The sequence below is a fragment of the Carassius carassius genome, chromosome 21 (genome assembly GCF_963082965.1).
Source record: "Carassius carassius chromosome 21, fCarCar2.1, whole genome shotgun sequence".
NCBI classification, from domain to species: domain Eukaryota; kingdom Metazoa; phylum Chordata; class Actinopteri; order Cypriniformes; family Cyprinidae; genus Carassius; species Carassius carassius.
The window spans coordinates 2,277,322-2,349,410 of record NC_081775.1 but is presented as its reverse complement, the minus strand read 5'-3'; the positions used below and the strand labels follow the sequence as shown (position 1 = coordinate 2,349,410).

Sequence of the window (72,089 nt, the reverse complement as noted above, 5' to 3'; positions counted from 1 at the left end):
AGGTTTATCCGCCCTTCCTCTTCTCCAGCGGGGGCGGGATTCTTTTTTGTGGGTTAGAAGGATGGTTCTCTGTGACCTTGTATTGACTACTGAGAGCTTAACAACATCACAATAAAGAACACCTATCCGTTACCGTTGATGTCTTCAGCTTTTGAGAGGTTACAGGGAGCATCCGTATTCACAAAATTGGATTTACGTAACGCTTATCATTTGGTCCGCATCAGGAAGGGGGATGAATGGAAAACCGCCTTTAACACCCCTAGAGGGCACTTTGAATATTTGGTGATGCCGTTCGGGCTCTCCAACTCGCCAGGGTTTTCCAAGCACTCGTTAATGACATGTTGAGAGAAGTGGTAGATCAGTTTATATATGTTAACCTGGATGATATACTGATTTTTTATTCATCTCTCCAGGAACATGTTCAACACATCAGACGAGTGCTCCAGAGATTACTCGAGAATGGGATTTTTGTCAAGGCGGAGAAATGTGTATTCCATGCACAGTCTGTCCCCTTCCTAGGGTATATCGTCTCGTCCGAGGGAATACGTATGGATCCTGACAAAGTTAAGGCTGTGATAGATTGGCCATCTCCAGATTCCCGTAAGGCCTTACAGCATTTTCTGGGGTTCGCCAATTTTTATAGACGTTTCATTCGTAATTTCTGCCAACTAGTCTCACCTCTGACGGCCTTGACCTACCCGAGTACTCCGTTCAGGTGGTCGGATGCAGCCAAGACTGCATTTACCAACATCAAGAGCCGCTTCGTTTTGGCTCCCATCCTTGTAGCCCCTGATCCCACACGGCAGTTCGTGGTGGAGGTCGATGCATCAGAGGTGGGGGTAGGAGCAGTTCTTTCCCAACGTGCTGCCTCGGACGATAAGATGCATCCCTGCGCATTTTTCTCATATCGTTTATCTCCTGCTGAACGCAATTATGACATTGGTAGCAGAGAATTGTTGGCTGTCAAATTAGCTTTAGAGGAGTGGCGTCACTGGTTGGAAGGGTCAGGGGTACCTTTCATTGTTTGGACCGATCACAAGAATTTAGTGTAAATTAGAACTGCCAAAAGGCTCAATTCCAGGCAGGCTCGGTGGGCACTTTTTTTCGGTCATTTTGATTTTACTCTGTCGTACCGCCCGGGTTACAAAAATGTCAAACCCGATTCTTTGTCACGTCTTTTTGATCCTTCCGCCCGCCCGGTGACTCCCGACTGTATGTTTCCTGAGAAAATAGTCATCTCAGCACTCATATGGGAGGTTGAATCGAAGGTCAAGACGGCCTTAGAAGGGGTAACGCCTCCGCCCGGTTGCCCACCGAATCGTTTAATTGTGCCGGAGGAGTTACTGTCCTAGGTTATTCAGTGGGGTCACTGCTCTAACGTTGCTTGTCATCCAGGGATAAGCCGAACCAAGGGTTTAGTTAAACAACGATTCTGGTGACCACTTATGGCTCGTGACATCCATGATTTTGTTTTGGCTTGCTCAGTTTGCACCAGTGGTAACAGGGGTTTCTGACAGGGGATCCCAGTTCATATCCAAATTTGGAAGGAATTTTGTAAATTGCTAGGAGTGACGGTTAGTCTGTCTTCGGGTTATCATCCCCAGAGTAACGGGCAGTCTGAGCGAGCCAACCAAGATTTAGAGAGAACGTTGCGATGTTTAGTCTCCAAGAATCCTTCTTTCTGGAGCCAACAACTCTCTATGGTGGAGTATGCTCACAATTCGTTACCAGTTTCAGCCACGGGCCTCTCTCCATTTCAGTGCAGGTTAGGTTACCAGCCACCAGCTTTTCCTAGTCTGGAATCTGAAGTCGCGGTCCCCTCCGCTCACGCATTTGTCCAGAGGTGCCACCGCACCTGGACCAGAGCCCGCGAGACTCTGCTCTGGATGAGGGAGCACACTAAGGCCAAGGCCGATCACCACCAGTCAAAGCCTCCCATTTACGTCGTGGGTCAAAAGGTGTGGCTTTCTACTAAAAATATTCCTCTCCATTCCGTTTCTAATAAATTAGCTCCCAAATTCATTGGCCCATTTACTGTCACCAAGATCATTAGTCCGCTGACAGTCCGCCTCAAACTACCTCCAGCGTACAGGAGAATACATCCCGACTTCCATGTGTCCAAAATTAAACCCGTGTTTTATTCACGTATTAATCCGCCTACCCCGGTTCCCCCGCCACCGCGTCTCGTAGATGGGGAACCGACTTATTCGGTGAATCGTATTCTGGACTCGAGACGGAGGGGACGAGGATTCCAGTACTTGGTGGACTGGGAAGGTTACGGTCCGGAGGAGAGGAGTTGGGTACATGCTAGGGACATACTGGATCACTCCCTTATTGATGATTACAATCAGCAGGTAGGCCCTTCTGGGAACTCCAGGAGGCGTTCTTAGAGGGGGGTACTGTCACGGTTGGTAAACCATGATCTCTGAGTTTTGCACTTTGTGGGTGAAGTCTGTGTGTTACGCGTCAGCACTGTTTACTTTGTGGGCTTCTCCGTTAATTGTCATCAGCAACAGCTGTCACTCATTACTCGTTCCTATATATTGGCTTGTCTAGCATCTTGTGTTTGTGAGAGCGTTGTTTCATGTTTGTGACCTATGCTTTGCTTTCTTGTGTGTTTCTGCGTTGGATGTCCGTGTCTCCCCGGAATCCCGTCCACTCTACGCAACCCACCACCAAGCAACACCACTTACCTTCGGCTCGCTTCCCCGCAGTTCCTGTGTCACCCTCTCCTGCTGCCAACTCACCTCCGCCTTCCGGATACTTCACTCATCGCCACCATCCTGGACTGTGTATTCCTCCCTGCATCATATTTGTCTCTCAGTATTGTCTTGTATCATTGTCTCCATTAAATTGTGTTAACCTCGCACTTGCTTCTTGCCACTCCTTCACCCAGTCGTTACACAAAGTCAGTTACAAATTTGTATAATTACAGTGCCAAAATAAATGTACAATCGTTTCATCTTGTGCATTACAAAAGTTGCACATTGTGTCAATATCAGGTTTAAATTTCTTTAGGTAAATCTTCACTGGGTAGAATCTGTGGATTAATTTGAAAGAAACTTCTCTTAATTTGTTCACAATAAGATATTAATAAGGCAAAAGCCAAAAGTTTTTCCAATTTGTAATATTCATATTAGTAAAATTACTCCAATAGGTAATGATATATGGTTTGGATACAACTTCCCTCTGAAAAAAGAGCCTGAATCAGTTTGTTACTTGAATGTGGTACGAGACAAGCTTTACCCACTGTTGTTTGGAATGGATCACAAAGAGGTGGTACTGAATATAGAATTTTATCAAGGCATTAAATAAAGTAATAACTCCTGAAGGAACAGCATCAAAGACAACTGCAAGTTCTCTGGGTGAAACAGGAAAAATTTAAAACTCATAGTACGACAGATTTAACGCTGATTTAACGCTTTAATGATGATCAAAGTGATTAAGTCAATTTAACGCTGTATATATACACAAAAAAAAAAAGTTTTGCAAAAGAAAATAAAGTTTTGCAAACAAAAATTAAAATATTGAGGAAAATAAATTTGCTTTTTGCAAACAAAAATAAAGAATTGCAAAACATAAACGAAACAGCGCGAAAGCAATAATTTTGCAATACATATTTTCCATGGTCATATCTATTAATTTATCTGCAACGCTGCTTTTATTTTGCGTGTCAATCTAGTTTGAGCTTGCGATACCATTTTCCCTTTGCGCTTCACTTTTCTGCATGTCTCTTTTTGTGGCACTGTTTTGACGTGGGGGCGGAGTCAAGGGATGGGTGTGTACAACATGCCTCCCTGGAAGTGACGTCATTGCCCCGAGACGCAGCTCACTGATCCAGGTACTGTTGGAGAGATACCTGTAAGATCACTTTGCTTAACATGATCTGCTAATAGCTGCGCAGCCAATAAAAATAAATAAGGAGAAATGGGACAACCTTGAAGTATACCCCTTTTAACATCAAATCTAGATGAAGTCCCATGCTTCAGTTTAATTGAGCTGTTAGCATTACAATATAAAGTTCTAACTGCATTACAAAAAAAGGACCAAAACCAAACCTTTTGAGACTAAGGAAAATATAATTATGTTCAAGAGTATCAAATGCTTTGTAGAAATCCAGAAATAAAATAAAACTTTGATCAGAAATTAGATGGGAATAATCAAGAATATCCAAAACGAGTCTAATATTATTGTCAATGTGTCTATTCTTCATGAATCCTGATTGTGTTTGATCAATAATTGAGTCTAGAACAGTTTTAAGCCTCTCTGCAAATATTGTAGCTAGTATTTTATAATCATTATTAAGTAGACATATTGGTTGCCATTTATCAATAAACAACAAATATTTATTTGACTTTAGAATAAGTGTGATAAGACCTTGATTCATGCTAGATGGCAGCTGGAAATACTCTCATTGAATACATGCAGTAAGAAAGGAGCCACCTTCTGGGCGAAAGATTTATAAAACTCTGATATTAGCCTATCTGTTCCTGTCACGAACGGTGTTACAGAGAACACAGGAGAGAGAACCAAGTGCAGGTATGTGACTTTATTAAAGGGCAAATCCAAAGGGTAAACAGTCCAGGCATGAGTCGAAACCAAAAACATCCATCCAAACATAAACCAAACAAGAAGACAAGGCAAGGGCAAGAACTGACGGACATGAATTAACATTACATTAAACAAGGACTCCGTCACACAGACTCAGACAGACCGGGTATAAATACACAGAAGGATAAAGGGGAAACAGGAGACAGGTGGGGAACAATCAATTAACTAAACAAGGAGGAAGGTGACCAAATAAGGGAACAGGAAGTGATAAGGTGACAGACACCGTGAGAAAGGAGGACATCTAGTGGAAACCCAGGGACACAACCCAGACACTGTGACAGAACCCCCCCTCTACGGAGCGGCTCCCAGACGCTCCACGACAGACACAAAACAGACCAGGAGGGAGGCGGACAGGTGGAGGCTCAGGGGGAGGGACGGAGGGCCAGAAAAGAAAAACATGGGGAACAGGCACCAGAATGAAACACAACACGTAAAGACCAGGAGGGAGGAGGACCGGAGGAGGTTCAGGGGGAGGAACGGAGGGCCAGACTAACAGAAAGGGACAGGGACAGACATTAACACAAAAACAAAAGGAAAAAACAACATGAAGCCCCCCAGGGCGGAGCAGAAGACCGCCACGTCCGTGTGGTCAGGGCAAACGCCCCTCAGGGCGGAGCAGAAGACCACCACGTCCATGTGGTCAGAGCGGAAGCCCCCCAGGGCGGAGCAGAAGACCACCACACCCTTGTGGTCAAGGCCAGAGTCCTCCAGGGTGGAGCAGATGACCACCACGCCCCTGTGGTCGATGCCGGAGTCCAACAGGGCGGAGCAGCAGACCACCCAGTGACTTGACTTGACTCTGAAAGTTCAACGGTGACTGGCCCTGACTCTGGAAGGTCATCGGTGACTGGCCCTGACTCTGGAAGGTCATCGGTGACTGGCCCTGACTCTGGAAGGTCATCGGTGACTGGCCCTGACTCTGGAAGGTCATCGGTGACTGGCCCTGACTCCGGAGGACCAGCGGTGACTGGCCCTGACTCTGGAGAGGTCACTGGCACCTGACTCGACTCTGGAAAGTTCACTGGAACCTGACTCGACTCTGGACTGCCTGTGGAGACTTGAGACGCCTCGGCATCGGGCACCGCCTCGGCCTCCGGAACCGCATCGGGCACCGCCTCGGCATCGGGCACCGCCTCGGCCTCCGGAACAGCATCGGGCACCGCCTCGGCCTCCGGAACAGCATCGGGCACCGCCTCGGCATCGGGCACCGCCTCGGCCACCGCCTCGGCATCGGGCACCGCCTCGGCCTCCGGAACAGCATCGGGCACCGCCTCGGCATCGGGCACCGCCTCGGCCTCCGGCACCGCCTCGGCCTCCGGAACAGCATCGGGCACCGCCTCGGCCTCTGGAACAGCATCGGGCACCGCCTCAGCATCGGGCACCGCCTCGGCCTCCGGAACAGCATCGGGCACCGCCTCGGCATCGGGCACCGCATCGGGCACCGCCTCGGCATCGGCCTCCGGAACGGCATCGGGCACCGCCTCGGCCTCCGGAACGGCATCGGGCACCGCCTCGGCCTCCGGAACAGCATCGGGCACCGCCTCGGCCTCCGGAACAGCATCGGGCACCGCCTCGGCTTCCGGAACAGCATCGGGCACCGCCTCGGCCTCCGGAACAGCATCGGGCACCGCCTCAGCATCGGGCACCGCCTTGGCCTCCGGAACAGTCTCAGGCACCGCCTCGGCCTCCGGAACAGTCTCGGGCACCGCCTCGTGAATGTCCTCCTGGACGGCAGCGGTCCGCTCGGCAACATTCTCCGGGCTTTGAGGAACGGTAGACGCCTGTCTCCTCCTCCGCCCTCTATGATGGCGAGTCGGTGGCACCTTGTCTGGAGACTCAGGCGTTGAGTCGGCCATCTTGTGCTGTGGTGCTGGGCTGGCGGCCATCTTGTGCTGTGGCTCTAAGCTGGCGGCCATCTTGTGCTGTGGCGCTGGGCTGGCGGCCATCTTGTGCTGTGGCGCTGGGCTGGCGGCCATCTTGGGCCATGAATCTGGATCAGTGACTGACTTGGGCATTGGCGCTGGGTTAGTGGCCATCTTGGCGGAAGAGACAGGAGTGGCTGGGGCATCCCACAGAAGCCTATGCTGCAAGAAGTACACGAATTCCCAGAATTCCAGTGTCTCTAAATGCCCCATCTCCTCCTGAGAAACTGGATCATCCAGCCCGCTGTTGAAATAATCCTTCAGAGCCGCATCGTTGTATCCCATACCCTCGGCCAGGGACCAGAACACCTGTGCCAGGGCACCCACCTCATTGCCCTCTTGGCGGAGGGCGATCAGCCGGAGATACTTAGCTCTCCGCTCCGCCATCTTGGCTGGGGAACGGGAAAAAGACATACCGCTGGATCTCAGTGTGACGGAGTCCTTCTGTCACGAACGGTGTTACAGAGAACACAGGAGAGAGAACCAAGTGCAGGTATGTGACTTTATTAAAGGGCAAATCCAAAGGGTAAACAGTCCAGGCATGAGTCGAAACCAAAAACATCCATCCAAACATAAACCAAACAAGAAGACAAGGCAAGGGCAAGAACTGACGGACATGAATTAACATTACATTAAACAAGGACTCCGTCACACAGACTCAGACAGACCGGGTATAAATACACAGAAGGATAAAGGGGAAACAGGAGACAGGTGGGGAACAATCAATTAACTAAACAAGGAGGAAGGTGACCAAATAAGGGAACAGGAAGTGATAAGGTGACAGACACCGTGAGAAAGGAGGACATCTAGTGGAAACCCAGGGACACAACCCAGACACTGTGACAGTTCCAGGTGATTTATTATTTTTTAAATTATTAATCCAATATTTCTTTAATAATTATGGGCTAAAATATTAAAATATTCTTAGAATCTATTAAAGAGGAAAAAAAGGATGTTAAATGTTCTGAATAATTTGATGTGTATAACTTAATATAAAACATAGAGCAAAATTTAGAGATTAGCTTAGAGTCAGAGGTAATCGTACCATCAATATTAAGTGGATGTATAGTATTTAATATAAGGAATTTTGCTCGCCCACCTCAAGCCACTTCTTCCTGGAGTGATCGAATGCACCCTATGCGATTCTGTTAATTTTAGCTGATCTTCTTCTGTCAAATTATCTTATGCCCTTCTCTATGATGGAGGAAATATGCACTATAATATTATTTTCCTCTGCCCTCCTAGTGTAACGATCGGGACACCGGAGATGAGAGATCCAAGAGCAGTGTGTGTTTATTGGGTAATCCAAAAATCAGAATCTAAACAAGCAGGGGGTCATAACAAACAAACAAACAAGAACAAGAAACACAAGGAACGCGAGGAAACCAGGTGACAGAAAATAAGGACTTCATGACACAGAGAGAAAACAGACAGGTTTAAATAGACAGGATAATGATGATCAAAGTGAAAACAGCTGAGTGCAATAAACAGGTGTGCAATTACCTTGATGAAGGGACAAGGATTGTGGGAATTGTAGTGCCTGCGGTGAGGTGCCTATGGGGAAATGAGACCACTAGTGGACACCCAGGGAAACACAGACCAGACACCGTGACACCTAGCTCTTACACATCCTACCATAAGATCTCAGGAATTTTTGGCATTCTTATTTGAATAGCTCCCAGTTTTTACAAAAAGACTGTTCTACAGTTGCTTTCTTTAAGAAATATACAAGTAAACAATTATTTTTTTTGTTTTAACATATTCGATTTTTAAATACAAGCTATTGTGTTTCCAATAGGATGTTCCGGCTATTTCTCTCGTAAGTGCACATATATTAATTCGTATTAAAATAGCTTTATGATCGGTCAACGGAGCGGGATGAGTAGAAATAGAAATGTCTTCTTGGTTTAAATCCTTTGATACTAACCCATAATCAATGCGCAAAAAGTTACCACAGTTCTTGGTAGACCAAGAAAATCCCGGATCATCTGGAAATTTTTGCCTCCACGTATCTACTAGTCCATACCTATCCATTAATGATTTTATCTTTGTAGTTACCGGGTTATTTCTACCAGGGGGCCAGCGATCAATTTGACTATTAATAATATTAAAATCTCCTCCCATTAAAATATGCGCACTAGGAAATGTAGTGGTTAATTCTATGTTCTATCAAATCAAGCAACCGGGCATTCTGCGCATTGCAGTTGTACCCATAAATATTGATAATCAAAACCATTATGTTAATAATAGTTAATAAATGTATGAGAAAATGGCCATTACTATCACGTTCTGAATGTAAGACATTACCATTAAGATGATTTAACAAAGTGAGAACACCAGCAGAACACTCAGAACAATTGGAAAACCAAATATTATTCCCCCATTGAGAATGTGCTTTATGTGCTTTACTTGAAAATACAAAAAAACAAAAAAACAAACAAATGTTACTTATGCAAAGATATATCCATCAATGGACTGAACGCAGCATCATATCGTTACTAAAGGCAAATAGAATCAACAAGAAAAATAAATCCTGAGCAGAGGAGTCTTTCTAGCTGTAGCCCTATACATGGCATGAAAAAATCAAAAAGGCCGCAGATGGTCTAGAATTTAAGTCATTTCATCTCCGTCACCTCTAACATCCTGCTGAGCATCCTCAATCTGCTGGAGACGAAGCTCAACGCCCCCACTGAAGGCCCGCGACCCGACGAAATAAGCTGATTTATAAATAAGCCCCTCACTACAGGCCTTTTGAATTGTAGGCCAAAACTTGGCTCTAATTTACTTAACAGCTTGAGGGAGATCTTCAGCAAACCTTAAGCCCTTCTCACGTAGGAACAGGTTGTTCTTCGCTGCAGCCCAGATAGCATCCCGGTGTGTTCTCGACAGAAAGCGAAGTATGATTCCTCTTGGTCTCACGACCCCTGGCATCCTCTTTCCCAGACGGTGTACGATGTCAATCACCTCCATCAGCTTCCTCTGTTCTTGAGGCAAAATGGTCTGGCAGATCTTGATGGTCAGTTTAGAGAGAGTACTGTATCAACTATGTCCGAATTAGAAGGGGAAACTGCACATGGACTGCACTCTTCTTTAAGGAGAGCTTTTTTAGATGCAGGAGACTTGCATGGTGTCACTGGCAAAGAAGTAAATTCCTCTTCAGAAAGCATCAGAGATAATTGACCAACCGGCTTACTATAGAAGGGTATTCGGAAAGAGCAGTCAGAACTCCTTGAGAAGGACTTGAGTGAACTCTTTGAAACACTTCGAAGACTCAAAGTTCAGTTGTTCATCAATGGACCACTCCCAGCAAGGGGAACAAATATGTTTTCACGGTTGCTTGGGCTGAACACATGGCTACAAAGATCTTGCAGTATAAAAGAAGTGAATTTCATCGACAACTTCAATCTTTTCTGGGGCCATAGACAACTGTTTAAACCAGATGGCCTCCACCCAAACAAACTTGGTGCTAGAGTGCTTAAGGACAATATCTACTTCTGCAATTGCAGGGGATTTTAATATTCACATAGATAATGCAGAAAACAAAACCATAAAAGAAATGATAACGGTTCTAAACACTTTTGACCTGATTCAGCATGTGCATGGACCCACACACAAAGGTGGACACACTCTAGATTTACATTTACATTTACATTTATTCATTTAGCAGACGCTTTTATCCAAAGTGACTTACAGATGAGGACAGTGGAAGCAATCAAAAACAACAAAAAGAGCAATGATATAAGTGCTATAACAAGTTTCAGTTAGGTTAACACAGTACACGTAGCATGGGATTTTAAATAATATAATAAATAAATAAAAAAACATAGAATAAAAAAAAATAGAGCAAGCTAGTGTTAGAGGTCTTTACACATACACACACACACACACACACACACACACACACACACATACAATTGCATAATAAATTAAAAGAAAATATAATAGAATACAAAAATATTAGAAAGGTAGTTAGATTCTTTTTAAAGAATAGAAGAATAGTGAGTGTTAAAGTTAAGAGGGTCAAATAAAGATGGAATTTAAGCCGATTCTTGAAGATGGCTAAGGACTCAGCTGCTCGGATTGAGTTGGGGAGGTCATTCCACCAGGAGGGAACATTTAAGTTAAAAGTTCGTAAAAGTGACTTTGTGCTTCTTTGGGATGGCACAATCAAGCCACGTTCACTTGCAGAACGCAAGCTTCTAGAGGGCACATAAGTCTGAAGTAACAAATTTAGGTAAATGGGTGCAGAGCCAGTGGTAGTTTTGTAGGCAAACATCAATGCCTTGAATTTTATGCAAACAGCTATTGGAAGCCAGTGCAAATTGATAAACAGAGGTGTGACGTGTATTCTTTTTGGCTCATTAATTGTCAAATTAATTATCAAAATTAATCTTGCTGCCGTGTTCTGAATTAATTGTAATGGTTTGATGGAATTGGCTGGAAGACCTGTCAAGAGGGCATTGCAATCGTCCAGCCTGGACAGAACAAGAGCTTGAACAAGGAGTTGTGCAGCTTGTTCCGAAAGAAAGTGCTTGATCTTCTTGATGTTGAATAAAGCAAATCTGCAGGATCGGACAGTTTTAGCAATGTGATCTGAGAAAGTCAGCTGATCATCAATCATAACTCCAAGGCTTCTAGCTGTTTTTGAAGGAGTTATGGTTGATGTGCCTAACTTGATGGTGAAATTGTGATGAAACGATGGGTTTGCTGGAATCACAAGCAGTTCTGTCTTGGCAAGGTTGAGTTGAAGGTGATGGTCCACCATCCAGGAAGAAATGTCTGTTAGACAAGCTGAGATGCGAATAGCTACCGTAAGATCATCAGGATGGAATGAGAGGTAGAGTTGAGTGTCATCAGCATAGCAGTGGTATGAAAAGCCATGTTTCTGAATGACAGAACCTAAAGATGCCATGTAGACAGAGAAGAGAAGTGGTCCAAGAACTGAGCCCTGAGGCACTCCAGTAGTTAGATGTTGTGACTTGAACACCTCACATCTCCAAGATACTTTGAAGGACCTATCTGATAGGTAAGACTCAAACCATTGAAGTGTGGTTCCTGAGATGCCTTTTGCCAGTAGGGTTGATGGGAGGATCTGGTAGTTAAACGTGTCAAAAGCAGCGGACAGATCAAGCAGGATAAGTACTGAAGATTTGGATTCTGCTCTTGCCAGTCTTAGAGCTTCAACAACTGAGAGGAAGGCAGTCTCAGTTGAATGTCCACTTCTGAAGCCAGATTGGTTGCTGTCAAGGAGGTTGTTGTGTGTGAGAAATGTAGAGACTTGGTTGAACACAGCTCGTTCAAGTGTTTTTGCAATGAAAGGAAGAAGGGAAACTGGTCTGTAGTTCTCTAAAAGAGATGGGTTGAGGGTGGGATTTAATCATCAGTAGGGGTCTAAACATTTCATCCATTGTTACTAAGGACGTAGCACTATCTGATCACTTCTGTATTTTCTTTGATATATTGATCTCTGCTATCACTGAATCTAGATCGGTCTCTGTCAGAAGGAGATGCATTAAGGAGAACACAAGTATAATGTTTATGGAGGCTATATCTTTAACACCAAACATTTCTGCAGACTCTGTTGATATTCTCCTTGATTCCTTCAACTCAAAAGTTAAGAATGTTATTGATGATATTGCTCCAATAATAGTCAGTAAGAAAACAAACAGAGAGAAATCAGTTTGGAGAAGATCAACAGCAGTTCAGACTATGAAAAGACAATGCAGAAAAGCCGAGCAGATGTGGCGGAAGACAAAATTGAAATTAACTATAGCATCTATAAAGACAGCCTTCATGCTTTTAATGTGAAACTAGCCACAGCTAGGCAGAATTTCTTCTCAAACCTTATAAACAGTAACTTAAAAAACACTTGCACTCTTTTTGCCACTGTTGAGAAACTGACAAACCCCCGAAAGTCAGATTCCCAGTGAAATGCTATCAGACAGCAAATGCAATGAGTTTGCTTCCTTCTTTTCTGAGAAGGTCATCAATATCAGGAAGGCAATTAGCACGTCCTCAAGTAATGCAGAGGTCAGACAGATTCGGCCACAATATCAAAAAGATACTATGTCTATTTTTGAAACAATTGATAGCAAAATTCTGGAAGACATAGTGCAGCAACTAAAATCGTCAACCTGCTGTCTTGACACACTTCCCACATCTTTTTTCAAAAGTGTGCTTAACTGCTTAGAAGCAGATCTTTTGGAAGTGGTGAATGCCTCACTTCTTTCTGGGACATTTCCAAACTCCCTAAAAACTGCAGTTGTTTAGCCCCTCCTGAAAAAGAGCAATCTTGATAACACCATTTTGAGCAATTTTAAACAAATATCTAATCTTCCTTTTATAATGTAGGCAAAATTATAGAAAAGGTAGTTTTTAATCAGCTGAAAAAATACTTGGACAATTGGATACCAGGACAATTTTCAATCTGGTTTTCGACCGCATCACAGCACAGAGACAGCACTCATTAAGATAATAAATGATATTCGCTTAAATTGTGACTCTGGCAAAATATCGGTGCTAGTTTTGCTAGATCTCAGTGCTGCGTTTGACATTGTCGATCATAACATACTACTAGAGAGACTGGAAAACTGGGTCTGGCTTTCTGGGATGGTACTCAAATGGTTCAGGTCATACTTAGAAGGGAGAGGCTATTATGTGAGTATAGGAGAGCATAAGTCTAAGTGGACGTCCATGACATGTGGAGTCCCACAAGGCTCAATTCTTGCACCGCTCTTGTTTAGCCTGTATATGCTTCCACTAAGTCAAATAATGAGAAAGAACCAAATAGCCTATCATAGCTATGCTGATGATACCCAGATTTACCTAGCCTTATCTCCAAATGACTACAGCCCCATTGACTCCCTCTGCCAATTCATTGATGAAATTAATAGTTGGATGTGCCAGAACTTTCTTCAGTTAAATAAGGAAAAAACTGAAGTCATTGCATTTGGAAACAAAGATTAAGTTTTCAAGGTGAATGCATACCTTGACTCTAGGGGTCAAACAACTAAAAAGTCAGGAATCTTGGTGTGATTCTGGAGACAGATTTTAGTTTCAGTAGTCATGTCAAAGCAGTAACTAAATCAGCATACTATCATTTAAAAAAAATTGCAAGAATTAGATTTTTTGTTTCCAGTCAAGACTTGGAGAAACTAGTTCATGCCTTTATCACCAGCAGGGTTGGCTATTGTAATGGGCTCCTCACCAGCTGAAGCTCACTCATCTTGTGCACCTAGCCCATTGGAAGCCAATACTCCAGTAGGTGGCGGAAATGCACCAAAGATGGTTTGCCAACCCCCATTCAATCTAAAGAAGAAGAATACATGATAGCGTTTGTTTTTAGATGTGTTGCTTTTTTTAAGGGATAATCTTCATAAAGCCTTGCTTTTGAGACTTTTGAAGAACAATATCTGTGAGTTTTTTTTATTGTTTTGGGCGACATGTATTTTTGACATGATTATGTTGACAAAGTAGATAAATTGTTCTCATTTATGTGACTAGCATTTTGTCGTAAGCAATGCAAATCGTAAATATTCTTGGAGATATATAAACATATTATAATATGTAAAATGTGTGAAATATTAGCAGCATTCTTGTAACCTGTATAATTTGTGTTATTTGAACACGTTTAGTCATGATACAATCAGAGATTGTATTTTTTCCCCTTTAGTTTCACTCCTTTATAGAGTTATTTTTGTTAAAAGCCTAGATGGTAATTAGGCTAAAACATGGAAGATGTGGACGTTGAAAGCGTAATGGAGCTGTAAGATGGTCCCTTGTTGTCGTCAATAAAGCCACTGGAAGGCAAGCCTTTAGCAACAAAAGCATAACGGGGCTAATGCTAACACTGCTAGCACTACAGTGCCAGGCGTGACAGTGAAGTTACGCTTTTTCTCAGAAGTCAGCTATTTTCTGTGAATGCACAATACTTCAGATTAATTACCCACTAAAGTGAAACCAAACAAGAATAACATCAAAGTACAAACGTACTGATGTATTGTTGTTTTTGGCCAATCTGCTTCTTCCACACAGAGATTCATGTTCAGTGAATCTCCTCATACAAAAATCTCACATTCAGCAATTCAGCAGTAAATGCTGGGATATTCCCATAAGCTTACAGGTGCTGATTAGCATCAAAGCATCAAGAAGAGCTGAAATCTGCAAAGAGTTTATTAAAGAGGAAAGAGAGAAGATGCACGGTCCAGAACCATGCAGAATCAAACACACTGAAGATAATGAAGAACAAACAGGTTGGGGTTTTCTAGTGAAAGAGACTATCTAGTGAAACTATGAGAGACTAATTTACCTAATATCTTATTTATTATTGACTACTGAGAAAGCCTTACAGTTCAAAGTGCATAATACAATAATAACGGCTTCTGTTATTGCACTGTCTGCAGTGAACGCACTGCTGATCTCTGTATGAATGGGTTGTGAGGTCGGCAAATACATATACAGGCAGGCAGGACAGTCTATCATAATGTTTGGAACAAATAATATGATTGGTTAGTTATGTGCCTTCCACAGATAAATAATATATAATATATACAGATATATATAAATACATGTAAATTCATTTATTCCACTAAACTTATTGATTGGTTTTTGGGATGTGAAGAGACATTCAACCAGCATAACAAAAATAAAAATAAATACATTTTGAACAAAGTTTAAAGAAAACTAAGATCTTATTCAATAATTTACACCAAAATGCTGGTATTACAAGTTAGGCAAACTGGTATTCATCTCTTTTATCGCACCAATGTCTTTATATAGTATAGAGAGAGTGTATTTTATATATGTATAAACACCAAGGTTATTATAGTTTTGCATTTTCAGATTGGTTTTATTTTAATGTTTTTTTTTTTTGTATAGAAATTTAGTTGAATCTTTTTTTAGTTTTATTAATGATTTTTTGTTTTTAGTTTTTATTTTGTGAACACATTTCTGTTTAGTTGTTATATAGTTTAGTTTCAGTTTTAGTTTCTGTAATTAAAGCAGAATTAACAGATCACTTCCAGAGTGCAGGCCAAAGAAATACTTGATTTAACCTTATGTGCATATGCACATTTGTTCAAAACAGACCGGCAGATTGTTCTCAAGGTTTTAATTGTTTTCAGAAAGGATGCACATTCTCATCTTTTTTTTTGTCTGTTAATTACCATGTTGCGTTGTGGGTCTATTTTTCTTCAAAGCATTGATTGCTTGTGTTACATGAGAATATAATTAATTTTAACTACCTGACGTTTGTCTTTGTCAAACGCATCGGCTACAGAGTTAAATTAGTGCTGCTGTTGGATAAGGGGTCTGGTGTTCTGTTAAGTACTGCGGATGCAGGTTTATCAAACAAGACCTGTGCAGGACTCTGCTTTAAACTGCTTTGCTCCTCTCCCTCAGATAACCTCATATGCATTATGTGCCATTTCTGTAACTGCCTATTTTTCTACCATGCAGGGCTGAGAATGCAATGATTATGAAAACTGTTTTGTTTTTTGATAATTATTTTTTTTCAGTTAGTTTTTCAATAACTGTTGCTAGACTCGTTTCATTTTAGTTTTTTATTTCAGTTTACCAAAATGTTTTTTGATCAGTCATTTTCGTCTCAGTTTTAGTTTTCGTTTATGAAAATATCCATGATACACACAAGTATTACATACTTTCTGCTCAACTCTGCTCTGCTCAACTGGATTGATGTTAATTACTAATGTTTTTGAATTATGCATCGGAGTATCGGACTGGGACTCTGTCTCGGCAGATACTAAATTTTCAAGGACAAAAAAAAATAAACTTGATTGGGACATCCCTACTAAGGGAAGAAGTAGTGAATATCAGAATAAAAGGTAGAATAATGATAAAAGAAGAATGAGAGGGGAAAAGCAAAAGAAATTGAAGAACGGATAAGAAAGAATAAAGAAGAAAAATTGGCACAAGGAATATATATGCAGGAAACCTACATCCTCCTAAACTGGTGTTTATATCTAATATGAAAAGATCAAATAGACTTAGGCTTAAGGCTTGAATCAAGGGCAATCATCGCCAATGACGCCATTACGTCGAGCGCAAAAGAACCGGTGAACCGTTTTCTTCAACCGATTTGAATCGAACTGTCCAAAAGAACTAATGGTGATCCAAAAACCGATGCAACCGGTTCTTGACTCGAGAACAAGTCAATCTTTTGTTCGTTATCTGGCTCGGCTCGGAGCTGAATAAAGTTATAGTTTTTGCTATTTTTGGACCAAAATGTATTTTCGATGCTTCAAAAAATTCTAACTGACCCTCTGATGTCCCATGGACTACTTTGAAGATGTTTTTATTACATTCTGGACATGGACAGTATATCGTACACACAGCTTCAATGGAGGGACTGAGAGCTCTCGGACTAAATCTAAAATATCTTAAACTGTGTTCCGAAGATAAACAGAGGTCTCACAGGTTTGGAACGACATGAGGGTGAGTTATTAATGACATAATTTTGATTTTTGGGTGAACTATCCCTTTAAGCTTGAAGCAGTTTTAGATAGGGATGTCGCAATCAGTTTTTTGCGACCCTGATATGATCTGAGTCAATGAATACTGAATATCTGCCAATACCGAGTCCTGGTCCGATACTTGTATATTCCTAGTGTTTGTTGCACAATTCAAGTACATTAAAGTTATAAAAAATCAATCCAATGTATACGAGGTTGTGCAAAGAGTAAAAGTAATGTTTGTGTGTGTACACATAAGATACAGTCTATATATATATGTGCACATACTGCATAAAGACATTGACGGCAGATAAAAATAAACAATAATTGTTCAATAATGTGTGTGCTATAACTGACCTCACTGGTTCTCGCGTATCATGCATGCACATTTCTCCTCCTTTTGGTTTTAATGGTGGCTGAACGTGTGTGTGTGTGTGTGTGTGTTATTTTCCTTTAAATGGCAGTTGGCAAATCTACTAGAAAGTGAATACTGCCACTTACTGCACATCACCAGCATGACAGCTGTTATTAAATAATGATCAAAGTTAAGAGAGCCGATAACAATCAGATGGGGGAAAAAAATGTTTGATTAGCCAGGATCCCCCTAGTGGAGATTATTTCAGGACACCCCTAGTTTTGGATTTAGATTTGTTGTAATATGGACAATTAACTGTTTTTATTGTATTTCAGTGTTGATTACAGAAAAAAAGCATGAAGAATTGCATGAAGTTGAGGAGAAAAGTCATGTTAAACCTGCAGAAAAACATTTGAGTTGCTCTAAAACCAAACAGAAAGATTTAAAGAAAAGAAGAGCCAAGAAATTTTTCACCTGCACTCAGTGTGGAAAGAGTTTCGCAAACAAATATAAATTTGAAGTTCACATGAGAGTTCACACTGGAGAGAAACCATACATTTTGTGATCTATGTGGGAAAAGTTTTGCTCAGAAAGGAAGCCTTACAGCACATATGAGGATCCATACAGGAGAGAAGCCGTTCGTTTGGGAAGAGTTTCACACGATTATCAAGCCTTAAGATACACATGAACCTTCACACTGTAGAGAAACCGCACGTATGTGATCAGTGTGGCACAATGTTTTTGACAGCTTCAGTCCTGAAGGCACACCTAAAAGTTCATACGAAGGAAAAGCCATATTCATGTTATTTGTGTGGAAAGAGATTTTCACATCTACAAAATGTAAAATTACATCAGAAAATACATACTGGTGTGAGAGAGTACATGTGCTTTGAGTGTGAAAAGACTTTTACTACAGCAAGCAGTTTAAAACTGGATGAGAGGGTTCACACCGGAGAAAACCCGTTCAAATGTTCACACTGTGACAAGAGATTCAGTTTGTCAGGAATCCTAAAAAAACACGGGGGGATTCACACCGGAGAAAAACCATACAAGTGTTCACACTGTGACAAGAGATTCAGTTTGTCAGGAATCCTAAAAAAACACGGGGGGATTCACACCGGAGAAAAACCATACAAGTGTTCACACTGTGAGAAGAGATTCAGTTTGTCAGGAATCCTAAAAAAACACGGGAGGATTCACACCGGAGAAAAACCATACAAGTGTTCACACTGTGACAAGAGATTCACTCAGTCAGCAACCCAGAAAACACATGAGAGGATCCACACTGGAGAGAAACCGTACCAGTGCACTGTATGTGGGAAGCGTTACATTCAGTCCTCATCTCTACACAATCATACAAAAAACTATTACCGTAGAGCACCTTCAGATCCATGACTTTCAAGTCAAGCAATAAATTATAATTTGGATAAATCATTCCTAAGCAGCCATAACAAACAACACGACAAAGAAACATTTGCTGCATTCTGAACCGTATTGTAGTAGGCAAAAAGCAGTAGGCGAGCGAATAAGAATTTTATGAATAATGAGGATTCAGACAGTTTAGACGAGAAATCCCTGGATGTCCTACTGCTTCAGCCCAGATTCTGAAGTGCTCATCGATGGACACTTTCTAATCCCAGGATGCCACAGGAGAGGATACATCATCATCAAATAAGGTGTAGAACAGTAACGAGGGTGTTTACAAAAGTGACTATTAGAAACCAAAACACGGTTCCTTGTTTCAAAATTGTATTTGTTAAGCTACTGTAAACTGTTGAATTCTTGAAGGTGTAAAGATGCTTAATAGTATAGTAAATTTGTGATTTTGCTGTAAAAACGTTTCATGTAGTAAACAGCGGAGCTCCAGTAAAGCACATGTGCACCATCAGAGTGAATTTACATAAACCATAAACATCTTAAAGACATTTACTTAATCTCTATTATGTGACAGAAAATGTTCTGAATTACAGATAAGTTTACTCAGAAGTATGTTTCATGTCTGTTAGATGATGTATGTGTGATATTATGTAGAACTCACAGTTGTCATCACTGCTTTAGATGAAAGTAATGTAAATGAAAAAATCTACATAAAGTAACTTAAAGGGATAGTTCACCCAAAAATCATAATTATGTTATTAATAACTCACCCTCATGTCGTTCCAAACCCGTGAGACCTCCATTTATCTTCAGAACACAGTTTAAGATATTTTAGATTTAGTCCGAGAGCTCTCAGTCCCTCCATTGAAGCTGTGTGCACGGTTTACTGTCCATGTCCAGAAAGGTAAGAAAAACATCATCAAAGTAGTCCATGTGACATCAGAGGGTCAAGTTAGAATTTGTTGAAGCATTGAAAATACATATTGGTCCAAAAATAGCAAAAACTATGACTTTATTCAGCATTGTCTTCTCTTCCGTGTCTGTTGTGAGAGAGTAAACAAAGTTTAGTGATATCCAGTTCGCGAATGAATCATTCGATGTAACCGGATCTTTTTGAACCAGTTCACCAAATCGAACTGAATCGTTTTAAACGGTTCGCGTCTCCAATACGCATTAATCAACAAATGACTTAAGCTGTTAACTTTTTTAATGTGGCTGACACTCCCTCTGAGTTCAAACAAACCAATATCCCAGAGTAATTCATTTACTCAAACAGTACACTGACTGAACTGCTGTGAAGAGAGAGATGAACACCAAGTCGAGCCAGATAATGACTCGTTCACGAGTCAAGAACCAGTTGCATCGGTTTTCGGATCACCAGTAGTTCTTTCGGACAGTTCGATTCAATAAATCGGTTGAAGAAAACGGTTCAACGGTTCTTTTGTGCTCGACGTAATGACGTCATTGGCGATGATTGCAAGCCTTCGGTTTACCCGCGCTCATAACATTAGCACAGAATAAGTTCAGAATCAATCACCAAAAGAATCAGTTCAGTTCAGACGCCCTGTGTGTCGGTCTGCTTCACACTAAAATCACACATGCGCAATATCATCAGCTCCTCTGTTCTCGAAACGGACGCGTCTGACAGAAACAGTTTTTGACTCGAGAACGAGTCAGTCTGTTGTTCTTTATCTGGCTCGGCTCGGTGTTCATCTTCAATTCTCTCTTCACAGCAGTTCAGTCAGTGTACTGTTTCAGTTCGATTTGGTGAACTGGTTCAAAAAGATCCGGTTACATCGAATGATTCGTTCGTGAACCGGATATCACAAACTGCTTTGTTTTGATCTCTCTTACAACAGACACAGAAGAGAAGACAATGCTGAATAAAATTGTAGTTTTTGCTATTTTTAGACCAAAATGTATTTTCGATGCTTCAAAAAATTCTAACTGACCCTCTGATGTCACATGGACAACTTTGATGATGTTTTTCTTACCTTTCTGGACATGGACAGTAGACCGTACACACAGTTTCACATGAATTATCCATTTTATTTGTCCATTAGTACTGTTGATAAATTGAGGAGCATTTATGTTGGTTAAAAAGTGAGGTAAGAGTGAGGTGATGTAAATGTAGTACACATAAATCACAGAGGTGACTTGACTCTTGTCTAATATGTTACAAGGACAGATGAGGCACGTGTGTTTTTCTGCTGCAGAGTGACTGATGAAGGAATGCTGCCATCAAAGTGTCACCGGGTGACTATTCCGAGTGGAACTTTTTTTTTTTTTTTCCGGGCGGAACTGGAGTGTGGGAAATATTTCCGCCCGGACTAATTTAAGTGAAACACGAGTTCTGTTCCGGTTGGCCAAGGCGGGGAAATTATCCCAGATACACATCAGGTGTGGGAAGAGGACGTGTCGGATACCGATTGGAGGATCGGGAAGGAAGCAGAGATATAAAAGGGGCTGGTTTATGAACAGGAACGAGTAGTTTTTAGTTCCGTTGTTGTTCCACACGATACGGAAGTGGCTGGTGTGGCGTGGATGTTGTGATTTACGGGCTGCAACGGAGAATCCAAGGAAAGTGGATATTGGAAGTGCGGAGGAAGATAAGTGATCAACCTTTTTGTATGTTGTGTTTACATCTTATGGTGAATTGGGTTGAAGGAGCGATCCTATGTTTGGAAGGCCCCTGGGTGAAGGAGATCATTGAATTCGTATTGGGAGAGGACAACACTGTGTACTGGCGGGTGAAAACTTTATGAACATTCCTTGTATATTGTGGAGAGTGGATGACGGATGTGGAGGGAGACTAACTGCCTTTAAGAAAGAGTTCCGACTGCATATTTCCCCGTAGCAGTGGGTAACCCCCCCCCCCCTCTCTTGTGTTGATCTAATAATCCTCAGTGCTCGTGTGTTTACTCAGGGTTGATATTAGTGCCTTGTGTTGGAGATTGCTGGGAAAGACGGAGAGACTCCGGTGTACGATATATACGCCTGCCGTGGTCTGCCCCCTGCCTTCGTCCATCTGACACGCCCCGCCAGGACTCTGAGCCTGAAACGGGAATACACCACGGATCTTCTTTCACTGAGTGTGTGGAGTGCGGTGAGTGCTGCTATATTGAAGTGTACACACGAGAAGAATTGTAGTGCCTCTGTGGTGTGTGGTGTTTGTCCGTGGCTGTGTCCCCGGTCGTAGGAAGAGATCTGACGGAGAGGAGCAGTGTATTGGTGGTGACCACAGTCTTTACCTTAAGTAAGCTGGAGCTTGGACGTGTTGGAGGCGCCTCTGGAGGAGGTTGGATGACGTCGCCCATGCAGCGATCTTTGTAAGCTTTTAAATTAAAGCCTTACCCTTGTATCCACGTGACGTTGTGTCATTTGCCTTGTCAGCAATCACCGGCCTTGTGCGTGTCGTCTGTGCTGTCTCTTCGAGGGAAGTGAAGGACAACAGCCGATCCTCCCCCGTGTGCCCTCCTGCCAAGCTGGGCGGGAAGCCCAGTATTGTTTGCAGTCTCACCTGTAAGGCCCACCAGCCGTCAGTCATCGACCAAACCCGTAGTTGCTTGGAGGGAAGTCGTGTCCTAATGGTTAGAGAGTCGGACTCCCAATCGAAAGGTTGTGAGTTCGAGTCCCGGGCTGGCAGGAATTGTGGGTGGGGGGAGTGCATGTACAGTTCTCTCTCCACCCTCAATACCACGACTTAGGTGCCCTTGAGCAAGGCATCGAACCCCCAACTGCTACCCCGGGCGCCGCAGCATAAATGGCTGCCCACTGCTCCGGGTGTGTGCTCACAGTGTGTGTGTGTGTGTTCACTGCTCTGTGTGTGTTCATTTCGGATGGATGGGTTAAATGCAGAGCACAAATTCTGAGTATGGGTCACCATACTTGGCTGAATGTCACTTCACTTCACTTCGAATACCGACCTATGAATATCTTCAGTGGTGAGTAGCCAGTTAACAGCCCAGCCCTGTGAATACTCACCTGTGTATTGAACTCTGTACTTACCTGAGAGCTAGAAACCCCTGCATGCTAACAGCCAGGCCCTGTGAATACTCACCTGTGAATTGAACTTTGTACTTATCTGAGAGCTAGAACCCCTGCACGCTAACAGCCCAGCCCTGTGAATACTCTCCTGTGTATTGAACTCTGTACTTACCTGAGAGCTAGAAACCCCTGCATGCTAACAGCCCAGCCCTGCGAATACTCACCTGTGTATTGAACTCTGTACTTACCTGAGAGCTAGGACCCCTGCACGCCAACAGCTCAGCCCTGTGAATACTCACCTGTGTATTGAACTTTGTACTTACCTGAGAGCTAGAACCCCTGCACGCTAACAGCCCAGCCCTGTGAATACTCACCTGTGTATTGAACCTTGTACTTGCCTGAGAGCTAGAACCCCTGCACGCCAACAGCTCAGCCCTGTGAATACCCACCTGTATTGAACTCTGTACTTACCTGATAGCTAGAAACCCCTGCACGCTAACAGCCCAGCCCTGCGAATACTCACCTGTGTATTGAACTCTGTACTTACCTGAGAGCTAGGACCCCTGCACGCCAACAGCTCAGCCCTGTGAATACTCACCTGTGTATTGAACTTTGTACTTACCTGAGAGCTAGAACCCCTGCACGCTAACAGCCCAGCCCTGTGAATACTCACCTGTGTATTGAATTCTGTACTTACCTGTGAGCTAGAACCCCTGCACGCTAACAGCCCAGCCCTGTGAATACTCACCTGTGTATTGAACTTTAAACTTACCTGGAGTGGAGTCGGCTGGAAATTAAGGGCTGAAGTGGAGTGTTGTCGAGGAGGGGCTGAAGAGTAGTATTATCGAGGACTGGAATCCGTATCTGTGGACAAAAATAGTTTGAGTCATTAATAGTTTTAAAGTTTCCCCTCCCCTTTTCCCCAAACTTTTAAATAAATAAAATTGTTAAATTTTAATCTTGGTTGTCTGTCTGTTCATTGGGGTGTTGTGGGACCTCCTCGAGGTGTTCGTTAGAAGTTAGAGGGAGGAGCGAGACCCATTAAATTGGTGGTCCGCTCTGACCTGCGACAAAAGGCTTTCAAAAAATAAAAAGTTAAACATCTTTTAAATCTTAAGTTATAGTTATTTTAATTATTGTAATTTCAAAGAGAGCCATTACAGCACTTTTCTGATTCTTGATTTCTGTCCATTTGCTGCAGAGCTTTTGTGGTTGAGAATGACGGCAGCAATATATAAAGTAAGATCATTTTGTTACTTCTAATACAGAAATCAAGTGACGTTGTGCTGTTATAATGACTGTTTTTGTATTGTGTATCTTTGTAGGATCTGAAATGTCTGCAGACTGCTGTGTGCAGTGAGGATGTAGAGTCCACAGCATCAATCCTGAAGATGATTGAGTGTCATGAATGAGATGCTCCATCACTCCACCTCTTTACTGCCACACGCTGGACCAGATGTTGCTTTGGTCTCTTCATCCTCAGTGACCCCAGAGCCAGTGAGAACATCTAGAACAGTGGTTCTCAATTCCAGTCCTCGTACCCCTCCGCTCTGCAAATTTTGTCTTTCTCTTATCACTTCAGAAATTTGTTCTATTAGCACGTAAATGCCTTGTGAAGTGGACATCTCTGGATACTCCGCCATGATTCCAGTTCGAAGCGAATGTATTTGTTCCATTCAAAGTGCATTGAAATGTGCGAGATGTGAATTTAGGTTGTATTTATTTACAGAGGTATATGATGTCACACTTCTCCATGTGTGCAGCGCAAATCTGTGAATGAATGTTCCAAAGTGAAGTAAACTTCAACAGATGTTCCCTGCTTGGGGAGTAGGGAGCAATGAACACTGTGTAGGGACCATATCAATGGGAACACAGTTCATGCATGGAGCTCACTTCTAACGAGCTGATTATCTGAATCGGGTGTGTTAACAAAGAGAGACATGCAAATTATGCAGAGCAGTGGGGTGCAAGTACTGGAATTGAGAACCGCTGATCTAGAGAAAGACTAAAAGACAGGATATGATTTTGGTCAAGTTTGTCTTGCTGGATTACGTTCATACAATATCAGTCAATGGAGCCCAAATTTCAGAAGCTTCAAAAGCATTATTAAGTAATGTCATGAAGCTTCTGAAAGTCAGGCTTCATTGACTGATATTCTAATAACAGAATCTAGCAGGACAAACTTGACCACGATCACCTTTTGTGTGTTCAGAGAAAAAAAAAAAATTGGCGTGGAGGCAAGTAAATAATAACGGAATTTATAGAAGGTATAAAAGCATTTATATTATAGTAGTACCTTGAAGAAATAAACTTTAAGAAATAAGCAGCTTTATTGTGCATTTGTGCCCAAGACATAAACTAGGATTTACAAAAATCACACTTTTATCTGAAGTGACTTACAGTGCTCGTATTACAGGGACCCCCAATCCCCCGGAGTAACCTGGAGAAAAGAGCCTTGTTCAAGGACACACTGCTGGTGACAACTGCAGAGATCAGACCAGCAACCTTCTGCTCACCAGTTCAGTGGATCTGCCCACTACACCACAGAAGTAATGTAGCTATACATTTTTTGCATGTAATAGTAAACATATGAAATTAAATTATAGAAGAAATGGGAAGCTGACAACATGAGATGTAAAACGCTTTACTCTTGTTTAAATGTTTTACAGGTCGTCATGCTCATGTACAGTCGTGGCCAAAAGTTTTGAGAATTACATAAATATTGGAAATTGGAAAAGTTGCTGCTTAAGTTTTATAATAGCAATTTGCATATACTCCAGAATGTTATGAAGAGTGATCAGGGGTGCGTTCTCCGAACTACCTTAACGCTACGTCGTTCTTAAGTTGTACCTTAAGAAGTACCTTATCGTTAATACGTGGTTTCCGAAACCTTCTTAGTTAAGTATACCTTTTGTAAGTGATGCGTTCGTAAGGTTGGTCTGGAGCGCTCTTAGCTATACCTTATCGCTGCTGACGGTTCATACCGCTAGTGGCCACCACTACGCAAAAAGATTTTTTACATCGCAGTTTAATTACAGATAGAAAATTTTATATGAACATTTAATATAAAATCTGATTTAGTATTAAAATTACATTTTTACTTTACTTTAAAATTATACACATAAAATACTTAAGTTGTTATAGCCTACACCCAGTGTATGGAAGTGTTTTCATTAATAAAGTTTCCATACACTAATGGTTGTTAGCTTTTTTTAATTACTATCCTAAGGCACATCAGCTGGCGAACCATTTGACAGAAAAGGCTTAGGAGTCTATATAAAGAAAAATGAGTTTACACAAACTTTATAGCTATGGCAGCGAAACAGCGAGTACTTGTTTTAAATCAAAGACGGCGGCCTCCGCGGAGCCAGTTAGTGTATGTCAACTACTTTATAAGAGAACATTTTAGTCCACTGACTACCATGTCAGAAGAGACCATTGTAAAAAAAATTTGCCTGCCACGGGAGCGAATTCTGCAGCTCTTGCATCTTGTTGGCCCAAATTTGTCAAGACAAACTCGACGGAGCTACCCCCTCAGCCCCGAAATTCAGCTGCTGGCGGCTCTTCGTTTTTATGCCGTGGGGAGTTTTCTGGAGGTTGTTGGGGATGGATATGGGCTGAGTAAGACCTCAGTGTGGCTGTGTGTTCACTCAGTCACAAACGTACTGCTTCGCCACGCCACTGATTACATACGTATGCCTTTCACAATGCACGAAGTGATGGAGACACATCAAGGCTTCCATGCCATTGCGGGTATCCCGCAAGTGATTGGCCTTGTGGATGGGACACTTATTCACATCTCCAACCCATCAGCACTCGACCAGGCCTTCATTTGTCGCAAGGGCTTCGCGGCTATCAATGTCCAAGTGGTAGTTGATCACAGGGGAGTGATTACAGACTTAGTGGCAAAGTGGCCTGGTAGCACACACGACAGCTTTGTGTTGGCCAATTCAGCGGTGGGTCAAGACGCAGAAAGAAGAGTTTTTGGGCAGAGCATTTTTCTAGGAGACAGCGGCTACCCCCTAAGAACATACCTTCTTAATCCAGTCACCAACCCCACCACGCAGTCTGAGCACAGTTACATCGCTGCACATGCTCGTACCCGCAACTTGGTGGAGCGCTCGATTGGGCGCTGGAAGATGCATTTCGTTGCCTTCATAAATCTGCTGGAGGGTTGCGTCTGAAGCCACAAAGATGTTGTGCAGTAATAGTAGCTACAGCCATGCTACACAACATTGCAGTTACTGGAGGTGCAGCTTTGCCAGAAGAGGTGGAAGAAGAGGAGGAAGAGGAAGCAGGTTTCCACAACCCACCTGAATTACGAGATGCCCTACACGCTGCTGGTGTGCAAACGAGGCACCAAATGATTCACTCTATTTTTGGTTAATATTTTTTCAAGCAATTTCTTTTGTTTAAATCGACCACTCAGATTCCTCCTTTATTTGTGTGTTTCTCTAATAAATTGAAGTTGTGCACACAGTTCATTTGTCACCTATTCCCATGCCATTTCACTTAAATGCTGAAACCCCAATCACCTTATTTTTTTACTTTAGTACTTCAAAAGGTGGTGTCACACTACCTAGGCTACCCGATCTCCTCGCGCTGTGTACCTACTATAGCATGTGTGCTCTTTGTACTTACAATTGGCTTTGCATGTATATATATATATATATATAAGTCGTGGCCTAATGGTTAGAAGTAATGGTTAGAGAGTCGGACTCCCAATCGAAAGGTTGTGAGTTCGAGTCCCGGGCTGGCAGGAATTGTAGGTGGGGGGAGTGCATGTACAGTTCTCTCTCCACCTTCAATACCACGACTTCGGTGCCCTTGAGCAAGGCATCGAACCCCCAACTGCTCCCCGGGCGCTGCAGCATAAATGGCTGCCCACTGCTCTGGGTGTGTGTTCACAGTGTGTGTGTGTGTTCACTGCTCTGTGTGTGTGCACTTCGGATGGGTTAAATGCAGAGCACAAATTCTGAGTATGGGTCACCATACTTGGCTGAATGTCACGTCACTTTCTTATATATATATATATATATATATATATATATAAAAATACACAGCATTAACCTCGTAGTGAAAATTGATGTGGATACGGGTATATTATATACATGGGGAAAAGTATCACTCATAAGTTGCTTTTTGCATGCCTAAAAACACCCCAATTTAAATTAATTTAAATTTCTTACACACTTTCATTAGAGGGAAAAGGATATTTCCTTTAAAGATGATCTGCAAACCCAACATTGATGACAACAGTTTTGCTTTTAATCGTGTTTTATTTGAAAATACTTTTGAAAGTAAATTTGAAAAGGCACACCACAGAAAAAAGAAAAATGTGAATAAGCCTGTTACTGGGTCGTAAAAGAATTTTTGGCCTTTGAAACTGTGCCTCGGACAAAGCATACTGCTGTTCCATAATATGAAGCTTTGCCTTTTCCACCTCCAGCGTGGCTCGGGCGATGTCGTTTGCTTCTTGTAGCCCTTGCTCCATTCCCCGCAGATGCTGTAGCTTCTCTTTTTCTAGCTTCACCAGCTCATCACTGCATTTGCATCGGATTAAAGGATGCCTTCTGGAACCAGATTGCTGGTGCTGGGCTACCTCAGTCAATGGTGGTGAAGGTGCAGACAGGTGTGGTGACGCCGGTGCTGAAGAAGTGCTGTCACTGCTGACAGGGGAAGAGGGTGTGTTGGGTCGAGGAGGTAAAGATGAAGTGCTTTGCGGCAATGTATCCACACCTGCTCTCAGATTAATCCCCCCTGAGATACCCTGTGAGGCCGCTTCTCCGAGGATTGCCAGGTCCCTTTCCTCATCGCAACTGAGTGCAGGCACAGAGCTGGGTCCCCCACCAGTTCTTTCCCGGTCTCTCCGGACTGCTGCGCCTGTCGCTTTGGCAGCGCTGGCAAAATCGTGCCATTTTTTACGGATCATGTCCCACTGTCTCAATGGGCAGGAACCAGACGCTGCCAATTTCATGGCTATGCTTTCCCAGAGTTCTTTTTTTTTTTTTTTTGGAGACCGTTGTGCGGAAACTACCGAATAATACACCTTTGTGGTGTTCCACCTCATCCAGCAGTATAGACATTTCACCAGCAGTGAAGCTGGGCGATCTCTTTTTGCGGACTTTTTTCCACGACATAGTGAATGTCGGTATGTCTCTCATGTTTGCGCTTTTATTGAGGAAATCATCCAATTACACAAATGAGCGATTTACACCAATAATGTGATACGGCTGGTGGATAATCAGCATACGTTGTGGAGAACATTAACACACTTATGGCCGTGAGGGTTTGGGATTGTACACTTGCTAAATTATAAACACATACTCATATTTATTTCTGCATGTACTTATTTCAGTAAGCCCCGATAAATGCAGTTTGTGCTAATTTTAAAACGCTTCTTTATAAAGAGCATTGTTTTCTCAATACTTTACCTATACCGCTGTGAAGGAAAGAGCGCACAATCGATCATCGAGGCGTCGATATCAACCTATTCAGCACCTCCACCATGGACAGCAACTGCTAAGGTCGAACTTAAGAAGGTTTACCTTAAGCAACATCCTAAGGTATAGTTCGGAGAACACACGTAGCAAAGGTATACCTGTAGTTAAGGTGTACCTTTTGAGTATTCGTAGCGCGCTAAGAGACAACGTTATCGGAGAACGCACCCCAGATGAATTGCATAGTCCTTCTTTGCTATGAAAATTAACTTAATCCCAAAAAAACCTTTCCACTGCATTTCATTGCTGTCATTAAAGGACCTGCTGAGATCATTTCAGTAATCATCTTGTTAACTCAGGTGAGAATGTTGACGAGCACAAGGCTGGAGGAGATCATGTCAGGCTGATTGGGTAAGAATGGCAGACTTGACATGTTAAAAGGAGGGTGATGCTTGAAATCATTGTGCTTCCATTGTTAACCCTGCAAAGAAACGCGTGCAGCCATCATTGCGTTGCATAAAAATGGCTTCACAGGCAAGGATATTGTGGCTACTAAGATTGCACCTAAATCAGCAATTTATAGGATCATCAAGAACTTCAAGGAAAGAGGTTCAATTCTTGTAAAGAAGGCTTCAGGGCGTCCAAGAAAGTCCAGCAAACGCCAGGATCGTCTCCTAAAGAGGATTCAGCTGCGGTATCGGAGTGCCACCAGTGCAGAGCTTGCTCAGGAATTACAGCAGGCAGGTGTGAGCGCATCTGCACGCACAGTGAGGCCAAGACTTTTGGAAGATGGCCTGGTGTCAAGAAGGGCAGCAAAGAAGCCACTTCTCTCCAAAAAAACCATCAGGGACAGATTGATCTTCTGCAGAAAGTATAGTGAATGGACTGCTGAGGACTGGGGCAAAGTCATATTCTCCGATGAAGCCCCTTTCCGATTGTTTGGGGCATCTGGAAAAAGGCTTGTCCGGAGAAGAAAAGGTGAGCGCTACCATCAGTCCTGTGTCATGCCAACAGTAAAGCATCCTGACACCATTCATGTGTGGGGTTGCTTCTCATCCAACGGAGTGGGCTCACTCACAATTCTGCCCAAAAACACAGCCATGAATAAAGAATGGTACCAAAACACCCTCCAACAGCAACTTCTTCTAACAATCCAACAACAGTTTGGTGAAGAACAATGCATTTTCCAGCACGATGGAGCACCGTGCCATAAGGCAAAAGTGATAACTAAGTGGCTCAGGGACCAGAATGTTGAAATTTTGGGTCCATGGCCTGGAAACTCCCCAGATCTTAATCCCATTGAGAACTTGTGGTCAATCCTCAAGAGGCGGGTGAACAAACAAAAACCCACTAATTCTGACAAACTCCAAGAAGTGATTATGAAAGAATGGGTTGCTATCAGTCAGGATTTGGCCCAGAAGTTGATTGAGAGCATGCCCAGTCGAATTGCAGAGGTCCTGAAAAAGAAGGGCCAACACTGCAAATACTGACTCTTTGCATAAATGTCATGTCATTGTCGATAAAAGCCTTTGAAACGTATGAAGTGCTTGTAATTATATTTCAGTACATCACAGAAACAACTGAAACAAAGATCTAAAAGCAGTTTAGCAGCAAACTTTTTGAAAACTAATAAATATGTAATTCTCAAAACTTTTGGCCACGACTGTAGAGCAGACACAGATGTTTGGAGCAGCAGTCAGATTGTCCCTCACATGTTCTCATGCCCTTGTTCAAGATTGTGTGGATCAGGTTCATCATGGTCTTCCTCATCCTCTCCATTCACTCAGACAAGGACAGCCTCAATATCCCTTTCCCATCCATGATCAGATTCAGTCTGACAGCACACTGAAAAAAAAAAAGTTTAATACATCCAATTAAAAAAATGTAGGGTAATGATTCCCATCTTGAGCCAATGAAAAATAAATAACTTGACCTATAAACAATATTTTCTGTCTATGAAAACAATTTCATAAAACTTAAAACATGTTTTCATAGACATAGAAAATATTGTTTATAGGTCAAGTTATTTATTTTTCATTGGCTCAAGTTAAAAAATATAGATGTGACTCATTACCCTAAATATTTTAACTGGATGAAAGAAAAAATTATCAGTGTAATTTCCAAGTTAAATCTATATCAGTTTTGTTTCTCCAATGTTTATTAAACTAGAAAATTAAGATAAAAAAGCAAACAAAGGAATATTCATGCAATTTTTGTTATATTTTAATTAAATTCCAAATGTTAATTTAAAAACATATTAAAAAAACTAACAAAGTTTATCTCAGAATCAAAACAAATGGCATCAAAACTATATGGTTTTATTCCTCTCAGAGTTCACAATTTTGGCAGTACTGAATTTAAGGTGCTAACTCACCTTTTTCGAGGTTGAGCATTACCTGCTGAATAAAATATAAAGTGCTTTTCACTTAGATTTAGTCAAGTCACCTTTATATAGCGCTTTAAATAAAAAAGATTGTGTCAAAGCAACTGAACAACATTCATTAGGAAAACAGTGTCAATAATGCAAAATGACAGTTAAAGGCAGTTCATCATTGAATTCAGTGATGTCATCTCTGTTCAGTTAAAATAGTGTCTGTGCATTTATTTGCAATCAAGTCAACGATATCGCTGTTGATGAAGTGACCCCAACTAAGCAAGCCAGATGCGATGGCGGCAAGGAACCGAAACTCCATCGGTGACAGAATGGAGAAAAAAACCTAGGAAGAAACCAGGCTCAGTTGGGGGGCCAGTTCTCCTCTGACCAGACGAAACCAGTAGTTCAATTCCAGGCTGCAGCACAGTCAGATTGTGCAGAAGAATCATCTGTTTCCTGTGGTCTTGTCCTGGTGGTCATCTGAGACAAGGTCTTTACAGGGGATCTGTATCTGTGGCTCTAGTTGTCCTGGTCTCCGCTGTCTTTTTCAGGGATGTAGAGGTCCTTTCTAGGTGCTGATCCACCATCTGGTCTGGATACGTATTGGATCCGGGTGACTGCAGTGACCCTCTGATCTGGCTTCTGGAAGCACCTTTTAGGTTCTTTATACATGTTGTTGGTTAAGATGATTTAACAAGTTGATAGAATTCTTCTTCTCCTATAATAGAGAATGAGTGGAACTGTTCCTCAGGGATCTTACGAAGAATTCTAATTTGTTGAGATAGTGATTTGGTGGGTTTTGTGAGCCTAAATCATCACAATGAAAAGAACCAAAGACTTAAGCTACTTTAGTTTTTGTGCATTGAATTTATTTAATACACCAGTTTCACAATTTGAGTTGAATTACTGAAATAAAATAATTTTTCATGACATTCAAATTAATTGAGAAACACCTGTACTTAGCAACACATCACTTCACTCATTCACTTCAATGCAGAATTTACATCAGTTTTGTGAATATATTCTGAAAACAACCGTGTTGTTTGCATCATGACGTTGTGTTTGAATACACTATGATGAAGCATTTAAAGTGTTTTTGTTTTAATTCCTCTTTGTAATCAATTCAATACCAAAATACAACAAAACTTAACTACCAACACTTGCAAATGGCAATATTTATTTTTAAACTCATGATTTTGTATTTACACACACATATTTGAAAATGTCTACAGTACATTTGGAGGGAGCTTACTTGAAGCAAGTTCAGTTTACACAACTCTGGTACCAGAGACATGATGAACTTGCATGATACCTTTTATTAATACTGGCATTAAGAAATCAAGTTGGAGCAAAAAATCTGGTACCCTTGACATTATGAAATCACTTTAATGGGACATAATACATTTGTTTTACAATAATGACAAATAATATCTTGAATCAACATGACTATTAAGTAGTCTAATTTGAATTAATTAATTTTAGTTTGACAAGCTATAATTATTTGAGAAAAAGAGGACAATTAAAGCCAGTTTTCCACATTCTGTCCGTGTGGAACCAATGTACACATTAAAATTAAGTTACAGAAATCATCCACAAACAAGACCGACGTGAGGCTTTTAAATTTTATGAATTGTCTGGTAAGGCATCGCTGTAGTGTGAATTCTCATGTGATGATTAAATCCCTGTTTACAGCTGAAAGGCTTCTCCCCACTTTGGATTTTCATGTGTTTCATAAGATATCCTTTATATGTGAAAGACTTTCCACACAGAGTAGCTGAAAGGCTTTTAACCAGCATGACTTAACTTGAGTCTCAAGGTATCCTTTCTGTGTAAAACTCCTTCCACAAGGAGAGCAGGTAAAAGTCTTAAATCCAGCATGAATTCGCATGCGATTCTTAAGGTTTTCGCTACACATGAAAGGGTTTCCACACCAAAAACAGCTGAAAGGTTTTCTCCCCACTATGGATTCTCACGTGATTCATAAGGCTTTGTTTTTGTTTGAAAGACTTTCCACATTGAGAGCAGCTGAAAGGCTTTTCTGAACTGTGACTTAACAAATGATTTCTAAGGTGTCCTCTCTGTGTAAAACTCTTTCCACACAGAGAGCAGGTATAAGGCTTTATTTCAGCATAAATTAGCATGTGATCCTTAAGGTTTTCATTGGTCATGAAAGTGTTTCCACACTGAGAGCAGCTGAAAGGCTTTTCTGAAGTATGACTAACCAAATGTTCTCTTACGAGAGTTCTCTCGTACTGCGCCTTAGCTAAGACGCTACGGAAAAGTCTCTTTTCACGATACACTGAAGCAAAAAATTATCCTTAATTTTGAATTATTGTAAAGCGCATTTCCCGCAGCACACAGCCATAGGCGAGACGGCTCGCTCGCTCATTGGCTGCTCTGCGGCAACTGCACAAGCCTATCGAGCGCAGGCTGATGCAACATCACGCAGGCTGATGCAATCTGATGCAATCTGATGCAACAACATCAGACCAATGAGGGCGCTCGCGCCCTCCATGCCACTTCCCGCCGAAACGGGTGTGGCCTAGCCCTATAAAGGGAGCTCGAAAAGCTGCGTCTTTTTAAAGATGCCCTCGAGCGGCTCGTGCAGAGCCCTGCTCAGCGAAGGAGACCGTCACGTCATCTGTGTCTCCTGCCTGGGTGAGGATCATGCAGCGCTCGTGCTCGCTGACGGCGGCTGCCCTCACTGCGAGCTACTGCCAATGGTGACTCTGAGGACTCGCTTGGCATTCTTCTCCGAGCCTGCATTCCCCGCTGCGCCGTAAAAAGCGCCGCTCCCAGCGGATTCCGGAACCGTCTCCAGCTCAACCGAGCTCGCCGGTTCACCCTGCTTCACCGGCCTCCCCTGTATCGCTTCCCGATGGTCAGCGCCCGCTGTCTGCTGCCGTGTCTTCCGAGAAAGTGGATCTCAGGGCCGCGTCGGGGGAAGAGGACACGTGCTCTATGCTAGCTTCGGGCAGTGAAGGTTGGGCGAGCTCCGGGGATCTCGCGCCTTCTGCTCAGAAGCCCAGCAGACGAGCTGATATCGAGAAGAAGCTGATGCGAGTGCTCACGCTGGCCGCGACGAGCCTCGAGTGGTCTGCACCAGCGCCCCCCTCTCGTTCCCGGCTGGATGGTAGCTTTCTTCCGGATGAGCGTACTTCTCCTAGCTCAAAGCCCGCCCCGTTTCTTCCTGAGCTTCATGAAGAGGTGGTGAAAGCTTGGTACGCTCCATACTCAGCGCGAACTCGTTCATGACGTATGACGTCATCTCTGCTCGCGCGGATCTTCTCTGCTGCTGGGCAGGCTGCGTCTGCGTTACACACCATGGCCACGCTGCAGATTTTCCAGGGTGATCTCCTCCGTAAGCTGGATGAGATGGGACCTGAAGCTATCTGTCTCGCGGATTTGAGGAGTGCTTCGGATCTCTCTCTTCGCGCTACTAAGTCCGCTGCACAGGCCATGGGACGGGTTATGGCTTCCGCTATGGTGGCTGAGAGGCATCTATGGCTGACGCTGTCAGACATGGCGGAGTCTGAGCGCACTACGTTCCTCGACGCCCCGCTGACTCCCGCTGGCCTCTTCGGATCGTCTGTCAACGAGTTTGTTGAGAGATTCGTCGAAGACCAGAAAGCGTCGCAAGTTTTCAAGCACTTCCTCCCGAAGCGCTCCGGTTCTGCAGCGAGTCGTGCTAGACCGGCCACGCGAAGCTCTCAGCCACACCCCCCACCTCCTGCTGCTTCATCGCAACAGCGTCAGCAATGCAGCTCGAGACCCCGTTCTCGCTCTACCAGCCGTCGCCCCACGCCGTGGGGACCACGGCAGAGGATTATGGTGAGGCCGGAAGCCCTGAAGTCATCCTAGCACTTCTAGGAAAGCGCCGGTGTACGAGTTCCGCTGTGGCCGAGCTCTCACCCAAGCACGCCGCTGTTTCAGTTCCAGGACTTGTGACTGTCTCAGCGTTTTCTGCAACGCGCAAGCCTGCACAGTTGCCCGCTTGCCTGCACACAAAAGCCGTTATCACGGCCACCCAGATATTTCCCGAATAGAGTGTAATTTCTGGTGTCCCGGCCACGGCCGATGGTGCTATAAATGTAGTTACGATGCCCACTGCTCAGTGCCCATCTCCACATTTAAGCACAGCCCTTCACACAGGGCTCGCGCCCATAAAAGCGACTCAGGTCATTCGCGCGCACTACATAGTAAACGTGCCCACTCCTCAGTGCCCGCAAACACTATGTCACACACGGCGTGCGGTTTCTGTAAAAACGAAACCCGTGCACGTGCGTTCTGCCCAGGCAGACAGCGAGTCGAAATCAGTAAATGTGCACGCTTACAGCCCACAATTACTCACAGACAGCACGAGTCCCACGGGACCCGCTCAGCCCTCCCTCACTCGGTTAAGCACCGTGGCACCGTCTCTCTGCTGCGGCGCGACCTTCTCGCTCAGAGAATTTCAGAAGATGCTAGGTCTCATGGCCTCAGCATCACCAGTTCTTCAGTTGGGCCTGCTCCGCATCCACCCCTTGCAGTTCTGACTGAAAGCGCGAGTACCGCGCAGAGCATAGATATCCGGTCAGTTGCGTCTGAAGGTCAATCAGAGCTGTGTCACAGCCTTGAAACCCTGGACAGCGAACGACTGGTACCAATCAGGTGTAAGCCTGGGGACTTCCTCGAAAGTAAAAGTGGTGTCGACGGACGCCTCCACTTCGGGATGGGGAGCGCTGCTCGAGGGCAGACCGTTCTTTGGCCTGTGGTCAGAACGGGAAAAGCAGTGGAGAACGCGCTGACGCGCTTTTGTCCCCGAATCAAGGACCATCACGTCGTAGTCCGTTCGGACAACATGTCTGTGGTGTCCTACATAAATCGCCAGGGCGGTCTCAGGTCCCGAAACCTGTACAGGTTGGCGGAACACCTCCTGGTTTGGGCTCAGCGCAACTTGTGCTCGCTGAGAGCAGTTCATGTGCCCGGGCTACAGAATCTGGGTCCAGACAGACTGTCCAGGAGCGACATTCCCTTTGGGCGAATGGTCTCTACACCCACAGACAGTCCAGCTGCTGCGGGAGAGATTTGGCAGGGTGGAAGTGGACCTCTTTGCGTCCCACGAAAATGCTCACTGCCCCGCGTTCTTTTCCAAGAACGAAAGCGCGCTGTCACAAAAGGTGGCCGCGCTGCCCGCTCTATGCTTTCCCCCCGTCTCCCTCCTTCCGCAGGTGATAGAACAGGTGAGGGAAATGAGATGCTCAGTACTGCTTGTAGCACCACTTTGGAAGAACCAACCATGGTTTCCAGATTTGATGCAGTTAGCAGACACTGCCCCGTGGCCAGTGCCGTTGAGGAGGGACCTCCTCTCTCAGGCTAGGGGCTCGATTTGTATGGGACCTCTCGACGGTTTTGGAGGCCATGAAAGGTTCCCCTTTCGAGCCTGTCCGAACGATTAGCCTCAAACATCTGTCATTCAAGACAGTGTTCTTGTTGGCTCTCGCTTCAGTGAAGCGTGTGGGTGACCTACACGCGCTCTCTGTGAGCCAGACGTGCTTGGAGTTTGGGCCTAATGACTCAAGGGTCATACTCAAACCTAGGCACGGTTATGTGCCGAAATCCCTCAACACACCATTTCGGGCTCAGGTTATTTCCCTGTCTGCCCTGTCGGTGTCAGAAGAGGATGGAGACTCGAGTTTTCTTTGCCCCGTTAGGGCTTTAAGAACTTATGTGTCTCGCTCGGCTGTTTTCAGACAGACTGAGCAGCTGTTTGTCTCGTTCAGTGGACGTTCCAAGGGAATGGCTGTTTCGAAACAGAGCTTATCAAGATGGATTGTTGACGCTATAGCGTTAGCTTACGCTTCCAGGGGCCTTTCATTGCCCACTGGGCGTCAGAGCACACTCCACAAGAGGCGTCGCCTCGTCGTGAGCGTGGTCTAGTGGGATTTCCTTATAGGATATATGTATGGCGGCAGGATGGGCCTCGCCGTCTACATTTATCAGGTTCTATAACCTAGAGGTTCCCGCCCTGCAAGCAAAGCTGTTGTCGGTATAGTTGAATCAGGGTCCTGATTGGAACTCTAAGATCGCAAGCGATATGCGCTGCCGACTGTTATATGGGCAGTATTGCGTAAGACCCACATTACCACATTAGTCAGGCCCTGCCTTGATTATGAGATGTCATATTGCCGCGTCTACGGACGTTGCTAGATATAGGACGGAGGGTTCCCCCCCTCCTGTTCTAGGACTCTCCGTGAGTCCCTCTGGTGATTGTGCACTGTAAATCCTGGGCGTTGCTTCCAGGTTTATTGGTGTGTGATCTCCGCACGCACGGCACTTTACATTGGGTTCTCGTAGCGTTTTAGCTAAGATGCAGTACGAGAGAACTCTCGTAAGAGAACGTACTCGGTTACTAACGTAACCTCGGTTCTCTCTAGAAGAGGGAATGAGTACTGCGTTCTCTGCCGTGCGTACGATTCACTCAGGTTCGCTTCGGTGATGAAATAAATCAGGTGAGTCAGCCTTTTCGAGCTCCCTTTATAGGGCTAGGCCAAACCCGTTTCGGCGGGAAGTGGCATGGAGGGCGCGAGCGCCCTCATTGGTCTGATGTTGCATCAGCCTGCGCTCGATAGGCTTGTGCAGTTGCCGCAGAGCAGCCAATGAGCGAGCGAGCCGTCTCGCCTATGGCTGTGTGCTGCTGCAAATGCGCTTTACAATAATTCAAAATTAAGGATCATTTTTTGCTTCAGTGTATCGTGAAAAGAGACTTTTCCGTGGCGTCTTAGCTAAGACGAAGTACTCGTTCCCTCTTCTAGAGAGAACCGAGGTTACGTTAGTAACCGAGTACGTTCCTTAATGTTTCCTTTCTATGTAAAACACTTTCCACACTGAGAGCAGCTGAAAGGCTTTATCCCAGTATTAATTAACATGTGCTTCTTTTGGTTTGGTTTACATGGGAAAGTTCTTCCACACTGAGAGCAGCTGAAAGGTTTTCCCCCACTATGAATTAAAATGTGCTTCTTAAGGGTTTGTTTATATTTGAAAGCCTTTCCACACCGAGAGCAGATGAAAGGCTTTTCTGAAGTATGACTAACCAAATGTTCCTTAAGGTTTCCTTTCTGTGTAAAACTCTTTCCACACTGAGAGCAGCTGAAAGGCTTTTCCCCACTATGGATCCTCATGTATTTGATAAGCTGTTCTTTATGTTTAAAAGACTTTCCACACTGAGAGCAGATTAAAGGACTTTTGGACTTCTGTTATTTGGATGCTGCAATTCACAGATTTTCTTCATTGACATCAAGATCTTTTTGATCCCAAAGTTTGTCCACTTCATTCAGATCTCGTCTTTCCTCTTCCACTTTCATCAGACCTAAAATGAAAACAGAGTGATGAAAATTAGGGCTGGGCGATATATGCAAAAAAATCTATATATATATCGATACTGTCAATCTTTTACAATATTCAATATGTATCTCAATATTTTTGCATTTAAATAATAAAAAAACGTGGGGAAATAATTAAACTGGATTAAGTATTTATTTATTTGTGAGTTTTTAGCTAAGAACACAGGTCTGTCTACTGACTGGTTTAAGAGAAGCTCTGTGGCATGAAACTATGTTCCCACTGCCACTAAAAACCCTCTCAAATAGGGAGCTATATAGATAGATAGATATGTATATTAATACCAAAGACTTATAGATTCTCTCTGCCTATATTATGAAAAATGGTAAAACAAATGAAAAATATTATAAAAGTTAAATTCCTATTAGTAATTACACATTGCCATGGTCTATGTTTCTCTATTGACACAGAGTCGAGATCTCATGACCGAACACAAAGATGCTTTCATTAGATGCTAAACTCCAGCTTTGTTTGTTTTTCAGATCATCTGCAGCGGCGCTTCCACAATAAGCGAGCAAGCGATTGCATGCGCATGGTGGCCAGATTGCTTAAAATAAGCAAAACACCCAGAAGAAAATGTATCTATATAACAGCGAAGGCTCTGATTCAGGGATTTGAACTCTTGTTATAAGCCCACCGCACTCATAAAAAGCTTGCGTAGTAGAAGAGTGCAGAGCAGTCCGCAATAACATGTTCGCTTTTTTAGACGTTTGGCACGTTAATTTGGGAAATTATGCTTGAATTTGAAATATTCTATATTCACAATATTTTCACATTTCATCAAAAATCGTTGTCAAAATTATTCCGATATTATTGCTAATATTTTAGATATTGCCCAGCCCCAATGAAAATCAATTAGAACAAAACTGTCCCTGTACACACAGATCCATGAAAATGACTAAAACACTATTATCCTGACAGGCCAGTAGGGGCTCGCTAGTAAAAAAAAAAAAAAAACTAACCTATGCTTGCAAGAGCTGCATTGTCAAATAAAACCATACAATTGATAATAAATAAACACTGTGTAGTGGTAGCTGTTGTGACTATCACGTCTTTTGATTAGTTAAATGTATATGGACCTCCAGGACCACAAGGTAACTTTTTGGATGAAATAGATGTGCTGCTTTCAACCTTTCTTGAGGATGGTACTCCCCTAGTTATACTTGGAGACTTCAACATCCACCTAGATAAACCTCTATCTGCAGACTTCCACACTCTGCTTGCCTCTTTTGATCTCAACTGAGTGATAACTACTGCTACTCTCAAATAAGGCCAAACCAACTGGACCTTATTTACACACGACTCTGCTCCTCTGATCATGTACTGGTTACTCCACTGCACACCTCGGATCACTTCCTCCTCTCTCTTAACCTCAACATGGTCCCTGACACATCACTTACCCCTCCACATGTCATCTTTCGATGTAACCCTCCAAGCTATCTTCATCTTCGCTTCCTTCCTCTAAAATGTTAGAATCTTTTGATGGTAACAGTGCTACTGATACTTTTTGCTCCACTCTTACATCTTGTTTAGAAAATGCCCCTTGTCTTCCAGGCCAGCCCGTATCACCCCTTCTGTCCCTTTGTTATCTGATGTTCTATGTGAACATCGTTCTAAACTTAGAGCTGCTGAAAGGATGTAGCACAAATCCAAAAATACTACTGATCTTAATGTGTATCAGTTACTCCTCTCTTCCTTCTCTGCTAAAAGGACATACTACCATAACAAAATTAACAATTTGTCTAACTCTCGCATGCTTTTAAAAAATTTTCCTTCCTCTTTTGTCCTACTCCTCCCCATCAACTAATAGCTGACGACATTGCCACATTTTTCATTAATGAAAAAAAAATCAGTCCACAATTTTCCACACCACTATCCATCAAGCACATCTCACCAGCAAACATACAATCATTCAGATCCTTCTCTTTACTCTCTGAGCCAGAAGTCTCCAAACTCATCCTTTCCAATCATCCTAATACTTGTCTGCTTGATCCTATTCCATCTAATCTCCTTCAAGCCATTTCTCCTGCAGTTGTACCTGCACTCACTCAAATCATTAACATATCCCTCCACACTGGTGTTAATCCCCCCGACATTTAGACAGGCTTGTATAACTCCACTACTTAAGAAACCCAACCTCAACCCATCTCTTTTAAAGAATTACAGACCAGTTTCCCTTCTTCCTTTCAAGTTCAAAAACACTTAAACCAGCTGTGTTCAACCAAGTCCCTGCCTTTCTCACACAGAACAACCTCCTGGAGAGCAACCAATCTGACTTCAGAAGTGGACATTCAACTGAGACAGTCTTCCACTCAGTTGCTGAAGCCATAAGGCTGGTAAGAGCATAATCTAAATCTTTAATACTTATCTTGCTTGATCTGTCCGCTGCTTTTGACACAGTTAACCACCAGATCCTCCTGTCAACCCTTCTGGCAAAGGGCAAGTCAGAAACCGCACTCCAGTGGTTTGAGTCTTACCTATCAGATAGGTCTTTCAAAGTATCTTGTAAGGGTGAGGTGTCCAAGTCGCAAGATCTAACTACTGGGGAACCTCAGGGCTCAGTTCTTGGACCGCTTTGGACCAGGATTTCTCAGTGAGCAGGCTTCAAGTATAACTTGTTTGAAGTAATGGTGCTTCATATAACATTATTTTTTTCTCAGTTTACGGAGTTGCTGACACTTCTTAGTCCACTCTGTCCGTCTATGGTCTTGACTGGTGATGTCAATTTCCATATTGATAATCCAAACTGTCAAAACTGCTACCTTTTTGGACATTTTGGATGGTTTTGACTTTAAACAGCATGTTACTTTTCCGACCCATAGGCTAGGCCATATATTGGATGTGGTATGTTCTGCTGTTGTTGGTATCCAATCTCTGGATAGTATCGACATGTAAAAACCTTGGGAGAAACCAGGCTCAGTTAGGGGGCCAGTTCTCCTCTGACCAGACGAAACCAGCAGTTCAATTCCAGGCTGCAGCAAAGTCAGATTGTGCAGAAGAATCATCTGTTTCCTGTGGTCTTGTCCTGGTGCTCCTCTGAGACAAGGTCTTTACAGGGGATCTGTATCTGGGCCTCTAGTTGTCCTGGTCTCTGCTGTCTTTCAGGGCTGTAGAGGTCCTTTCTAGGTGCTGATCCACCATCTGGTCTGGATACGTACTGGATCCGGGTGACTGCAGTGACCCTCTGATCTGGCTTCTGGAAGCACCTCTTTTAGGAGCTTCTTTTAGGAGGTCTTTAAAATACCGTACATGTTGTTGGTTAAGATGATTTAACAAGTAGATACAATTCTTCTTCTCCTATAATAGAGAATGAGTGGAACTGTTCCTAAGGGTTCTTATGAAGAATTCTAATTTGTTGAGATCGTGATTTGGTGGGTTTTGTGAGCCTAAATCATCACAATGAAAAGAACCAAAGACTTAAGATACTTTAGTTTTTGTGCATTGAATTTATTTAATACACAAGTTTCACAATTTGAGTTGAATTACTGAAATAAAAGAACTTTTTCATGACATTCTAATTAATTGAGAAACACCTGTACTTAGCAACACATCACTTCACTCATTCACTTCAATGTAGAATTTACATCAGTTTTGTGAATATATTCTGAAAACAACCGTGTTGTTTGCATCATGTAATTGTGTTTGAATACACTATGATGAAGCATTTAAAGTGTTTTCTTTTTAATTCCTCTGTGAAATCAATTCAACACCAAAACAAAACAACAAAACACAACAAAACTTAACTACCAACACTTGCAAATGGCAATATTTATTTTTAAACTCATGATTTTGTATTTACACACACATATTTGAAAATGTCTACAGTACATTTGGAGGGAGCTTACTTGAAGCAAGTTCAGTTTACACAACTCTGGTACCAGAGACATAATGAACTTGCATGATACCTTTTATTAATACTGGCATTAAGAAATCAAGTTGGAGTTATAGCAAAAAATCTGGTACCCTTGCCATTATGAAATCACTTTAATGGGACATAATACATTTGTTTTACAATAATGACAAATAATATCTTGAATCAACATAACTATTAAGTAGTCTAATTTGAATTAATTATCTTAGTTTGGCAAGCTAAAATTATTTGAGAAAAAGAGGACAATTAAGCCAGTTTTCCACATTCTGACCGTGTGGAACCAATGTACACATTAAAATTAAGTTACAGAAATCTTCCACAAACAAGACCGACGTGAGGCTTTTAATTTTTATGAATTGTCTGGAAAGGCATCGCTGTAGTGTGAATTCTCATGTGATGTTTAAATCCCTGTTTACAGCTGAAAGGCTTTTCCCCACTTTGGATTTTCATGTGCTTCATAAGATATCCTTTATATGTGAAAGACTTTCCACACAGCGTAGCTGAAAGGCTTTTAACCAGCATGACTTAACATGTGATTCTTAAGGTTTTCACTACACATTAAAGGGTTTCCACACTAAAAACAGCTGAAAGGTTTTCTCCCCACTATGGATTCTCATGTGATTCATAAGGCTTTGTTTTTGTTTGAAAGACTTTCCACATTGAGAGCAGCTGAAAGGCTTTTCTGAACTGTGACTTAACAAATGATTTCTAAGGTGTCCTCTCTGTGTATAACTCTTTCCACACAGAGAGCAGGTATAAGGCTTTATTCCAGCATGAATTAGCATGTGATCCTTAAGGTTTTCATTGGTCATGAAAGTGTTTCCACACTGAAGACAGCTGAAAGGCTTTTCCACACTATGGATTCTCATGTGATTCCTAAGGCTTTGTTTATGTTTGAAAGACTTTACACACTGAGAACAGCTGAAAGGCTTTTCTGAAGTATGACTAACCAAATGTTCCTTAAGGTTTCCTTTCTGTGTAAAACCCTTTCCACACTGAGAGCAGCTGAAAGGCTTTATCCCAGTATGAATTAACATGTGCTTCTTAAGGTTTGGTTTACATGGGAAGGTTCTTCCACACTGAGAGCAGCTGAAAGGCTTTACTGAAGAGTGAGCCGGCAGATGATCCTCAAGACATCTTTTATGTGTAAAACACTTTCCACACTGAGAGCAGCTGAAAGGCTTTGTCCCAGTATGAATTAACATGTGCTCCTTAAGGTTTGTTTTACATGGGAAAGTTCTTCCACACTGAAAGCAGCTGAAAGGTTTTCCCCCACGATGAATTAAAATGTGCTTCTTAAGGGTTTGTTTATATTTAAAAGCCTTTCCACACTGAGAGCAGATGAAAGGCTTTTCTGAAGTATGACTAACCAAATGTTCCTTAAGGTTTCCTTTCTGTGTAAAACTCTTTCCACACTGAGAGCAGCTGAAAGGCTTTTCCCCACTATGGATCCTCATGTGTTTGATAAGCGGTTCTTTATATTTGAAAGACTTTCCACATTGAGAGCAGATTAAAGGACTTTTGACTTCTGTTATTTGGATGCTGCAATTCACAGATTTTTCTTCATTGATATCATGATCTTTTTGATCCCAAAGTTTGTCCACTTCATTCAGATCTGGTCTTTCCTCTTTCACTTTCATCAGACCTAAAATGAAAACAGAGTGATGAAAATCAGGGCTGGGCAATATATGCAAAAAAATCTATATATATATCTATATCTATATCTATATATCTATCTATCTATCTATCTATCTATATATATATATATATATATATATATATATATATATATCAATACTGTCAATCTTTTACGATATTCAATATGTATATCAATATGTTTGTATTTAAATAATAAAAAAGAAATTTGGGGAAATAATTGAACTGGATTAAGTATTTATTTATTTGTGAGTTTTTAGCTAAGAACACAGGTCTGTCTACTGACTGGTTTAAGAGAAGCTTTGTGGCATGAAACTATGTTCCCACTGCCACTAAAAACCCTCTCAAATAGGGAGCTATATAGATAGATAGATAGATAGATAGATAGATAGATATGTATATTAATACCAAAGACTTATAGACTCTCTCTGCCTATATTATGAAAAATGGTAAAACAAATGAAAAATATTATAAAAGTTAAATTCCTATTAGTAATTACACATTGCCATGGCCTATGTTTCTCTATTCACACAGAGTCGAGATCTCATGACCGAACACAAAGATGCTTTCATTAGATGCTAAACTCCAGCTTTGTTTGTTTTTCAGATCATCTGCAGCGGCGCTTCCACAATAAGCGAGCAAGCGTTTGACAAGTACATTTTGATTGACAGCTTTTTAAAAGCCCGAACCCATTTACAAGCCGACATAATTCAAATGTATGCATGCACAGCTCTTTTGCGTTTTGTCAGGAATGAGCCATTTATACATGTTTTAACATAATTTATACATGACTAACGTAATAGGCCACTTGGAAGTTTGAACAGTCCTCTGTAACATCGTAATATCTCAGCACTCTATAAATAGCATAGGCTCATTTAGCATATAAATAGGCCAACACACTAATAAAAACAAGCCACATTTTTAATTAATGAAAATAAAAAAAATCAGTCCACAATTTTCCACACCACTATCCACCAAGCACATCTCACCAGCAAACATACAATCATTCAGATCCTTCTCTTTACTCTCTGAGCCAGAAGTCTCCAAACTCATCCTTTCTAATCATCCTAATACTTGTCCGCTTGATCCTATTCCATCTACTCTCCTTCAAGCCATTTATCCTGCAGTTGTACCTGCACTCACTCACATCATTAACATATCCCTCCACACTGGTGTTATTCCCTCGACATTTAGACAGGCTCGTATAACTCCACTACTTAAGAAACCCAACCTCAACCCATCTCTTTTAGAGAACTACAGACCAGTTTCCTTTCTTCCTTTCATTGCAAAAACACTTAAACCAGCTGTGTTCAACCAAGTCTCTGCCTTTCTCACACAGAACAACCTCCTGGAGAGCAACCAATCTGCCTTCAGAAGTGGACATTCAACTGAGACAGCCTTCCACTCAGTTGCTGAAGCCATGAGGCTGGCAAGAGCATAATCTAAATCTTTAATACTTATCTTGCTAAATCTGTCCGCAGCTTTTGACACAGTTAACCACCAGATCCTCCTGTCAACACTTCTGGCAAAGGGCAAGTCAGGAACCGCACTCCAGTGGTTTGAGTCTTACCTATCAGACAGGTCTTTCAAAGTATCTTGTAAGGGTGAGGTGTCCAAGTCGCAAGATCTAACTACTGGGGAACCTCAGGGCTCAGTTCTTGGACCGCTTTGGACCAGGATTTCTCAGAGGGCAGGCTTCAAGTATAACTCGTTTGAAGTAATGGTGCTTCATATAACATCATCCAGAGAAACACATTTTAATGATAAATCCCCTGTGATGTTTGTACTGGCTACTGTATACAGGCCACCAGGGCACCATACAGACTTTATTAAAGAGTATGGTGATTCTACAGCCGAGTTAGTTCTGGCTGCAGATAAAGTTTTAATAGTTGGCGATTTTAATATCCATGTTGATAATGAAAAAGATGCATTGGGATCAGCATTTATAGACATTCTGAACTCTATTGGGGTTAGACAACAAGTTTCAGGACCTACTCACTGTCGAAATCATACTCTAGATTTAATACTGGCACATGGAATTGATGTTGATAGTGTTGAAATTATTCAGCCAAGTGATGATATCTCAGATCATTATTTAGTTTTGTGCAAACTTCATATAGCCAAAATTGTAAATTCTACTTCTTGTTACAAGTATGGTAGAACTAGGGCTGGGCGATATATCGAATATTAGCGATAATATCGGAATAATTTTGACGACGATGTACAATTTGAATATATCGGGAATATAGAATATTTCAAGTTCAAGCATACTTTCCCAAAAGAACGCGCCGAATGTCCAAAAAAGGAACCTGTAACTGCTGACTGCTCTACGCCCCTCTACTACGAGAGCTGTAATGATAGCGGTTGCCAGATAACAAGAGTTTAAATCTCCGAATCAGAGCTCCACTGTTACAAGGATACATTTTCTGCCCGGTGTTTGCTTATTTTAAGCAATCTGGCAACCATGCGCACGTGCTCACTCCTCATTGCGGAAGAGCCGCCGACAATAATCTGAAAACACTAGCTGGAATTGAGCGATCTAATGAAAGCGTCGTTCAGCCGGTCTGTGTTCTGTCGTGAGATCTCAACTGTATTGTTTGCGTTTGTGATCGCAAAATAAATGCACTTACTCGACCGCTGATGTTTGAATAGAGAAACATAGGCTATGGCCATTTGGAATTACGGGGAATTTCACTGATATGTTTACCAGTTTCCATAATATAGACAGAGAAAATGCAAACGTCTTTGGTTTTCATTTATATATATTTATATATAAGAAATAGCTATGTGCTTCAGCAACTAGCTCCCCATCTAAGAGGGTTTTTAGTGTCAGTAGGAACATAGTTTCATGCCACAGAGCTTCTCTTAAAACCACAGACAGTTGACAGACTTGTGTTCTTAGCTTAAAAACTTGTTAAAAAAATAAATAAAATACTTATCCCAGTTGCATAGTTTAAATTGTGAATTGCATGCACTAAAAAGTTGACAGAATGCACTTTCTGTAACTGTTACTTAATTTGCACTGCTTCAGTTACATATAGGCCTACATGTATTTATTTAATAAAAAGCAGTAAGTGATCTCTTGGTCTAGATTTTTTAACTGCTTAAATTAGCTGTTTAATCTAAATGTCTTTTTTTTTTTTTTTAATGGGCAAAAGGAAATCATGTTTTATTTTTTATTATTTAAATGCAAATGCAAACATATCGAGATATATATCAAATATCGTAAAAAAATTTGACAATATCGAGATATCATTTTTTTTTGTATATCGCCCAGCCCTAGGTAGAACCATCACTTCTACCACAAAAGACTGCTTTTTAAGTTATCTTCCTGATGTATCCAAATTCCTTAGCATATCCAAAACCTCAGAACAACTTGATGATGTAACAGAAACTATGGACTCTCTCTTTTCTAGCATTTTAAATACAGTTGCTCCTTTACCCTTAAGGAAGGTTAAGGAAACCAGTCTGACACCATGGTATAATGAGCATACTCGCACCCTAAAGAGAGCAGCCCGAAAAATGGAGCGCAGCTGGAGGAAAAAAAAACTAGAGGTATTTCATATTGCTTGGCGGGAAAGTAACCTATCCTACAGAAAAGCATTAAAAACTGCTAGATCCGATTACTTTTCTTCTCTTTTAGAAGAAAACAAACATAACCCCAGGTATTTATTCAATACAGTGGCTAAATTAACGAAAAATAAAGCCTCAACAAGTGTTGACATTTCCCAACATCACAGCAGTAATGACTTTATGAACTACTTTACTTTTAAAATCGATACTATTAGAGATAAAATTGTAACCATTCAGTCGTCAGCTACAGTATCACATCAGACAGTGCACTATAGACCCCCTGAGGAACAGTTCCACTTATTCTCTACTATAGGAGAGGAAGAATTGTATAAACTTGTTAAATCATCTAAACCAACAACGTATGTTAGACCCTATACTAAGGCTGGACGATTATGGCCTAAAATCAAAACCTCGATTAATTGAACATTTTACCTCGATTACGATTAATGAACGATTATTTTGTTTCTGTTAAATTTTTTTGCCCTCTTTGTTCACTGACAAGGTTTGTACTGTAAATAGGATTAACTATCAGCAGTTATTTTATCTATGTTCGTAACATTTCTTACGAGGGTTGGGTATTGTTTGAATTTTATCGATTCCGATTCTGCTTATCGATTCTGATTCTTATCGATTCCAATAAGATAAAAAATACAATATAAAAAAATTAAGTCAAATATTTAGATGTAGAAATATTTACAAACATTTCTAGCATTTGTAAAACTGCATTTTTCCATCTCAAAAATATATCTAAATTTCGGCCTATGCTCTCAATGTCAAATGCAGAAATGTTAATCCATGCATTTATGACCTCAAGGTTAGATTATTGTAATGCTTTATTGGGTGGTTGTTCTGCACGCTTAGTAAACAAACTACAGCTAGTCCAAAATGCAGCAGCAAGAGTTCTTACTAGAACCAGGAAGTATGACCATATTAGTGCGGTCCTGTCAACGCTGATTTTAAAATCTTGCTTATTACTTATAAAGCCCTGAATTGTTTAGCACCTCAGCATTTGAATGAGCTCCTGATACATTATAATCCTCTACGTTCGCTGCGTTCTCAAAACTCAGGCAATTTGATAATACCCAGAATATCAAAATCAACTGCGGGCGGCAGATCCTTTTCCTATTTGGGGCCTAAACTCTGGAATAACCTACCTAACATTGTTTGGGAGGCAGACATACTCTTGCAGTTTAAATCTAGATAAAAGACCCATCTCTTTAACCTGGCTTACACATAAAACACTAATATGCTTTTAACCCTCTGGAGTCTAAGGGTATTTTGGGGGCCTGGAGAAGTTTTGTCATGCCCTGACATTTGTGCTTTTTTCAGTTTCTTAGAAATATCTAAATGGCTAAAGTCTAATCTCACTGTAATCAGCAAAAACTGGGCTATAATAATATGTGAAATGCATGTATGAACATGATTGTATTTTTGAGAAAAGAAATGTTATGCGTGGTTAGTGAAAAACTAAAAAATGTTAAATAACTTGAATAAGGCAAAAAAAAACAAACACACAAAGAACATTGGTTCCCAGGACCTTTGAGAACTGGAGCTTGTAGCCTAGAATTTTTCTTTCTAAATTATGTGAAAATCATCTTGTTTACTCACTTACAGAAAACAATATATTGATTTAAATATTCTAAGACAGTTTTTGTTGGTAAAAGTCATATGCGAGTAGGCGTCAACTATCATTAGTATCATTGTGATTTACACCTGAGAAGACAAAGGCCTGCATAATGAGCTGCATAATGAGCTGCATAATGAGCTGCATAATGAGCTGCATAATGAGCCTTTCAGTCAGCTGTGTCACTGAGAGGGAGGAGTTACAAGAAAGAATGTGAAGACAATATAAATGTATATAATTTTATGTTTGTAGTTTATTTAGAATATATTTAATTATCCCACAACATAATTTAATATCCACTTGGGGGAGCAGTTTAACAGTTTATTAGGAACAATCAAAGCTGACTTTCAAACTAATTTTTTTGCATAATTACTCCAGTCACACAATCCTTTTAACAATCTTATTTTCTACAAAAAAACATTTATTTTTTAATATTATTATCATTATTATTACTATTAATTATTAATGTTGAAAAGAGCTGAGAATATTTTTTCAGTTTTTTTAGGGGGGATAAATTGAAAGAACAGCATTGTTTGTTACATTTGTTAGTTATCTTTATTTGTTACATTTATATTATTTACATCAAGCTTTTGAATGGTATAGTATTGTATATTGTAATTAAAACTTCATAATATTACACTTGATTATACATTTAGTCAGGAATTATAGTTTGGAAAAAGTCTAACTAGTAAAATGTTTATACGTTATGTGAACACTAGTACAATTCTTTTTTTTCTGATCCATTTTTCAAATCCTCAACCACATCACATCTTTTTGGGGTGAATTATGTCTTATTCCTCTCATCGCGAAGCAAACAGTAAAATAAAAAAAACTTGAAGAGTCTCGCTGCTTTTTCTTCTGTGTGGGCGTATTCAAGCCGCACGCTTCAGTTTGAAATATTAGGATCTGAATAGAGCGTTCGGTGCGGGGGCGTGGTCTCATTAGACGATAATGAAGAGAGACATGAAAAACGGACATTGCGTTGTTTTCATATGGATTACTTTAACTCAACACTTGTTAAGTTTAAAAGTAGACATGTCAAGCTTTCTATAGATATCTCTCTCATGTCTCTTCGTTGAGTATTCCCGGAGTTACAGTTCATTTTAATGACGTGTTTGTAAATAAAGATCAGCGCAGACAAAGACTGCAGACAGCACACATTGTTTGTTATCTTTATTTTATAAGTGCACAAAGTTTTGTTGTTATGTCTGTATACAAAAAAAGTAGACCCTTTACAGATTCGATTGATTTATTGCTCTTATCTGTACGATTAAAACTGAAAGTGTTAATTTAAGTTCTTTTCGGGGTTATCAGCAGAAAATAACTCATAACGCGTATACGCGTTAATCGACTTACACATAACATACTAATATGCTTTTAATATCCAAATCCGTTAAAGGGTTTTAGGCTGCATTAATTAGGTAAACCGGAACCGGGAACACTTCCCATAACAACCTATGTACTTGCTACATCATTAGAAGAATGGCATCTACGCTAATATTTGTCTGTTTCTCTCTTGTTCCGAGGTCACCGTAGCCACCAGATCCAGTCTGTGTCCAGATCAGAGGGTCACTGCAGTCCCCCGGATCCAGTACGTATCCAGACCAGATGGTGGATCAGCACCTAGAAAGGACCTCTACATCCCTGAAAGACAGTGGAGACCAGGACAACTAGAGCCCCAGATATAGATCCCCTGTAAAGACCTTGTCTCAGAGGACCACCAGGACAAGACCACAGGAAACAGATGATTCTTCTGCACAATCTGACTTTGCTGCAGCCTGGAATTGAACTACTGGTTTCGTCTGGTCAGAGGAGAACTGGCCCCCCAACTGAGCCTGGTTTCTCCAAGGTTTTTTTCTCCATTCTGTCACCGATGGAGTTTTGGTTCCTTGCCGCTGTCGCCTCTGGCTTGCTTAGTTGGGGACACTTCATCTACAGCGATATCGTTGACTTGATTGCAAATAAATGCACAGACACTATTTAAACTGAACAGAGATGACATCACTGAATTCAATGATGATCTGCCTTTAACTGTCATTTTGCATTATTGACACTGTTTTCCTAATGAATGTTGTTCAGTTGCTTTGACGCAATGTATTTTGTTTAAAGTGCTATATAAATAAAGGTGACTTGATTTGACACTTTTCTTCTCTGTCTACATGGCATCATTAGGTTCTGTCATTCAGAAACATGGCTTTCAATGGCACTGCTATGCTGATGACACTCAACTCATCAATCATAACTCCTTCAAAAACAGCCAGAAACCTTGGAGTTATGATTATTGATCAGCTGACTTTCACAGACGTCATTGCTAAAACTGTCCGATCCTGCAGATTTGCTTTATTCAACATCAAGGCCCTTTTTTTGGAACATGCTGCACAACTCCTTGTTCAAGCTCTTGTTCTGTCCAGGCTGGACTATTGCAATGCCCTCATGGCAGGTCTTCCAGCCAGTTCTATCAAACCTTTACAATTAATTCAGAATGCGGAAACCAGAAACCATCACTGGTTCTGCACCCATTTACCAAAACTCATTACTTCAGATTTATGTGCCCTCTATCAGCTTGTGTTCCTCAAGTGAACGTCACTTGATTGTTCATACCAAAGAAGCACAAAGTCCCTTTTACGGACTTTTAAATTAAATGATCCCTCCTGGTGGAATGACCTCCCCAACTCAATCATAGTCCTTAGCTACCTTCAAGAATCGGCTTAAAACACATCTCTTCCATCTTTATTTGACTCTCTAACTTTAGCTCTCACTATTCTGATTATATTCTTTAAAAAAACTAGCTTTCTAATCTTTTTGTATTGTTTTCTTTTCATTAATTATACAATCAACAAAAAACACCAACACTAGCTTGCTCTATTCTTTTTCTATTCAATCGGTTTTCTTTTTATTATATTATCTAAAAGTCCTTGCTATGTGTACTGTGTTTAAGCTAACTAAGACTTGTTATAGCACTGTATAATTACTCTTGATATTGATTGCTTCCATTGTCCTCATTTGTAAGTCGCTTTGGATAAGACCCTAACGGCTGCCGCACCCCACGCAAAGGCTCTTCACACCGGATGGGGCAAGCGGCAGAACCGAGGTACCGTGGTCCTGTGGCAGACGTTACCACAAAAACGCAACACTTCAGCTTTGTACACCAAAACGGGAACTGGAACAATTCTTACATCCTCCTTTACTGGCAGCAATCTATTAATGTTAGTGATAGTGGATTGTCCTAATGTTAGTATTTCCTGTCACTGCTTAAGAGATGAAGACTATCTAGTGGTCGGCATATGAACTCTGAACCGTGTTCCTGTAGCTCAATTGGTAGAGCATTACGCTATCAAGCGCAAGGTTGGGGGTTCGATTTCCCGGGAACACATGATAAAAATTGATAGCCTGAATGCACTGTAAGTCGCTTTGGATAAAAGCGTCTGCTAAATGCATAAATTTAATTTTAATTTAACTTGAACAAAACAACTGCCATGAATCTTTTATGTATTGCCAAACAAAATATTGCAATCCTTAAGTGTATTGATATTTTCTTACACCCCTATTGGATGGACGAAATAAAAAGTCTATTGTCTCATATTATGCTCTAATGTTTATTTTGTGGTGTCGCAAAACACATTTTACGGTAATACTTTTTCATCATTTGGATGACTGTGATCTTTACATTAATTCACAGTTCTCCTTGCTATGTTTCTGGACTTGGGAACATTTCAGTTGTGTTGCCGTCTATGCAGGGTCAGACAGCTCCAGCTTCCATCAAAAATATCTTAATTTGTGTACCGATGATAAACGAAGGTCTTACAGGTTTGAAATGACATGATGGTGAGTAATTAATGACAGAATTTTGATTTTTGGGTGAACTAACCCTTTAACGTCATAATATTTTTACAATAAAGTCAAAATTATGATAATAAAATCATGTTATATTACATGAAATCAATGTTAAAATTCCACCTACTTCAAAAAAAACAAACTGTGGCATCCAACCTGTCATTCTTCACATTTAACATGAAAAAGTTCTTAAAATTAAAGCAGGCTCCAACTCTGTTAGCTGACTGATTTTTGTCAATAACAAAATGTAGGCAAAGTTATATTGTTGGTATTTCTGAGGTAGGATAAATATTATGACTTTCATGACTATTCCACAAGCTGTTTTATTGATGTTTTTGAAACACTGATTGATCGATTACATGAGACATTTGTTCTGTGAAATTTGTAAAAAAAAAAAAAATATTTTGCATATGTGCATCTTGCTACGCCACTGATCTAGTAATCTGAAACAGTATTAGGCTCACAAGCCTGTATCATTCCATAAGAATCCAAATCTTTCCATTTTTGCCATATTTGTAACATTTGTTTGCATAATTGTTATTTATTATCTAGCCTCAACATGGCATTATACTTCAGTCGTGCTCTAATCTATGTGTAAAATCCTTAACATGTGCAAAAAAGTTTGTTTGGGTGCTGCATGCTGATCTTACCGCGGACCTTTAAAAATAAACAGTGTAACTTATGTTTGGTTGACTGCATTTTAGTTTGATTTTGGATGGCTTAAAAGTCAATGCTAGAATTAATGTTGTTTGTGTGTGTGTGTGTGTGTGTGTGAGGCTTTCACGGTTTGATCAGATGGATTAATCAAAAATATATAAATTTAAAAACCTAGATGAATGGCTGACATTAAAAGACACTTAGAATGAATAATAGGCTCACAGATACATACACACAAAAATGAAATGGTTAAACTATTAAATTAATACTCAAGCATGCTTACACATACAGAGAGAGAGAGAGACATGCACAGACATTTTGTTGCAGATATAGGTATTTGAAATAAATGAAAGGTGAAACAATACTTATTGCAAGTCTTCACTTTTTAAAGAGTTTGTCATTTACAGATTTCACTGTGATCATAATCTGGCATAATTGTAAAAACTGTTGTGTCTGTATGAACAAAATGGTAAACTTAGACCTAAAGTGATTTTAAATGTCAGAAATGGATTTTATAATGTCTAAGCATGAATCCATCAAACCTATGAACAGCACTGTTATAGTTAATTGGATGAGCTCATTAGTGGTCTTCCGCTGCCATCTAGTGGTTACAACTGCAATTTCATGCAATGTCTCATTCAACACTGTTTAACCTTCATAACTATTAAGTGTTATTTTTCTTTGCCAACGTCTCTTAAATTTTGCATACTTGATTAGAATAGAATAATGCATAATTCTACACAGTTCTGAGGGACACATTTTGATTATTACTGACCTAGAGAGTCTACAGAACTACACTGATTTGATTGATTTTGAGTAAAAAACTGAGGACTTGTTCACAAAGTAGGTTTTTCAAATAATTTAAAATATTTAATTAACACTTTGATTTATAGCATTGGTCCCAGAGGTAAAGTTGTTCAGAATGAGGAGATCTATCCTATGATATGAAGGTCTAGTGTTTCTGTGAATATATGTATAAGTTTGATGTCATTTTCTACAGAAAATTTGTATTTTTGAGGCCTTTCAATTGTTATAGCACAACCAATGTTCTCTCCATTAAACTTTGTATGCTTGTTCAGAATAATCTGACACAGGTTCACAATGTTTCTTTTAGCTTTGAGTTTTCGTTTAGGTTTTACAGACTTTTGGGTATATTTAACCACACCCCTTTTATAGATTACCAAAGGACAAAATGCAACTTTTTTTAATAATTATTGATCTAGAGAGTCCAGAGAATATAACTGCATTGGTTTGGTTCCGATCGGGGGAAAAACCTAGGACTAGTTCGCAAAAGTAGGTTTTTAACATATTTGTGAAGAATTCATGAGCAATTCATGAGTCTTCATCAAGTGGTTTACGAGCTACGGCCAAAAATGCCTGCAAATTGACCAACCAAATTGAGATCTATGACCTGGCTAAGTTTCAAGTCTCTACGACTTACGGTTTGGTCTGCATGATCAGTTTTATGGCAGAATAATAATAAAATAAAAATCCTAACATTACAATAGGGTTTCAGCACTGCATGCTTAAACCCCTAATAAAATGCAGTAAGAGTGTCACAAAAAAAGAACATAGCCTATACTTGTTGCAGCGTTTATTTGTTTCCTTTTTTAAATCTGTTATTTATATTAAAGCCTACTATATATTTTGTGGGATCCTATTTATTTTATTCCTTTTAATAACTTAATATCTGTGTTTCTACTTTCACAGAAGCGCTGCAGGTGCATGATGCAATGATTAAATCTTCATGGTCTGTTGTTTACGCTGCTTTTCACACATATTACATTAACATTTATTCATTTAGCTGACGCTCTTATCCAAAGCGACTTACAGTTGCTATATATGTCAGAGGTCGCACATACCTCTGGACCAACTAGGGGTTAAGTGTCTTGCTCAGGGACACATTGGTGTCTCACAGTGGATTCGAACCCGGGTCTCTCACACCAAAGGCATGTGTCTTATCCACTGTGCCAACAGTGGCAGTAGCTAAAGCCCTTTATATTATATTATATATATATATATATATATATATGTATATATGTGTGTGTGTGTGTGTGTGTGTGTGTGTAAGATGTAGTGGATCGAGTGAGGCAGGCAGCAAAAAGATGTAGTCTCTGACAAGTCTCTCAAAACATTTGCTGAAGATGGGTGTAAGTCATTTAAGCATGTGATTTTATTTTTCTTTGGTATGGGCGCAATGTGGGATTTTTTGAAGCACGGGGGAACCACAGATAGACAGAGGGAGAGTTTGAAAATGTCAGTGAAAACACCGGCTAGCTAGAATGCGCATGATTTACTATATTAAAATTAAAGCATTGAAGAAATATTGTGTGGTTACTATTTAAAAATTCTATTTGTTTCATTTTAGTAGTAGGCTGTACATTCTACTGAAAACTGACTTTTATTTTGAGGGGTTGTCGTGAATGCCTATACAGTTCTGTGTATGTGATATGACACTAGTTTTACTCAAATCAAACGGTCAGCTGCTCATGAAGTGACAGAGCAGTTCTGGAGATGTTCATGTGTTCATTTAGTGAGATGACAGATGCTGAAATTACCGCGAGCGTCACGCACGCTTCAGTGTGTGAAATTTTTGTAGATAAAACCCTGCGTCTCCGCCAATCATTAACAGAGTCACGTAGAACATGCAGGATTCATATTTAATTCGACTTTCAAGGCTTAATAGTTACAGATACTAGTCCTAATCGTGATTTAAGTGTAATAACCTACTTTTGATTAATTCATTCAAAATTTGACAAATTCTGTGACATTCAGCATTAAACTGTGAATTCTGTTTTTATGACTTGATTCCCGTGATTACGTCTGCGTTTTCCTGGGCATAAGTGTGGAAATCATAGGGCCCTACAATTATACCAGCACAATGTATACTCTCACACTTTAACTGCTTCTATTCTTGAATACTTAATGATTATTTAATCAAAATAAAAGAGCAGCGCTGATTCTAGGACAATGTGTTGCATTCAACTCGAGCAGCGGCCTAAAACTATTTATTTATTCACCAAACGGACAAGTTTACTTCAAGAATGAACAATGAGGCAAAGATAAGTTTGAAGTTCATGGTTTAAAAAACAGAGCAAATATTATGTCTATATTATATCTCTAGAAATGAAGCATACAGACTTTATTAGAACCACAGAAAGACAAACGTTTAGATGGAAATGCTCAATATACAATTTATTGTGTACATTAACAACGATTTGGGCAAACATAATTTAATTTAATGGAAAACTATGTGAATGGTGCTTTGTGGATTTTTGCTGATAACCATTTGTTTTGGCAATCAAGTATTGGTGCCTATTAATCGGCAAAACCTATACATCGGTCGACCTCTGTTCATGAGGCAAACTTTCCAAGAGTTAGCCAACTTGCTAAAAAGTACTTGTGCATTCCAGCAACAAGTGCTCCCTCAGAAAGAGCCTTCAGCACTGGTGGCAATATTGTCACCAGCCAAAGAGCAAATCTCAAGCCAGATAAAGTCAATCAACTGGTTTTCCTCTCAAAAAATTTGTGATTGTGACCAGTCATACTGTTTGTTCTTTTAGAAGATGTTAGTTGTAAGAAGGTAAAAGGTATGTTCTAAAGCTGCTAGTGGTAAGTTTACAAGAGTCAGGATTGAGCAATATTTTTGCACCTTTGGTTGATGTGTTTTGGTTCTCACATTACACTCAAAAAAAAAAAAAAAAAACCTAAAAGATCATAGGTGTTATCGTGTTGTGCGTTTACTTTTTAAAGCCACTGTTTATTTTGGAAGTTATGCAAAAATCTCTGACTGCACTTACATTTAATTAGACCAAGTTAATATTGTTATTGAATTATTATTTTTTTTACATTTTTAAAATTAGATCTTTTCATTTCAGCTAGTTTCAACCTGTTCTGCATCTCTTTGTTTATTGTATACCTTACGTTAGAAGCTACTACTTCAAAAAGAGGATCTGTGTCTAATAAGCTGTCTGAGTGTTACAGCTGGTGCTAATGTTAGATTTATTTTAAACCAATGTTTATTTTGTGATGAGAAGTTTTTGGTTTTAATTTAATGCAAGTCTTGTTGAATGCTCTTACATTGAAGAATTGCACTTGCATTAAATCTACACTTGATTAAAATATGCTTGAAAATGTACTTTTCCCCCCCTTAAATATATAATTTTACCTTGTATGACTGAGTTTTTCAATGGAGGCATTAGTATGGCTGTATTAAGGCTCAGTAATGGCAAAATAGTATTTTAAAAAAAATCAACATGAAAAATAGTGATAAAATCGTGAAATTAAGATTTTTCCTGAAAAAAAAAAAAAAAAAAAACCCTTGATATATATTTTCCATATGGCCAATGTTGTCTTGAGCCAGAAACCGAATTGATTAGTTCATCTCTCGAGTCTTCGGATTTTTCGAGTCGTTCATTCGTCACGATTATTCGAATATTCATTCGGTGGGTTGATAACATTCGATAATGTTAATGCATAATGTGGACAGAGTATATAGGGTAACGTTGGCATTATTCTTTTATTAAATGTCAGCTGCTAGTGGCGAAGCAAATCCAGCGAAGGCTTTATCTTAGTTTCCTTAGTGCCAAATACCCATCTTAATTTAGAATTTCTTTAATTTGTAAAAAAAAAAAAAAAAAAAAAACTACTAATTTTTATTGGTGCAATGGTCTATTTATAGGCTAAATGAGCCTATGCCTATTAAGAGTATTGAGATGTTACGATGTTACAGAAGACTTATTTTATTTCTTTATTCCAACTTCCAAGCGGCCTAGTCTATGTTAGTTATGAATAAATTATGTTAAAACATGTAGGTGGCGAGTGGGGCGGGGCCGAGGGAACAAGGAGTGAGGCCGGCAATGATTGGGCAAATCAGTGGCACCTGCGGCCCACCGCCGGTCTCGAGTCCCACGTAGGAGATGGAAGGATATAAAACTGGAGTGACGACAGTGAAGGACGAGAGAGGACCAGGCCTGGGCTTTTAGTTGTGTTTTGGTTTTTATTTGAGCGCACCAGTCGTCCGTGAGGGGCTGGTGCGCCGTTTTGTGTTTATTTTTGAATTATTAAATGTCGTTTGATTGTCCGCCGGTTCCCGCCTCCTCCTTCCGGATGAATATTAAGGTTTTAATTCATTACAGTGGTGCCGAAGCCCGGGAGAAGGAGGGACGCGCTGCTGAAGATCCCTCGCCGCTGTGGGGAATCCGCGGTGCCACAGAGCAGGCGAGGAGGATGCCGCCATGGACGCTCGAGGCGGTGGACTGGAGCGAGTTGCCGGGGACGGGCGAGCTCGCTGCCGACCGCCCGCTATCTGGAGGGGCGGCTGCCGTCCGTGAGGGAGCGGAGGAGTCGGCGCCGTTCGCCTGAACGGGGAGGAGCAGGGAACGGGGGACTCCTGCCGGCTGCCCAAAACCGGAGGAGCCGTCGCCGTCCACCGGGCGGTGGAGGAGTGTCGTGCCGTCCGCCGAGGGCTGTCCAGTACCACCGCCAGGCACCGCGGAGGAGATCGGCCAGCCGGTGGAGGGCCGAGCAGCAGTGCGTCTGGGAACCGGAATTTTTTTTTTTCTCTCTCCCCTCTCTCTTCTCTGTCGCTCCTCCTTCCATCTCCTTTTCTCTCGCCTCGTCTGTCCTACCCCCAGGTTCCGCAGGTCCCAATGAGCCGGGGGGGGGGGGGGGGGGGGGGGTAGGGTTGGGGGGTAGAGCGCAGTCTCGTGGGTACCCCCCGGCCTGCGAGGGGCGATGGGGGTATGTGGCGAGTGGGGCGGGGCCGAGGGACGTGGGAACAAGGAGTGAGGCCAGCAATGATTGGGCAAATCAGTGACACATGCGACCCACCGCCGGTCTCGAGTCCCACGTAGGAGATGGAAGGATATAAAACTGGAGCGACGACAGTGAAGGACGAGAGAGGACCAGGCCTGGGATTTTAGTTGTGTTTTGGTTTTTATTTGAGCGCACCAGTCGTCCGTGAGGGGCTGGTGCGATGTTTTGTGTTTATTTTTGAATTATTAAATGTCGTTTGATTGTCCGCCGGTTCCCGCCTCCTCCTTCCGGATGAATATTGAGGTTTTAATTCATTACAATGTATAAATGACTCATTCTTGACAAAAGGAAAAAGAGCGTGTGTGCGCACATTTGAATAAAGTCAGGCTGTAAACGGGTTCAGGCTTTTAATCAAGCTGTCAATCAAAATGTACTTACTTCTAAGGCCCAATTAACAGCTCTAGCCCAGCCTAATATTAAATTGTCTATATTAAATGTATTGCTCTAAACAGACCTATGTGCTTTGTATCACTAGTGCAGTGTCTGTTCTCTGAGCGAATGCTCCGGCCCGCATTGTTCTGTAGTTTATTAAAAGTTTATTAATTCTGAATGTGTCTCAAGTCAATACTGCACCAAAATCAACACTGCACTCCGTTGGGTCTGCAGCAACACAACCGAGAAATTAATTTCTCTATCCAATGCTGTCAGGTGACAAAAGAACGAACGATATGTTAAAGCCTTTTTTATACAGTCTATGGTTAAAGCTAATGGGTCTGTCACGTGATAAGAGAATGACTCAAACCCGAGGCCTCGATAGATTAATCAAGTCTTTTTCTGGCTCAGACTGCATAAGGTTAAAGATGAAAGAACGACTCAAACCTGAAGACTTGTCAGATAAGAGCTGAGATGAGCTAATCATAGACTGAAGACCAGGTAAACAATGAATTCATCTTTTCTGTTTATTATAGCATTATAGTTGTTTATTGTTTGTAGTGTGATCAAAGTTTGTGTAAATACTAGTAAGACATGTTAGGGAAGTAACACGCAACATTTTAATTAGATTTTAATAAAGTGAGCTAAATGACTCAAAACGTAGCATATAGACAGTTTGATGTTGAATATTCATCCAAATTATGGTGTATATTCAACAAATTATGTGTGTGTTAAAATAACATTTGTGTGTTCAAACTGTAAACAAATGCTTATTAATTCACTCACCATCCGTGACGTCACTCGCGGTGGTACTGCATGATGACGGAGCACTTGCTGCAGAAGCTGTAACAAGACAACATTTTTTTTCTTTAAAATCGTTACATTAATCATGTTTTTTAGATATTTTTTAATCAAAGTGTAAATCACTTTACTAAATAATAACTGACAGTCTGTGTCTAAAACTTTGTTATCTTAATATACCACAAAGAGTCGTGCGAAGTTTTATGAAGACTAAAGACCAACCTCCTTGTTCCTCGTGTTTTATTCTCCATGTTTCTGGTTCCACGTGTTCTATTTTCCATGTTTCTGGTTCTTCTGGTTTTATTCTCCATGTTTCTGGTTTTATTCTCCATGTTTCTGGTTCTTCTTGTTTTATCCTCCGGGGTTCTGGTTCCTCGTGTTTTATTCTCCATGTTTTTGGTTCTTCTTGTTTTATTCTGCAGGTTTCTGGTTCCTCGTGTTTTATCCTCCGGGGTTCTGGTTCCTCGTGTTTTATTCTGCATGTTTCTGGTTGAGTCGTGTTCTCTTCTTTAACAAACACCATCTTCACAGCAGCAGATCTCAGTTCAGCTGATAACTACTCCTCTAGCTTTCTATTCTTTCTATTTCTATTCTTGCTTGCTTCATGCACGACTATGAGGATGACAATATTGCAGGTATTTACTGACCTGTTTCAAAAAATGTATTTTTCAACTTACAGAAACAACATTAGTAGCAGTATCACGACATAACAACAGAGAACGCGGTGAAACCAAAGATAGTCTTCGGCAACGGCTCTGGTCTTTGGTGACACTAAACACCTTCTTCCTCTGAGGTTTAATGGTGTTTGGCCAAACGTTTTGGCGCCACCCGCTGGACTGGAGTTTAAAGCGTCGAGAGGAGGGAAATAATACGGGGGAAAATCAGTCTATGGGAAAAGTGCATTAGATGCACTGATTTATTTTCTTTTATATATAAAAAATGAATCTGCACAAATCAGAAGAACTTAAAATTATAGACTCGCATGGTATTCGAACAACACCAACAGTCTTCATGAGTGAGTATTATAAGAGAAAAATTAAAACATTTAATTGAAAATCACACAAGTTCCCCTAATGGTTAATGACAATTCCAAAACTCTTCAATTTATTATGATAATAATGACAATATATGTATGAAATTATGTTTTTATGATAAATATAATAATATGATAATAAAGTAATTATTAATAGTAATAAAGGTTAATGCATTCCATTTTTTTAAACTATTTTGTGGAAAAATATTTTTTCCTCAACCCTATTACCAAAACTCATATCTTTTTTTTAAACGTATTTCAAAATGTCAACAAAGTCCAAAATTTTCCCCAATAGGGCTTGGGCGTTGTGGTTTCATATTATTTTGAAGCACCCCTGGGCGCCGCCATTGGCTAGCGGAACCCCATCTGCTGTTAGCATTCCATTGACTCCCATTCATTTTGGCGTCACTTTGACAGCAAATAACTTTACATCTGAGGCGTTTAAAGACTCCATTTGTCCATTAATTATTTCTAAAGATATGTATAAAATGTATAAAATACATAATATGTATAAAAGGCTCCATTACCTTGTATCTTACGTTATGGTCCCATAGATGCAGTTTTTGTTAAAAATAGGTTTACGATTGCGTCATAACCTGCGACTGTCTGTCGCAAAGTAGAGAAATTACCGTATGGACAGGAGGAGAAACTCGCAGGCAATCTTTTACTGTCTATGAGACTATCGGGGGGACGTGGAGGCATAAAGTCAAGGGAGATAATTAATCAGAATACTTACCAAAATTTGCTCCTGTTCACACTCGCCTTCTCTGCAAGATTAGGTGGGTGATTCAGATTTCTCTTGGCACAGCGATTAGAAGACTTACAATTGTCAGACAGGTTGCTCACGTGACATCTATGTCATCAAGTTCAGTTTGAGTCTGCACAGTACGCTCGACCCCAGGAAGTAAGTGCTTCTAATTGACTTCACTTGTCTCCGTTGAATCCAATGGGGTCGCTGTGTCCATTTCTTTTACTGTCTATGCTACTCGGTAGTGGTGGAAATTTAGATTCTTTCAAGAGATTCGTTCATTTTCAGTTCGTTCACCATAATGATTTGTTCAGATTCGTTCACTGTTTCGTTCAGTGACCATTTCTTTGTATTACACAAAATAAGCCAACAGGTGGCGAAAAAGAGTGTCTTATGTGCAGAGGTGGGTAGTAACGAGTTACATTTACTTCATTACATTTACTTGAGTAATTTTTTGGGGTAACTAATACTTTTCGAAGTATATTTAGACCGTGGCCTCGGGTTTTGTACTATGCGGGTGGAGTTGGTGTGTGTCTCGCGTCAGCACTGATTGTTTCATGTGAGCATCTCTGTTGATTGTTCATCTACACCAGCTGCTACTCATTACCCAATCCCTAGTTATTGCCCTGTCTTTCATCTTGTGTTTGTCAGAGAGTTGTATGCAGTCCCAGTGTTGTGTCCTGATCTCTCGTTCCTGGATGTGTTCTTCTCGTCGCTGGATTGTCTACAATGACTTGTAGCTTCGGAACTGTTCTGAAGTGTAGACACTCACAAAACAAACAAGGTAGCCGAAGATATCTGTAATGCAAAAGTGCGACAACAAGTCATCATTGGTGCTCCACTCTTTGTTGGGAATTTCATATGGATCCAAACCGTTAATAGTCCCGATTTTGTCCACATACCGGTCCCTGGCATCCCTATTTGGTGTATCCCTGTAAATCCCACAACCTTTTCGTGATTTTAAATCAGCCCAGCCGCCTCACACTTCTACTGTAAACACAGGTATGCTGCGAAAACAAAACTATCGAGTGAGTTTCGCTGCCTCTTTAACCTGATCCTCCATGAGAACAACCAAGGTGAACACAATCACAGTTATTGCCTTGCCGGACTTTGGCCTCCTCAGTTTCTCGCTGATGATCGGTAACAGTTGATAAATTAAACTTTTCCCAAAACCTGTCGGGAGTAGGGCCACAACATCACCTCCATTCAAAATGAGAAACAAACATTCTTCTTGTTCGGGCTTCAGTTGGCAAATGCACTCAAAAGAGTCATCTTATCATGAATCGGATCATGAACTTGCATTACAGAGTCGAAGATGATGCATTCTTGAACATTTCGAATGAATAAAGAACTCAAGTTCATCTGTAAAGCACATAAAGCTATCGTTTGACTTAATAATCTTTTCTTTCATGCAAGATTTGTATGGATCTGTTAACAGAATGAAAAATTAATTCTAGGAGAATGTTTGTGTCATGATGATGAGCATGTATCACTCACTAGGGGTTGATAAATGAACAGCTGCTGCACGCAGTTTTTTTTTTTCAATGGAGAATCAGTTGCAGTATTGGTTGAAATCCCCAAACGGTTTATTTAATTATTAAATGAATAAATGACATAAAAATAAAAGTAATCACTGGTAATCTAAAATACTTTTCAGATGTAACTGTAATCTGATTACTACTTATTTAAAATGTAATTATAAAGAAATACAGTTACTCATATTTTGTATTTTAAATACGTAACGCTGTTACATGTATTTCGTGACTCCCCTGCCCTGTATATAATAAACGTGACTCAATACAACAGTGCGACTACACTAAAAAAGCTTTTACCATCCTAAAATCACAGATTTGTGGCCATTATTGAAACTGAAAAGGTTCAAATTGCCTGAAATTTGTTGTCATGTGGTGAATCTGGCCAATGGTGAAACAGCTGTGTTGTCATCATCACTCTTGCAGTCACTCTGGAGAAACTGCGGCGGCTCAGTCAGCTGGCTGCTCTCGAAATGTTCAAAAAGCTGATTCAATCAAAAAGTAAAAACACAAACACAAAACAGCGCTGTGATTTTTGGAACTGTTTTTGTTGAGAAAAAGTAACAAAGTTCTGTATAAACTGACATCCCAGCTACTGTAGAATTTTTTTGTTCTAAAAATGTTCTAAGAAAATTTCATTCTAAGAAAATTGATTCTGGATTACCCTAATAAACACTGCTATTGGATCTACCTGTTTGTGTGCAATGAACAGTGATGAGTCCATACAAAGGCTTGTGGGAAATGCAGTTCCTGAAGTTGGGTGACAATATGGGGAAGTGAAACCTCTAGTGGACACCCAGGGATACACAAACCAGACCCTGTGACACTACCCCACCGCCCCCCCCTAAGGATCAGCTTCCAGCTACTCTGAATAAACAAAAACAAAAACAAAACAAAGAGTCCAGGAGGGAGGTGGAATGGTGGAGGATCAGGGGGAGGGATGGGGGGCCAGGTCCATAGAGGGGAACAGGGACAGGAAGCCAGGCCTTGAGGGACAGGTAGCCAGGGTGGATCAGACAGTTCAGGGGGCCAGGGCGGATCAGACCGTTCAGGGGGCCAAGGCAGATCAGACCGTTCAGGGGGCCAGGGCAGATCAGACCATTCAGGGGGCCAGGGCGGATCAGAAAGTTCAGGTGGCCATGGGGGACCAGGCAGTTCAGGTGGCCATGGGGGATCAGGCAGTTCAAGTTGTGCAGACGGCCAGGGAGGAACTCGCCACTTGGGCGGCCAGGGCGGAACCTGCTTTTCGGGAAGCCAGTGAGGAGCAGGCTGTGCAGATGGCCAGGGAGGAACCGAAAATTCAGGGGACTTGGAAAAGACTGCGGAGATATGAACAAGCTCTGGAAGGCCTGTGGAGACGTGGAGATGCTCTGGAAGGCCTGCGGAGACATGAAGATGCTCTGGAAGGCCTGCAGAGATGTGAAGGGGCTCTGGAAGGCCTGCAGAGACGTGAAGATTCTCTGGAAGGCCTGCAGAGATGTGAAGGGGCTCTGGAAGGCCTGCAGTGATGAGAAGGGGCTCAGGCACAGCCTCGGGCTGAGGAACAGCCTCTGGCTCAGGAACAACCTTGGGGTCAGGAACAACCTCGGGCTCTGGGTGGCAGACTTGTCCATGGCTCGAGGAACTGGAGTGCACTTCCCAGGCACGCCAAAAAGCCAAAACCTGGAAGGTGAAGACCGCCCTCCTTGCCATGGCAGGAATGACAGCAGGGTGCTCGGGAACGGCCTCCAGGACAACAGTGGTCTGCTCAGGAACGGCCTCCGGGATGGCAGCGGGCTGCTCGGAGACGACCTCCAAGTCAGATTGGCAGAAGAATTTCCTGTGGTCTTGACCCTCTGACTTGGATAAAGACTGGATCTGGTGGCTACGGTGACCTCGGAAAAAGAGAGAAACAGACTAATATTAGCGTAGATGCCATTCTTCTAATGATGTAGCTAGTACATTGGGTGTTATTGGAAGTGTTCCCGGTTCCGGTTTACTTAATGCAGCCTAAAAATCCTTTGGAATTGGATATTAGAAGCATATTAGTGTGTTATGTGTAAGCCAGGTTAAAGAGATGTGTCTTTAATCGAGATTTAAACTGCAAGAGTGTGTCTGCCTCCCGAAAAATTTTAGGTTTTAGGTAGGTTATTCCAGAGTTTAGCTGCCAAATAAGAATAGAATCTGCCGCCCGCCCTTGATTTTGATATTCTAGGTATTATAATTGTATAATTGAGTTTTGAGAACACAGAGGACGTGGGGGATTATAATGTAACAAGAGCTCATTCAAATACTGAGGTGCTAAACAAACCAGGGCTTTATAAGTAATAAGCAAGATTTTAAAATCTATACAATGTTTAATAGGGAGCCAGTGCAGTGTGGACAGAACAGGGCTAATATGGTCATACATCCTGGATCTACTGTAGTAAGAATTCAAGCTGCTGCATTTTGGACTACTTGGCGTTTGTTTACCAGCTGTGCAGAACAACCACCCAATAAAGCATTACAATAATTTAACCTTGAGGTCATAAATGCATGGATTAACAGTTCTGCATTTGACATTGAGAGCATAGGCCATAATTTAGATATATTATTAAGATGGAAAAATGCAGTTTTAAAAATGCTAGAAACGTGGCTTTCTAAGCAAAGATTGCTATCAAATAGCAAACCTAGGTTCCTAACTGATGATGAAGAATTGACAGAGCAGCCATCAAGTCTTAGACAGTGTTCTAGGTTTTTACATGCAGAGTTTTTAGGTCCTATAATTAACACCTCTGTTTTTCAGAATTTAGCAGTAAGAAATTACTCGTCATCCAGTTTTTTATCAATTATGCATTCCGTTTTTTCAAATGTGTGTTTTGCCGAGCTGCGAAGAAATATAGATCTGAGTACTGGAAGTTCAGTAGTCGTTGAAGTGACGTCTTGGGAAGCCCGTGGTTGGGCGTTGGCTGAAGACGCGGAGCTGTGTGGGCTGGTTGAAGTTGAACGGGCACTCGATGTCAGACTCGGAGACACGGCATTACAAAACTTAACTCAGAACACGAAACTCTCAATAGGAAAAGAAAAGAAACTAAAGTAAAAGAACAGAAGTAAAGTTTGACGAGACTAGGTGGTGTTTTTTCACATTGTGGCTAAGTAGCAGCAGGCATGCAGGCTGAAGCACGCTGGAACTGCGCTCAAAGAACGCTAACAGTGATGACTAAAATCATGACTAAAAAGCAAACGCTAAAAGTTAAAAGCAGGCATGACTAATAGCAGAAGCTAAGAAGCAAGCTAAAAACAAAAAGCAGAATTTGATGGTGTCCTGAGTATTTAAACTGGCCTTTTGGCCACACCTCAAATGTTGTCTTGACCAATTAGATATTGTCTTTGCTCAGGGTATCATAAATCATGTTATCTTATCAAGCACGTGGTCCGAATCTTCCCACTCTTGCAGGGTATAATTTTGGACATGATTCCTATAACAAGAATATGATACATTTGACAACAAACTGATGGTCACGAATGTTTCAAGCTAACAGATTCAAACACATACATACTAAACATGAATATAAATCCTTAAGCTATCCCACAGTTGTTAAAAGACATACACAATACGTGATTATAAACATGATAGTCAAATGTGTGGGTTACATATAAATGAATATGGAGTTAAGCAATGAACTGATATTCATTTTTAAGGCTTTTTGAGTTCATTAAAAGACAGTTCTTTTGCTATTCTCTGACAAAAGATGTTCTGTGGGGACCAGAGGTTAAAAGTCCCCTTAGGAATTTCAGTCTGGTTCTGCTAGGTGGGGGAAGTCAATCCAAGGATCTTGTTTATAACTCTTACATGTGTTGGCCGGTGTTGCATCTCAATTACTTGACCCAAATTTGACAGTCTCTTCTCCGAATTGAAATTGTCAATAATTGTTCTAATGGTGTTAATTAGAAGCTGTTCTGTGAAAGAGTTGGTTTGTTGGTTATCTTGCTTCTGACTTGTGGCACTAGGAATGATTTACAACCTCCTGTTGCCTTTCTGAGGAATTCGGCCAGTGTTTCAACCACAGTCCTGATCGACTCTTTAATTTGTCTGGTTTAGGTCTGATACGCTACAACTTCTAATATCCAAATCCGTTAAAGGATTTTTAGGCTGCGTTAATTAAGTAAACCGGGAACACTTCCAATAACACCAGATGTACTTGCTACATCATTAGAAGAATGGCATCTACGCTAATATTAGTCTGTTTCTGTCTTATTCCGAGGTCACCGTAGCCACCAGATCCAGTCTGTATCCAGATCAGAGGGTCACTGCAGTCACCCGGATCCAGTATGTATCCAGACCAGATGGTGGATCAGCACCCAGAAAGGACCTCTACAGCCCTGAAAGACAGCGAAGACCAGGACAACTAGAGCCCCAGACACAGATCCCTTGTAAAGACCTTGTCTAAGACGACCACCAGGACAAGACCACAAGAAACAGATGATTCTTCTGCACAATCTGACTTTGCTGCAGCCTGGAATTGATATGCTGGTTTCATCTGGTCAGAGGAGAACTGGCCCCCGAACTGAGCCTGGTTTCTCACAAGGTTTTTTTCTCCATTCTGTCACTGATGGAGTTTTGGTTCCTTGCCGCTGTTGCCTCTGGCTTGCTTAGTTGGGGTCACTTCATTTACAACGATATCGTTGACTTGATTCCAAATAATTGCACAGACACTATTTAAACTGAACTTAGATGACATCTCTGAATTCAATGATAAACTGTCATTTTGCAATATTGACACACTGTTTTCCTAATTAATGTTGTTCAGTTACTTTGACCCAATGTATTTTGTTTGAAGCGCTATATAAATAAAGGTGACTTGACTTGACTATAGTTTTAAACGGTTCGCGTCTCCAATATGCATTAATCCATGAATGACTTAAGCTTCTAACTTTTTTAATGTGGCTGACACTCCCTCTGAGTTCAAACAAACCAATATCCCGGAGTAATTCATTTACTTAAACAGTACACTGAACCGAAGAACCGTTTCTGTCAGACGCGTCCGATTCGAGAACCAAGGAGCTGATGATACTGCGCATGTGTGATTCAGTGTGAAGCAGACAGAGAGTCTGAAACGAACTGATTCTTTTGGTGATTGATTCTGAACTGATTCTGTGCTAATGTTATGAGCCCAGGTAAACCGAAGGCTTGAATCAAGGGCAATCATCGCCAATGACGCCATTACGCCGAGCGCAAAAGAACCGGTGAACCGTTTTCTTCAACCAGTTTATTGAATCGAAATGTCCGAAAGAACTACTGGTGATCCGAAAACCGATGCAACCAGTTCTTGACTCATGAACAAGTCAATGTTTTGTTCATTATCTGGCTCGGCTCGGTGTTCATCTTCAGTTCTCTCTTCACAGCAGTTCAGTCAGTGTACTGTTTGAGTAAATGAATTACTCCGGGATATTTGTTTGTTTGAACTCAGAGGGAGTGTCAGGCACATTAAAAAAGTTAACAGCTTAAGTCATTCGTGGATTAGTTCCCGACAGACATGGAAGAGAAGACAATGCTGAATAAAGTTGTTGTTTTTGCTATTTTTGGACCAAAATGTATTTTCGATGCTTCAAAATATTCTAACTGAACCACTGATGTCACATGGACTACTTTGATAATGTTTTTCTTACCTTTCTGGACATGGACAGTAGACCGTGCACACAGTTTCAATGGAGGGACTGAGAGCTCTCGGACTAAATCTAAAATATCTTAAACTGTGTTCTGAAGAGAAATTGAGGTCTTACGGGTTTGGAACGACATGAGGGTGAGTTATTCAGTGGTGTCCAAAGTATTGACATTCATTACTCAAGTAGAAGTATAGATACTAGGGTTTAAAAAGACTTTTGTAGAAGTTGAAGTATCAACTCAAGCTTTTTACTCAAGTAAAAGTGTAAAAGTACTGGTTTAAAAAACTATTTAAAGTATAAAAGTAAAAGTAATGTAAGGGGAAAAAATGCCATTAAGAACAAAAGCTTAGGCCGCACCACAGGGGCCTATTGTGCACTACCCCACCTCCTCAAAAAAACACTTTTCTAAAGGCAATAAAATAAAATCCATTTTAAAATATTTAAAATAAATCCATAGTTGTGCTTCCCTTAATCTAAGGCTAATAAATGTATATCACAATCTGGGTCATTATTTAATACAAAACCACACATAATGTTTCTACTGTATCTCTGTCAATCTCTCTGATATTAAGTTGAAATGAGTGCTGTCTGTACTGTCTTTAATCAGTCCTGTGAATTACTGTATGCTCATTCTTTATAAAGTAGCAACAATGTCGTTTGTAAAGTACAGTACTGTGCAAAAGTCTTAGGCAGATTAGTATTTTCACCCCAAAAAAGGGTTTTAAGCCAGTTATTTATATCTTTAGCTGTAGTGTGTCAGTAGGAAATATCAGTTTGCCATTCATTTCAATAATAATCTAGTGCGATTTTGAATGCACAAGCAGTCTGACAACGGCAAAATGAATGTTTGGAAATGTAAACTTATATTTTATACTGACACACGTGTGTACTACAGCAAAATATAAAAATAACTGGCCGAAAACCATTCTTTTAAGTGAAAATGCTAACGTGCCTAAGACTTTTGCACAGTAGCTAGAGAAAGGAGGAAACAGCTGTTTAGTGATGAGCGGTGAACAGAGAAAACTTTACAGTAGATGAGAAACAGACTGCTCCCTCGTGACCTTTTGTAAACTGTATTTATGACAAAGAACTACACAGATACAGATATTCTAACAAACCTTGTGTCCTCTGTTTGTGTTTGCTCGCGCTGCTCCGCCGTGATCTGCGGATTGAAGAGCGCGCTGAAAGACGGAGAGGAGACCGGTCTGACGCTGGTTTCATATGAAATTTAAGGGGACTGACTCTGAGGCGATCGCGAATTTGTGTACAGTTTATGGAGTTAAATGCTACAGCCCGGCTAAAAAAGCCTAGCGTCGCCCATGCTTCTTTTGTACTTTTCGGAGAACCAGGACAAATTTCAGGCATTTAAAAGGCACCGAAATCTGCTTCCTCTTATTCGGTTCGGTGCATTCCAGTTCCATAGCAAACCCTACTTTTAAGAAATATATTTTTTGATAAACGAACCCAAAACTGGCTATGTCCTTGCTGGAGTGTGATGTGATTTGTGTCATGTGCAGGATGTGTCATGCGATGGATCACGTACAAACCAATAGGGTGTCGGAATGGTATATGTTTATATTTCTCATCCAATCACAATCAAATTCCCTGCATCCAGATGGCGCGATTTATCTGGATAGGTTTTTTTTTTGAATGATGACAAGCCGGAATGAAAACAAGCCTAAATGAAATAGCAGTAACGAACCTATTCTTAAAATGTAAGGAGTAGAAAGAACAGATACTTGCGCGAAAATGTAAGGAGTAGAAGTAAAAAGTCGGCTGAAAAATAATTACTCAAGTAAAGTATAGATACCCCAAATTTCTACTTAAGTAATGTAACGAAGTATTTGTACTTCGTTACTTGACACCTCTGGAGTTATTAATGACATAACTTTGATTTTGGGGTGAACTATCCCTTTAACTGAGCTGGGGATATCATCCTTTTTGGTCTACCCTACGGTAGTGAAAGTTACTCAACGAAGGAAGATATATTTTCTCGAGACACTGGCGGAGGTTGAAATGTTAGCTCTCAAT

At 41.2% G+C, this 72,089-nt stretch overlaps 1 protein-coding gene and 1 long non-coding RNA gene across 9 annotated transcripts; both read right to left on the bottom strand.

The window, feature by feature from the left end:
• Positions 1 to 30,841: 30,841 nt before the first annotated feature.
• On the bottom strand, positions 30,842 to 61,685 carry LOC132097348 (gastrula zinc finger protein XlCGF8.2DB-like). 8 transcript variants are annotated; one of them, XM_059502999.1, is made up of 6 exons: positions 61,527 to 61,685; positions 61,343 to 61,382; positions 61,106 to 61,162; positions 44,306 to 44,431; positions 43,622 to 44,140; positions 42,891 to 43,212 (listed from the first exon to the last, which is right to left on the bottom strand). In XM_059502999.1, the coding sequence occupies exons 1-6, from the start codon at positions 61,641 to 61,643 to the stop codon at positions 43,199 to 43,201; spliced, it is 873 nt and encodes a 290-aa protein (XP_059358982.1). In that variant the 5' UTR covers positions 61,644 to 61,685; the 3' UTR covers positions 42,891 to 43,198. The 8 variants fall into 8 exon arrangements, with proteins under 8 accessions (XP_059358985.1, XP_059358983.1, XP_059358984.1 ...); XM_059502996.1 differs by having other exon boundaries at positions 42,891 to 44,140; XM_059502997.1 differs by having other exon boundaries at positions 42,891 to 44,140; positions 61,106 to 61,153.
• LOC132097057 (uncharacterized) lies at positions 32,392 to 33,745 on the bottom strand. The gene is made up of 2 exons (XR_009422650.1): positions 32,907 to 33,745; positions 32,392 to 32,835 (listed from the first exon to the last, which is right to left on the bottom strand). It is a non-coding gene; the product is annotated as an uncharacterized LOC132097057 (long non-coding RNA).
• Positions 61,686 to 72,089: the final 10,404 nt, after the last annotated feature.

Excerpts from the sequence above, each read along its gene's own strand:
- LOC132097348 (XM_059502996.1), bottom strand. The coding sequence starts at position 61,643 with ATGGTGTTTGTTAAAGAAGAGAACACGACTCAACCAGAAACATGCAGA. Across the intron at positions 44,432-61,105 it reads CGCGAGTGACGTCACGGATG|GTCTGATGAAAGTGAAAGAG; the intron begins GTGAGTGAATTA and ends TTTTCATTTTAG. Across the intron at positions 44,141-44,305 it reads CCAAATAACAGAAGTCAAAA|AAAAGCCTTTCATCTGCTCT; the intron begins GTCCTTTAATCT and ends GTCATACTTCAG.